Source organism: Hibiscus syriacus, unplaced genomic scaffold (genome assembly GCF_006381635.1).
Source record: "Hibiscus syriacus cultivar Baekdansim isolate YM2019G1 unplaced genomic scaffold, ASM638163v2 tig00110945_pilon, whole genome shotgun sequence".
In the NCBI taxonomy this organism is placed as follows: Eukaryota; Viridiplantae; Streptophyta; class Magnoliopsida; order Malvales; family Malvaceae; genus Hibiscus; species Hibiscus syriacus.
The window spans coordinates 2229255-2301343 of NW_024062926.1; the positions used below are offsets into that span (position 1 = coordinate 2229255).

General features: G+C 34.9%; 1 protein-coding gene, 3 long non-coding RNA genes and 1 pseudogene across 4 annotated transcripts; 3 read left to right on the forward strand and 2 right to left on the reverse strand.

Moving 5' to 3' along the window:
- Window positions 1-4876: 4876 nt before the first annotated feature.
- Window positions 4877-9888, forward strand: LOC120147999. Its single transcript, XR_005518336.1, has 3 exons — window positions 4877-5098; window positions 8492-8578; window positions 9787-9888. It is a non-coding gene; the product is annotated as an uncharacterized LOC120147999 (long non-coding RNA).
- A 5392-nt stretch (window positions 9889-15280) lies between these two features.
- LOC120147998 (ankyrin repeat-containing protein BDA1-like) lies at window positions 15281-15625 on the reverse strand. The gene has a single exon (XM_039161199.1). It carries the CDS (start codon window positions 15594-15596, stop codon window positions 15297-15299), a length of 300 nt encoding a protein of 99 aa, XP_039017130.1. The 5' UTR covers window positions 15597-15625; the 3' UTR covers window positions 15281-15296.
- Window positions 15626-22155: 6530 nt separating this feature from the next.
- On the reverse strand, window positions 22156-23615 carry LOC120147916 (annotated as a pseudogene).
- Window positions 23616-43544: 19929 nt separating this feature from the next.
- Window positions 43545-44897, forward strand: LOC120147985. Its single transcript, XR_005518332.1, has 3 exons — window positions 43545-44036; window positions 44117-44176; window positions 44781-44897. It is a non-coding gene; the product is annotated as an uncharacterized LOC120147985 (long non-coding RNA).
- An 18505-nt stretch (window positions 44898-63402) lies between these two features.
- Window positions 63403-64720, forward strand: LOC120147975. The gene is made up of 3 exons (XR_005518330.1): window positions 63403-63903; window positions 63987-64046; window positions 64627-64720. It is a non-coding gene; the product is annotated as an uncharacterized LOC120147975 (long non-coding RNA).
- The last annotated feature ends 7369 nt before the right edge of the window (window positions 64721-72089 follow it).

The window sequence follows — 72089 nt, forward strand, 5'->3', positions numbered from 1 at the left end:
ATGAAGCGACGGACGCAAAATTTATGTTACGAAAGATTTTTAAATTTTTAAAAGATGCAGTCTTATAAAAAAATTAAAAAATCAAAAATAAATTATCAATTACAAATAGAAAAAAATAATTTTAAACATATATTAATTTAAAATTTTCGTTTCCCTTCAGTCCATATGTGATTATATGCCAATATGAAGTAGCTCCCATCCTTTTAAGTGTCTTCGTTGTATGGTCCTATTTACTCTTTAGTAATTATTCTATATATTCTAATGATTAAAAGTGAAATTACAAGTTGACATAATTATTTTACTTTTCATTTTTGTAGAGAATTTTATAACTTTACTATATTTATTCTTCATTTAACAAAAGTAACTGGTATTACCAGTTTAAAAAAACCTTCGCAAATGAAATTAAAAAAATTGTTACATATGTTTACACCCTATCGACAAAGAAATTGCTCTGGAGATGAAAGGTCGCAGATTTCCATCGCAGAGCAACGAGGGAGATAATCGGAGGAGGGGTATATCAGTTTTCGTGGATAATGTGTGCAAGAGGGTCCACCATTCTGCACCGAGAGAAGCTTTTCAAGTCTACGGAATAGTAATCGACGTTTTCATTGCTCACAGGAATGCGAAGAGGAAATTTAGGTTGACTACTTTTGCTTTTATCAGATTTAAGAGTTTGAAGGATGCTACACACGCTGTAGATGAAGGCAATTGTAGATTGATTGATGGGGATACTATTAGGATTTTTATGGCAAAAAAACCAATGAATCAGCAAGCGAAGGCTGGTGTGAAAAAGGCATGGATTTGGAGAAAACGATCGTCAATTAGAGATGCTAGGTCTTACAAGGACGTGCTCTGTGGAGAAATGGGTTGTTCCTCTTGGAAACGTAGATGGACACTTGGTAATTTATATAACTCGAAATATTATTAATACGAGGCAAAATACGTTACAACGACGTTATCATCATATTCCTAAGCTTTGCTAAGCTTCACTCTCTCTCTTTAATAGCTTTGCTAAGCTATTTTTCATTGGCTTTTCCAAGCCTTCATTTTTTCTCACTTTTGTTCATATATTAAACTAAACTAGAACACCCGTATATATAGATGTAATAAACCGCCTTGAATTACTCTGGATGCTTCTCAATTTCTCTCTGCCGTCTTAATACTTGCTTGAAATGAATGAATTTGTACTGCCAATTCCCAAGCTTTTATAGCATCAATTTGCTGCCACCTCATCACTTTATTGCTGCCATATTTGACTTTGTTATAACTTCAACATTTTGATGCTGCAAGTCATTTCCCATATGCTTAATGATTAAGCATACATATCTTAGCTGCTTTTGTTGACTTTGTTAACTTTTAGAAATCAAGTTTGTTTTCTAACACTCCCCCTCAAACTTGATTTTTCATTTCAAGTTTTTCTCCACTTGTCTTCAATTGATTCTTCATTTCCTGGCAAGTGCACGTTGCTGCGGCTATGTATTCTTCTTTTCTTTTTCGACACCTTGTAGAGATTTTTGCAAAATCTCCCACGCTTGTTTTACGGTCTTCGCATCATAAATTTTTTCAAAGGTAGATTCGTCTACTCCTTGAAAAATAAAGAACAACACTCTTTTATCTTTTTTTGGGATTCCTTCAATACCTTCTTTTCTTCATTGGCCAGGGCTGTTTCCACTGCTGCATTTTAGGCTTGGTGTAACCATCCACGATGATATCTCAACAATCTTGGAAGTCTAGTAACGCCTTCATTTGAATGCTCAAATTTCATAATTCGTCTTTGTCAATCTCAGAATTTGTGGTTGAATCATGTTGGTCATCTTCTCCACCATGTTAAACTCGAACCAAGCTCTGAGGTCACTTGTTGGAAGCGTAGGTGGGCACTCAATAATTTTGCAACTCGAAATTACTATTGATATGAGGCAAAATACGTTACAACGACGTTACCCCAATATTACAATATTACAACACTACAACACTAGCTGCGGCTTGTTTACAAACACAACCTCGCTATTCTAAGCTTTGTTAAGCTTTACTCAATTCTCTCATATCTTTTCTAAGCTTTACTCAATTATCTCATATCTTTTCTAAACTTCAATCATATTCCTAAGCTTTGCTAAGCTTCACCCTTTCTCTTTAATAGCTTTGCTAAGCTATTTTTCATTGGCTTTTCCAAGCTATTTTTCATTGGCTTTTCCAAGCCTTCATTTTTTTCTCACTTTTGTTCATATATTAAACTAAACTAGAACACCCGTATATATAGATGTAATAAACCGCCTTGAACTACTCTGGATGCTTCTCAATTTCTCTCTGCCGGCTTAATACTTGCATGAAGTGAATGAATTTGTGTTGCCAATTCCCAAGCTTTTATAGCATCAATTTGTTGCCACCTCATCACTTTATTGTTGCCATATTTGACTTTGTTATAACTTCAACATTTTGATGCTGCAAGTCATTTCCCACATGCTTAATGATTAAGCATACATATCTTAGCTGCTTTTGTTGACTTTTTTAACTTTTAGAAATCAAGTTTGATTTCTAACACTCCCCCTCAAACTTGATTTTCCATTTCAAGTTTTTCTCCACTTGTCTTGAATTTATTCTTCATTTCCTGGCAAGTACATGTTGCTGCGGCTATGTATTCTTCTTTTCTTTTTCGACACCTTGTAGAGATTTTTGCAAAATCTCCCATGCTTGTTTTGCAGTTTTCGCATCATAATTTTTTCAAAGGTAGATTCGTCTACTCCTTGAAAAATAAAGAACAACACTCTTTTATCTTTTTTTCGGGATTCCTTCAATACCTTCTTTTCTTCATTGGCCAGGAATTTGTAGTGAATCATGTTGGTCATCTTCTCCACCATGTTAAACTCGAACCAAGCTCTGAGGTTCACTTGTTGGAAGCGTAGGTAGGTGACACTCAATAATTTTACAACTCGAAATTACTAATGATACGAGGCAAAATACGTTACAACGTTACCCCAATTTCATAATTCGTCTTTGTCAATCTCAGAATTTGTAGTTGAATCATGTTGGTCATCTTCTCCACCATGTTAAACTCGAACCAAGCTCTGAGGTCACTTGTTGGAAGCGTAGGTGGACACTCAATAATTTTACAACTCGAAATTACTAATGATACGAGGCAAAATACGTTACAACGACGTTACCCCAATATTACAATATTACAACACTACAACACTAGCTGCGGCTTGTTTACAAACACAACCTCGCTATTCTAAGCTTTGTTAAGCTTTACTTAATTCTCTCATATCTTTTCTAAGCTTTACTCAATTATCTCATATCTTTTCTAAGCTTTCAATCATATTCCTAAGCTTTGCTAAGCTTCACCCTTTCTCTTTAATAGCTTTGCTAAGCTATTTTTCATTGGCTTTTCCAAGCCTTCATTTTTTTCTCACTTTTGTTCATATATTAAACTAAACTAGAACACCCATATATATAAATGTAATAAACCGCCTTGAACTACTCTGGATGCTTCTCAATTTCTCTATGCCACCTTAATACTTGCTTGAAGTGAATGAATTTGTGCTGCTAATTCCCAAGCTTTTATAGCATCAATTTACTGCCACCTCATCACTTTATTGGTGCCATATTTGACTTTGTTATAACTTAAACATTTTGATGTTGCAAGTCATTTCCCGTATCTTAGCTGTTTTTGTTGACTTTGTTAACTTTTAGAAATCAAGTTTGATTTCTAACAGTTCCAAAGTGGATGGCAAAGAGGATCTTTCATGCAGTAACTCGAATGTCATTCCCGTCATGGTGGTGGATGAATTACCTACTGACGAATCGTCTTCGTTATCAAAGACAGTCTACATTATCGAAGTCGGAGTTGGAATGGAACAAACGATGCTTTGTGGGGGAGTTTAAGTCGATGTACAATGTGGATATAGTGCAAGAAGCCTTTAGGTCTGACGGTTTTGATGTTAAGTGAGTCCCTGGTATGGATTACTAACAGTGCTTCAGTTCCCGAATCAGGAGTCGTTTTCTGAATGCTGGAATTGAAGAAAGGAGTTGCTGGAGTTATGGTTCGTTGACCTTGAAAGATTAGATGGGTTTGAGGGAAAGAGGAAGATAAAACTATGGGTTGCTATGAAAGACATTCCACTGTCACTTTGGTCTGATATGTTTTTCGTAGAGATCGGAAGTAGGTGGGGATCAGTTCTAAGCATCGATGAGGATACCCGAGACAGAAATCGATTAGATGAAGCAAAGATTCTGGTGTCTGTCCAGAAGGAATCAATTATTCCCGACAGATTATTGATAAACTTCAATGGAAGTATCTCAACGATAAAACTTAGAACTGAGGTGTTTGAAACAGAACGGGTTTTCATTGACGGAAGGTCGCCGTCTGACGAGGTAGGGGAAGAGTCCTTTTTCGAAGCGGTTACTTCTCCCATGCGTTTGGCTGCAGTTATGAAAGTTGAAGAAACGGAGGTAAATAATGATTTAGAAGTGCAAGTGGAAAATGAACGCTGCAATGTTGCTTTTGTGTCAGAATATGATGTCAACTTCCTTGTGCCTATCGAGCATCTCCATCCCGTATCAAATCGGTCCTACAGCAGTATTAATCTGCACGAGGTGCCAGTGATGTCTAGTAGTTGGCCACTTCATTTAGAAGCCAGGGAAATGTATGATGGGCCGTTAATCGATCCGCAAGTTTCACAGGTTTCTTTGGGCTTCACTGTGTCAAATGAATCTAGATTACAAGAGGTCCATATTGATGTGATCCCCTCTACCGAAGCTCTGGCGCCGGTGTTGAATGGACCTTCTATTGGTAATAAAATACTAGCGGGGCCTGAGTTCGACAGAGAGTTATCAATCCAAAAATTACCTAGTTCAAACAGAAAAATTTAAGAAGCGGTCCTAGTCAAAGAAGGGTAAACTAAACTGTACTCAGGGTGAATCGTCTAAGACATGGGATCTGAAATCAAAGGGTTTCATCAGATCAAGAGTTTCTATGGTCCCTCTGGAAGATTGTTTAGATGCTACGGCTATTTTTGAAGCTGGAAAAAAAAAACTGGGAATTGTCTTCAAAGATACTGAGAATGTGGTTTGGAGAAACTTGCAGAACTCGAGAGGGAAGAAGGTAATTGATCTTCTCTCTCTTTGTTTAGTTTTCATTTGTGTGATATTTTATTGCTCCATGAGTTGCATTGTCTTGACATGGAACGTAAGAGGCTTGGGTAGAAATGAAAATGTGAGATCCGTTAGTCGAGCGATCTAAACAAGTCAAGCTAGAATGGTATTAATTTAGGAGAGTAAATTATCGTTAGTCAAGCCATGGGTGTTGAAACGGTTACAGAATTTCAGGCTAAGAGAGAGTGTTGTATTTCCGTCGGAAGGAGCTTCAAGTGGTTTACTATCTTTTTGGGATCCCTATTTTTTTAAAGCAGAAAGGTCAGTTTTCAGAGACAGATTTCTAGCTCTTGAAGGGATTCTGGTTCAGTTTAAAATCAACATTGTTGTTATAAATGTGTATGCTCCGAATTGCTCTAATGAGAGAAGGGAACTGTCGCCCAGCTATCGGAATATATTGAATCAGCTGAGAGGCCCATCATTATAGGAGGGGACTTTAACACTGTGCTATCGTCAGAGGAGAAACGTGGGTCTTCAGCTTGCGCCAGTTCGATGCGATCCTTGGCTGATTTTATCAATGAAAGGAATTTGATTAAGCTCCCTTTGTTAGGGAGTCAATTCACGTGGTTCAGAGACGGTGTTTCTGTTTCAGCTAGCAGACTCGATAGAGTTCTTATTTCTCCGGCAATTGTATTATGCTTTCCCCATCTTAAGCAATTCACTCTTCCAAGATGTCTCCCGGACCATAAGCCGGTTTTTTTATCCGAAGAAAAAATGGTTCAAACTAAGAGGCCAATCAAGTGTTTCACGCATTGGGCTGATGACCGAGGTTTCAAAGATTTAATCAAAGCTGTTAATCTTAAAAGTCAAAGTAGTGGCATTGATGCCATACTAGCAGAATGTAAATTAGTTGCTAAAGATTGGGCAAAGGCGGCCAACTCAAAGGTATCAGCTTTGGTGAAGGTTATTGAGGAAAAAATTGATTCTTTAGAAAATTCTCTGCTTTGTTCTGGTGTTAATGTCGAGGATGTCGAGGAACTAATCAAGCTGAAGGTCGAGTTGTGGTCAGTTCACAGAAACGAGGAGAGGGAATGGTTACATAAATTGTGGTTAAAGTGGTTCAAGGAGGGTGATAAAAACACCAAGTTTTTTCACCTATCAACAGCCATAAGAGGCAACTATAATAACATAGCGTCCATCTGGGTGAATGATGTAGTGTTACAGATCCAACTCGAATTTCTTTGGCTTTCGAGAAGCACTACAGAGAGAGTTTTAATAAGAAGAGCACTATACCTATCAAAAGTTTAGGGATTAATCTGAAGAAATTGAGCTTGGAATCAAAAAGATTTTTGGAAGGACCTTTTTCATAAGGAGAAGTTTGGGATGCAATTAACTCGACTGATGGGAATAGAGCGCCTGGTCCGAATGGTTTCAACCTGGATTTCTATAAGAAGTTCTGGCATTTCCTGAAGGGTGCTATTATGGAGTTCTTCGCTGACTTCCGTAAAGGTGACTGGAAAGAGGGCGACACAAATAAATCGTTTATCACACTTATTCCGAAGAAGCCAAATGTTGATCTCATCGATGATTTTAGGTCTATTTCTCTTGTAGGCAATATGTATAAAATTTTGTCTCGGTCCTTTCCAGAAGGTTGGTGGTCTGTATGAATGAAGTTGTTGGGGAAAATCAATTTGTGTTCTCTGCAGGAAAACAAAATGTGGATTGTTCCCTTATTGCAAATGAAACTATTGATGATCTGATTCGTAGGAAAAGAGAAGTTGTAATCTTCAAAGCTGACTTTTAGAAGGCTTATGATACGGTTGATTGGGCTTTTTTGGACTTTGTTATGAAGGAGATGGGGTTTGGGAATAGGTGGCGACGCTGGATATCCTTCTGCATTTTATCTCTGTCCATTTCTTTATTGATAAATGGGTGTCCTCGCAGTTTCAACATCCAAGAGGTCTTAGACAAGGATGCCCCTGTCTTCTTTCCTCTTCAACTTAGTGGGAGAAGCGCTTAGTAGTCCCTTGTTCAAAGTTGTAGAAGTGGGGTTGTGTAAAGGAGTGTCAGTTGGTTCGGGTAGTTTTCGCATTTCACACATCTAGTTTGCAGATGACCTAATTGTGTTCTCTGAAGCGAGTGTTAAGGCAGTTTTAAACATTAAGAAAATTCTTAGATTGTTTGAAGTTGTAGCAGGATTAAAACTAAATATGAAAAAAAATATACTCTTTTTGTAATCAATGTAGTTGAGGGGATCATCCAAGAGTGGGTTGTTCTATTTAAGTGTGGATGGGGCAATCTCTTTTCTAAATACCTTGGTCTTCCATTAGGTCAATTGAGGAATTCTCCAAAGCTTTGGAAGCCTATCATTGATAAATTTCGATCAAGGCTTGGAGGGTGGAAAGGGAATTTCATTTCCTTTGGGGGGCACTTAACTTTGGTAAGGTCGGTCCTAGCTAATCTTCTTGTAACATCCCAAACTACGGGTTAGTGACTAAATTGTAAAATTTCAGAAGTTGGTGATTAAAGTAGAATAGTTGAATAGCTTAATGACTTATCTGGAAATAGTTTATGAATTATTGTTAGTAATTATTAAAGGAAGTAAAGGGCAAATTGGTCATTTGATATGAACGATATTTTTTCCCCTTTAATAGGAGAGAAACACGTAAGGGGGAGAGGGGAGCTGAAAACTCTCTTCTTCTTCTTGCTTTCTTCTTCCCCGTGTGCTCAAGATCAAAAGCCAAGCAAAGGTGAGTTGTTTGATTATTTGTTGATTTAAAGTTTGGGTTTTGATCATTAGATGATAACTAAGCTTAAGGAAAGCTTAACTTATCTTAAAATCAAAAGATAAAGGAGTTAGAGAAGATTAAAGATTTGGAGTTCTTAAGTGAAATCTTGAAATAGAGTTTATAATAAGAATTAAAAGTTGAATTTGACTTGTCATCAACTTAATTAAGAGATATGAAGTGATAGAATTGGATTTAGAGTATCTTGAAAATTTGGTATGATTATTGATTTTCATATTAAATATGGAAATTTGAGATTAAGGATGTATTGAATGAGTAGAAATTAGTTTAAGTATATGTACTTGAGTTAAGAACAGAAAAATGAATGAAACATGAAGAATTTAAGCTGAAAAAGATGAATTTTCGGTTGAAAAAGTTTGTTTTGGGCAGAGTGTATCGGTACCCTATGTATGTGTATCGATACCCTCTTGAACGAAAATTCCAGAATGTAATAAGGGTATCGATACCTTAGGGAGGGTACTGATACCTTAGGGAGGGTATCGATATCCCCTAAAGAAAAAAGTGAATATGAGTCTATTAAATTCTTTTAAGTTATTAGCATCAAATTACAAGGTATATATATCTGATAATTTCCTTAAAAATATATGATTGTGTAGATATCGATCGAGAGCAACGCCCGGATGAGTTTACAAGTAATAGTCATCGAGAAGAGATAAGAGTTCGATATTGACTACTGAGGTCAGGTGAGTGCACATTATTTAGTATATGATGTTCAATGGAAAATAAGACTTACGATAAGTCTATTTCCAATAGTAAAATGCATGAATTCATAGAAGTATGTGTTTGTTATGAGTATATGTGTTAACAAGATTTTTATGTATGTTACATGATTTGGATAAGTATATGTTAGTATGATAAGCCATATGAAACAATATAAATAATCTATAAGATTATTTAAGAATATGAAATACGTTATAAAAATTACATGATGAAATTTTTGTTTCTTGGTGTAGTGATATATGTTATATGATATGAATATGGTAAGTAAAAGAGATTAATGGCGACGATAAGAGTAATAATAAGGATAATGAAATGACATGTATATGTGAATATATGTATATATGAGATGACATAAGAATAAGATATAAGCAATGTAACAAGAAGTGTGAAATGACATGAAAAGTTGATATAAGATATGTAAAAGTGATTCATGTGACTATATGTATATGTGATCCAAGTTATGTGAACATATGAGAATATATGCACATGCGATATATGTTACTGATATGAACCTATGTGATATGGGTTATATGACAAGAATGATATACCAGCTATATGAGAATGAGTTATGAGATAATATGTTTATATGATACAAGTGATGTGAACTGTTATAAATGATAATGCCCATGTTATATGATACGAGAGCTATAGATATAGTTGCATGCCAAAAGTTGAGGGTCTACGCGGTTTTTCGGGACATATATAGTATACAGAGGTCATTCAGGATAAATACATAGGTCCTTCGGGACAAATTTATATGCCACTCAGTGGGACTTATACGAACTGTGGTGACAGCAATAGTGCACAACCTCAATGTACTCGAATACTTTAAGTTCTCAGTAATGTACATGGCCTATAAAAGATATCAAAAGTATTTGGATTATTATATGATATCGTGTTATTATTGTTTACACTGAATTCAACGTGTACATGAGCTAATAAAAAGATATTAATAAATACACGGTATGCGATGTATATGCTTTGTGATATGATATGTTACAAGATTTATATGTAATATTGTATGTATTGTTGAGTGAAATATATTACATGATAGTAATAATGGTATATATGCATGTATGTATTCTGTTATATGAAATGTTCTATGGTTTTATTATATGTTTTATATGCCTCACTAAATCAACGACTTAGCGTGTGATTGTTTCACACGTAGGTTCCGACAAGAAGAATGAGTAAAGTTAAGTAAGACCGATCAGTTTCTCCTTTCCCAAGATCATATCAGAAAAGAATTATATAGTATGTATTTTGTAATACTGATATTGGTTGGCATGTAAATAAATATTTGAATACGATATGCTCTGATCGAGTTTTGTAATATTTTAAACGTATTTATGTAAATGGTAATGTTATAGTAATAAAAGTTTAAGTTTTTATGAGTTTTATACATGTTGACCGAAATTACTGTAGCAAGGGTATCAGTACATTGTAGCAGTGTATCGATATCCCTGTAGCGTTCTGGAAAATTTTAGCATTCGGTACTGTCACGGCACTATTCACTACTATTTATAGTATTGTTTATTACTGTTCACAGTACTGTTATACCGTATAGTATTATTTATAAAAATATTTCTTTTTTTAAATTTGTTATAACGAACATGATTCAACGGTATATTATTGTATTTTCTTAATATAAATATAAACGTTTTGTTATTTTGTAAGAATATTATTTCAAAAAGTCAATGTGACATCTCAAACTCGTATTCGAGTTGGATACGGTTGGGGTGTTGCACTTCAAATGTATTTTCTATCACATTTTAAGATGCCCGCTTCGGTTGCGTCAGAGTTGAATAAATTGATAGCAAATTTTATTTGGCGCTCGAAATCAAATAGGCCGATACATTGGGTGAAGTGGGAAAACGTGTGCAGGCCAAGAGTTCTAGGTGGCCTTGATTTTTTGGATTTGCGACTGAGGAATCAAAATCGCTTCATAATAAATGGATTTGGGGGTATGGCGCTGAGTCAGATTGCTAGTGGAAAAAGTTAGTAGATGCCAAGTATGCCTACGATAATCAATCGTTACTGCCCCGAGGTTTTGATCCTAAAAAATCTTCTTGGGTTTGGAGAAACATTACTCATCCTTTAATCAAGAATGATGACATTTTTCACTAAAAATATCAAGTGTGCGGTAGGTAACGGGAATCTGATTGATTTTTGGGTTGATAGGTGGACTGGAGTTTCATCTCTTAAAGAATCGTTTCCACGGATTTTTGCTGTTGCTCTAAAGAAGAGTGGGAAGATTTGTGAGTTCGGCGTTAAGTCTAACGGATTGTGGGAATGGAAGATTGAACTCAGGATAGATCTTTTTGAGTGGGAAAAGAGTATCTGGATTGAATTTTTGAATGTTATCAACGGAGCAAATATAGTAAGTTACAATGTTGATCAGTTATGGTGGAGTGGCTCTCCGAATGGCATCTTTACTCCGCGTAGTTTCTGTTGGGTTGTTTCAAATCGAGAAGGATCCCCTCTAGAATTTATTTTGTGCTAATTTAGCTCCACCAAAGGTGGAGGCTTTTGTTTGGAATCTCGTTCAACATAAAATTCCAGCTCTTGTGGAGCTTGCTAAACGTGGTATTTCCAATTTGGGGGAGGCAGTCTGTGTTTTTTGTAAGCTGGAGCAGGAGACGGTTGTTCATCTCTTCTGCCACTATAAGAAAATTTGGGGTGTTTGGCACAGGTGGTGTAACTTTTAGAACATAAACCTCATTATTCCTGGAAACATAAAATCACTCCTTTTCTACTGGGATTCTCAACCTATTCAGAGTAACTACAAATCAATATGGAAGATGGCCCTTTTCGGGATAATTTGGTCTATTTGGCTTGGTAGAAACGATGGCATGTTCAACAACAAAATCCTATTCGGTGCCCAAATCTTTGAGGGGGCCCTCCTCTGGACCGGTCTCTGGTGTAATAGTAAATGGCCGGGTTTAGTCCCAACTGTTCTCAATTTTTCTAGATGCCCAAATACCTTTGGTTTCGACTTTTAGGTGATGTTTGGTTGATATGAATTCTTGGAATTTGGAGAATTAGAATCTAATTCCACCACTTTCCCAAGTTTGGTTCAAGTTTTCCAAGGGAATTTGAATCTTTCATGGCTTCAACTTTCCATCAAATTAGGGAAAGCGAATTTCATCCAAGAATGGATGGAATTCAATTCCCTTGTTGGAGGGAATTGAAATTTGATTATACTACCCTCATCAATCTTTTGGTAACTTATTCATATATTGAATAAACATATTTTTATTTCAGGTCGGGTCGGTTCGGGTTTCTAATTCATATATTCGGGCCGGGTCAGGTGAAACTTTATTTTGGTCGGGTCGGGTTGATTTTTTTAAGTGTGATATTCGGGTCGAGTTCGGGTTTAGGGTGAAAAATACCCGACCCGAAAATATATATAATTTTACCTTATATATTTAGAATAATTACAATAATATCCCTATATATATAATTTTTTCAATTAAGTTACTGTTTTTATTGAATAAAAATAATTTTATTATTATTTCGGGTCGGGTCGGGTTTCTAATTCATATATTCGGGTCAGGTCGGGTCGGATTTCTAATTCATATATTCGGGTCGGGTGAAACTTTATTTTGTTCGGGTCGGGTCGAGTTTTTTAATTGTGATATTCAGGTCGAGTCGGGTCGGGATTTTTTAAGTGTGATATTCGGGTCGGGTTTGGGTTTAGGGTGAAAAAAACCGGACCCGACCCGAAAAATATATAATTTTACCTTATATATTTATGAATAATTATAATAATACCCCTTTATATATAATTTTTTTCAATTAAGTCAATGTTTTTATTGAATAAAAATAATTTTTATTATTATTTCGTGTCGTGTCAGGTCGGGTTTCTAATTCATATATTGAATAAAAATAGTTTTTGGTAACTAATTAACATACTCCGATTGAAATTTCGAAATATTATTCTATCTTTTGGTAACTTATTAACATATTTTGATTGCGATGATTTTAACTTATGATGTTTATTAGCATTAATTTTATAATTTATTGAAAGAATAATCAATCAATAAAATGAAATTTTAATATTTTTTTAATTTTTATAATATATTACTATATGTAAGTTGTAAAACAAACTAAAATAAAGCAAAAAACAAGAATGACAATTCTGTCATTTTACATTACTGAAATCAAATTCATCTGACATGTCTGCGAACCAAACAAAATATGGAATTGGATTTCAATTCCATTTCCTGCCAACCAAACAGAATATGAAATTGGATTCCAATTCCTGACAGATTTCAATTCCCTCATAAACATTCCAACAAACCAAACGCCACCTTAGTTTCGGAGGTAAGGACTGCTCCTCTCATTTTTAATTAGTTTTTGGGCTATGGATGCATGGTGCCCTTGTTTTGGTTTGAAGTTTCATTGTTTTGCCTCAAGTTGATTCGGTTATCTATGATGCATACTGCTATAGCTTATCAGGGGTTGCTTTGGTTTTTTATATTGTGTGGATTTGGTTTGTCTGCTTCTTTTTCTCTTGGTTTGATAGTTGGCTGGTTCGATTGCTTTCTGTGATGATGGCCATGTGTTCTGGTTCTCTAGCAAAGTTGTTTTTGTTGGAACGATGTGTGATATTTCTTTGACTTTTAACAGTAGGGGAAGTGGGTTATGGTTTTAATGTGTTGTGAGGTGGTGGTTTTTCTGTTCTTAAAGTTCCAATTTGTGGGTAAACTTGTGTTAATTATTTAGCACATTTGGTGTGGTGGACGTTAAGCGTGGAATTCAGTTTGTATCAGATGGTTTTCCTCTGTTTCATGGTTGTCCAATGGCAGATTGTTGTGTGTGTTGTGATGAAGCGTGGTTTAGGTTTTCGAGCTTGGTCTTCAGGAGGCTTCATTTATCTGGGTGGTCGAGTTATTGGCAGTCTTTGGGTTGCCTATTGTGCCCCTTATGGTCTCTGGATGCCTTTGTGTGTCTATTGTTTTCGAGCTATGTTGTTGTTCCTTATTCCGACATCGATAGAGTGTACTCTTTTTTCTCCACTTAAGTCTAGAGAGGATTTTAACGAGACATCTTTGTTTTGGGGACCATAACCTCTTTGTATAGCTGATTTAAGAATCAATTAATTATTGTCTGCATTTATAACTTTGTCCCTCGTCAAATTATAAATATAACTTTTTATCCAACACGATGTTGTTGTCTCAATTCTTTTGGGTGCAGAATTATGCGTCACAAATCCATTAAGAGTTCCAATAGGTATCAATGTAACAAGATACAGTAAAGTGTCCACTGTAATGCATCTAGAGATCAATAAAACAAGCTTAACGAATTATCTTAAACTAAAAATGATTTCTGAGATACAATAAAACACAACTTTTTCCATTCATAAACCCTACCTTTAAGGCTTAAGCTTAGACATTAAATTTTACAACCAATGCTATAGCTGAAGTGTTCTCACTTCTCAGTTCTCACACAACTAAATTGTACGCATTAAACTCAAGCAAGGTGCGTGGCGATTGGACTCATCAATCTCATCACAGATTTTCTGAGATACATGATCGATCTGAATAGGACTCGAGTCGTGTGTCCAAGGCGTAGGAGCATCAAGCCGATCCAAACCAGCGTAGCAATTCCAAATATAGTGATCAGCAAAGAGTTTTGATGATCAGGTGTTAATGCTATGAGACATTCCAGATATGCTACTGCCATTGGAGTAATGGCAATCCACATGATGACCATTAAAACCCACATAAAGAACCGACGTTGCAATGGTAATCCACTTATAAGCAACAGGTTAATGCTGAGAGACGCCAAGAAACCCGTTGTATTCCATGCGATGAATAACGTATAAACTCATGGATGATTATCTGCCAATACAAAAAACCCTGCCGCATGATTTTTACCGTTTCATTCCTTCGATGAAGAACCACTGGGTCCATTATCTTGCCAAACGCTACTGGGAAGATTGACGCCTGCTTGGAATGCCGTGGCGGCTAGCAGGGAAGCCACTAGCATTATGATGTTGCTTTTTCTTTCTAGCCAATCGGTATTCTTATTTTTAAGTGACCTTTTTCCATCTTTTCTCTTCTTTGATTTTGATGTTGCGTTCGACTGATCCCATGTGGACGACAAGATTTTGGTCCTATTGCCTTGAGTTGAGAATTTGACAAAGGTTTATCTTGTCTATGTGTAGCTCCCATCCTTTTAAGTGATTCCACAATCTCCTTATCACTCTCGTCTCGTTGGTTTCGTGATAAAAGATCAAGTGCCGTGAAGCCATCTTCATTCACACAATTCACGTCTATCGTTATACTAGAAATCAAAAAAGTTGATGGCCTGCATATGTTCATAATTAATTGAAGTTAAAGATGGATGAATTGTAGTATAAATTCGAAAAACTGAACTAACAGAGGATCGGGATCAGTACCGAGTACACACCTTTGTTTGTTTAGCAGCTATCGCCAGATGCAAGATAGTGTTACCCTCATATTCTTACAATTCAAGAACTCATGATCCGAAACTCATTCCACCGACAACTTCAACACCTCCAACTGGTTGCACCTCACGCACATATGTAAAATGGTCTCACCTTGGTCCATCAGCAATCGAGCTACCAAGGGTCTGGCTTGGATCAACTTTTTTAACACATCTAGGTGACCTTTCATGGCTGCAATATGAATAGGGTTCCTTCCATCAATGTCACTAACAAGACATATCAGGATCGACCTGCAGTAACCTTTTCGCAATTTGGAGGTACCCTTTTGCCGAAGCTAAGTGAAGTGGCCACGAGTTTCTAGAATCGGTTTCTTTGGCTAGCTCAGGCTTACAAATAAGAACTTCATCGACGAATTCGAGGTGGCCGAGCATGGATGCCAACGTGCAATGGCTTTCAGGGTAACGATCCGTGATGAATCTGTCGAGAAGTAGTGCATCCTCTTGAAGCAGATTAAGCAATGAAGTCTTATTTCCTTCTACAGCTGCCTCGTAAAGCTCTCTCTCCATCTTCTAATTTGCTATTCACAAAAACTCCAAAGAAACCATGACTCGGTGATTGATGATGTTCTTCATTAAGTTCAAGTTTTTGCCTTACATACATGATATAATTAAAGAATACATACAATCAGTGTTGATGTTGATATAAGAGCAATTTACTCATTAATATTTGTTTTCTTCATATATGTTTTAAGTCTTATTGGCGTTGACTTCATGTTGCTTAAAACTATTGGTTTGTTTAAAATATTGAAAGTCACATGTACGTTATAATTAAATATAAAATAATAATTTAAAATATGATTTATTACTTATCACCGAGTAGAACACAATAAAACATAAATATTATTAGGGTAAGGTCAGCTCCTTAAATTTATTGTTTTTATCAATTTCCACTACACAGATAAGCCTGAACTAGAACTTGCCTACAGCCCAACGGATGTAGTTTAAAGGTTGAAATCTCTAACATTTCATTCCACAAAAATTATAATGTATCAAAAAAAAACTTTATCCTTTGCCGGATCTTCTATTCGACACATTCTAAGAACAAAACTTCAAAATCCACCATTAAAGATAACAACATAGGTATTTTTTATTTATTATGAATTAATACATCTAAACTGTAAGACATGTAATAATCTATTCTACTAACTATAATCCATTAAGCTTATACATAATTACACCAGAAGCCAAGCCAGGCCAGCTGAAAAGGTTATAATTTTTGCTACCGCAGTTTGTGGAATGATTGTATGTGGATGGCTTTAAGCGCTGCCCCGACATGCGGAGATGGCATATTTCAATCTGATCACTGGTGTTCGAAGAGTCTTAACCAATCTGAACTTTGCGAGTCCCAGAAAAAGTAGCAGCATCAAGCAGAACTAAACCAACACGGCTATATCTACAATACTAACTATCGAAGTCTCTGCATGAGCAGGTGTTAAAGCGTTGACAGATTGTAGGTATGCGACGGCCATTGCAGTAACGGCAGCCCACATGGTGATCATTAAAACCCACATAAAAAATTTATACTTCAATGGTAATCCACTTATAAGCAGAAAGATGATGCTTAGTGATGCCAGGATATGCTTGAATCATTATATGCCAATATGGAGTATCCTGCAATATGATATGTTACGTTTGATTCTGGGTATAAAACTTCACTTTCGCCATTTTCATGTCAAACACCACTAGGAGGATTGATTCCGGCTTGGAATGCCATGGTCGCTAGCAAGGAAGCCACTAGCATCAGCGTCTTGCATTGTTTTTCCATCCAAGTTTTATTAACAAACCTATTCCCATTTCCCCTTCTCTTTGGTTCCGATATCCCATTTGATTGATCCCACGTGGACAATAAGTTCTGCGTTCTTGTTGCGTTAAGTTCACGATTTGACAGAGGCTTGTCTTTTTGCAGTAGCTCCCATCCTTTGAAGTAATCATGGTCTTATTTTTACTCTTTTATAGTTAGTCGAGCATTGTATTACCCGTTGTCTCTGTTGAAAATTCAATACACCGAAAGGTGCAAGTTGAAATTTAAAAGAAAAAAAATAAACAAATGTACCGAATGATGCATAGTAAAAAGGTGTAGCAATTTTTTGAAAAATTGTTAAATGGGATAATCATATTTAGTCATTGTAATTTAGGGTATTTACAAATTAGTCCTTAAGCTTCTACTATAAATACCCTAGCTCATTTAGCTTCAAAATCATCTCAAAGCATTCTAGCTTTCTTCCGATACTAGAGAGAATTTAGAGAGTTTCTTGAGAGTTATTTTCTCCTTTTTATCAAAAGAGAATTATCATTGTTTTCTCCTTGGTCGATTGAGAGAAGTTGTAATTCCTATTTTCTCATAGTGAAATTCTTCTACCGTTGCCCGTGGTTTTTACCCTATATTATTCAGGAGTTTTCCACGTAAATTTTGTGTCTCTTTTATCTTCATTTTTATTTTCTCAAATTATCAGTTGCGATTTTGCTCTATCCGATAGCCGTCTTCCGCAATAATTGGTATCAGAGCAAGATTAGAGTGTGTAATATCTGCTTATTGTCGTTGTGGTTGCCACCAAAAGGTGGATCCTCCAACATCAGAAAATAAGAAGTTATTACCTATTTTTTGAAGGTTCCAGAGAATTATTCACGATAGTGAAATAGTGGGAGCTATCCGAAATAGAAACTATAGCAACGAAATTTGATATTGAAAAATTCAATGGGAGAAATTTCTCATTGTGGAAATTGAAGATGAAGGTCATCCTGAGGAAAGACGGGTGTCTAGCGGCTATCAATGAAAGGTCAGTGGATTTCACAGATGACATCAAATGGAGTGAGATGGGCGGGAATGCTATGGCAAACTTTCATCTAGCATTAGCAGATGAAGTATTGTCAAGCATCGAGGAGAAGAAGACAGCTAAGGAGATATGTGATCATCTCACCAAATTGTACAAGGCCACATCGTTGCACAATAAAATTTTCCTTAAGAGGAAATTGTACACTCTCCGTATGTCAGAATCTACTTCAGTGACGGAGCACTTAAATACATTGAACACCTTATTTTCTCAGCTTACATCCCTAAGCTGTAAAATAGGAGAACAAGAACGTGTTGAACTTCTACTTCGAAGTCTATCAGATTCGTACGATCAACTCATCATCAACTTGACAAACAGTAATCTCACCAGTCTAGTCTTCGATGATGTTGCAGCTGCTATTCTACAAGAAGAAAATCAGCGCAAGAACAAGGAAGACAGACAAGTAAATCTGCAACAGCAGAAGCATTGACAACGCGAGAGGAGATCAACAGAACGTGGCCAAAGCAGTCACAAAGATGGAGATGCTCTATGCTGTGAAGCGTCACCACGTGGAAGGTAGAAAATGATTTGCAGATATATGGTTCATTGATTCGGGAGCAACATATCACATGACCTCAAGAAGAGAATGGTTCCATCAGTATGAACCTGTCTTAGGAGGATCTGTGTATAGTTGCAATGATCATGCCTTAGAGATCATTGGCGTGGGAACCATCAAATTGAAGATGTACGATGGAACAATCAAAGTTGTTCGAGATGTGCGGCACGTGAAAGGCCTGAAGAAAATTTTATTATCCTACGGATTGTTGGATAATAATGCAAGCAAGATTTGCTGAAAGGCGAAAAGATAGCAGCAAACTTGTACATGCTGAAGGGAGAGACTTTGCTAGAAGCAGAAGCCTCTGTTGCCTCATGTAGTTCAGATTCTGCAATGTTATGGCATCAAAAACTTGGACACATGTCAGAACAAGGAATGAAAGTCCTTGTGGAGCAAAAGCTACTTCCAGGCTTAACAAAGGTATCACTTCCTTTGTGTGAGCATTGCATAACAAGTAAGCAGCACCGGTTGAAATTCAACAAATCAAATTCTAGAGGCAAAAGTGTTCTAGAACTGGTTCACTCTGATGTATGGCAAGCACCAGTTACATCCCTAGGTGGAGCAAAATACTTTGTCTCATTTATTAATGACTACTCCAGGAGATGTTGGGTGTACCCTATCAAGAAGAAGTCAGACGTATTTTCAACTTTCAAAAACTTCAAGGCGCGGGTGGAACTTGATTCTGGAAATAAGATCAAGTGTTTTAGAACAGATAATGGAGGATAATACACAAGCGAAGAATTTGATGACTTTTGCAGGAAAGAAAGCATCAAAAGACAGTTCACAGTGGCGAATACTCCTCAACAAAATGGAGTGGCGGAGCGGATGAACAGAACCTTGTTAGAAAGAACAAGAGCAATGTTGAGGGATGCAGGCCTAGAAAAATCATTCTGGGCAGAAGCAGTCAATACCACCTGGATGTGGACTCCAAGAAATTTCAAAGCTGGATCCAAATCTAGGAAATGCAAATTCTTAGGGTATGCTGATGGAGTAAAGGGTATATCGCTTGTGGGATCCCACTTCCCGCAAAGTGATCATTAGCAGGGATGTTCTTTGTAGAAGATAAGCTACAAAGAAAAAAGACGATGACAGTGCTGAAAAGTCAGAGACTACACAGATACATGTGGAAAAGAGTTTGAACAAGGAGATTCTTCTGAAGCAGAAAGCACATGAAACAAGAACCAGAGAGTTCTGAAGCTCCAACAACTCGTCAATCATATCGTGTGAGAAGATGTCCCAATTGGCACTCAGATTATGTTATAGAAGGAAATGTTGCATACTATCTTTTAACAGAGGACAGTGAGCCATCAACATACCAAGAGGCAATAAACAGCTCAAATGCTTCATTGTAGATGATGGCGATGCAAGAAGAAATCTAAGCCCTTCATAAAAATAATGCATGGGATCTTGTGCCACTACCACAAGGAAAGAAGCCAATTGGTAACAAATGGGTTTTCAAAATCAAGCGAAATGGTGACGATCAAGTGGAGAGGTATCGTACAAGACTGGTGGTTAAAGGATATGCTCAGAAATAAGGTATTGATTTCAATGAAATTTTTTCTCCTGTGGTTCGACTAACAACAGTTCGAGTAGTCTTGGCAATGTGTGCTACATTGAATTTACATCTGGAACAGCTAGATGTTAAAACAACTTTTCTTCATGGAAATCTTGAAAAAGAGATTTATATGCTCCAGCCTGAAGGTTTTGAAGAAGACGAAAAGAAGAACTTGGTTTGCAGGTTGAACAAATCTCTGTACGGTCTAAAGCAAGCGCCGAGGTGTTGGTATAAGAGATTTGATTCCATCATTATGTGCCTTGGATACAACAGACTTAATGCAGACCCTTGTGCTTATTTCAAGAGGTCTGGTGATAACGATTTTGTTATATTGCTGTTGTATGTGGATGGCATGTTGGTTGCAGGACCCAACAAAGATCATATTGACGAATTGAAGGCACAACTGGCTAGGGAATTTGAAATGAAGGAATTGGGATCAGTAAACAAGATTCTAGGGATGCAAATTCACCAAGACAGAAGTAATAGGAAGATTTGACTTTCACAAAAGAATTACTTGAAGAAGATCTTATCACGATTCAGCATGCAAAATTGTAAGTCAATTTCTACCCCTCTTCCTATTAACTTCAAATTATCCTCTAGTATGAGTCCTAGCAGTGAAGAAGAGATGATGGAGATGTCTCGAGTACCGTATGCATCAGCAGTGGGAAGATTAATGTTCGCTATGATATGCACAAGACCAGACATTGCACAAGCAGTGGGAGTGGTTAGTCGGTACATGGTGAATCCAAGCAAAGAGCATTGGAATATTGTAAAGAGGATCCTAAGATACATCAAAGGGACCTCAATGTTGCATATGTACAAAACTGGTAAATGGTTATGTAGATTCTGAATATGCAGGGGATTTGGATATAAAGCAAATCTACTACAGGATATGTGTTCAAAGTTGCTGGTGGAGTTGTAAGCTGGGTGCAAAATTGCAGTCAGTTGTGGCTACGTCCACAACAGAGGCAGAATATATAGCAGCTACAGCCATAAATAAGCATTTGGTTGAGTTGTTATTGGAGGGCTTGGGCACAATCAAGAGTATGTCTCTCTGTTCAGTTGTGGCTACGTCCACAACAGAGGCAGAATATATGAGCTACACAAGCCAGTAAATAAGCCAATTTGGTTGAAGTGTTATTGGAGGAGCTTGGGCACAATCAAGAGTATGTCTCTCTGTTTTCAATGCTGATAAATTTTCTTGGTGTCGATCCTCTTGTGGCCTGTCAGAAACGTAAGCAACATGAAGGTACAAGGTAGAAAGAATGGTGTGAAGATATGATTGTCCCAATCAAATCTTCAAGTGGGAGATTGTTGAAAATTCAATGCACCGAAAGGTGCAAGTTGAAATTTGAAAGAAAAAAAATAAACAAATGCGCCGAATGATGCATAGTCAAAAAGGTGCAGCAATTTTTTGAAAAATTGCTAAATGAGATAATCATATTTAGTCATTGTAATTTAGGGTATTTACAAATTAGTCCTTAAGCTTCTACTATAAATACCCTAGCTCATTTAGCTTCAAAATCATCCCAAAGCATTCTAGCTTTCTTCCAATACTAGAGAGAATTTAGAGAGTTTCTTGAGAGTTGTTTTCTCCTTTTTATCAAGAGATAATTATCATTGTTTTCTCCTTGGTCGATTGAGAGAAGTTGTAATTCCTATTTTCTCATAGTGAAATTCTTCTACCGTTGCTCGTGGTTTTTACCCTATATTATTCAGGGGTTTTCCACGTAAATTTTGTGTCTCTTTTATCTTCATTTTTATTTTCTCAAATTATCAGTTGTGATTTTGCTCTATCCAATAGCCGTCTTCCGCAACAGTCTCGTACCCACGGTTGGTGAAAAAGTTTTGTTATTTGTGGAATAATCCTATTAGTCGATTTGATTTCCCACAACCCAAGACCAAAATTTAAAATTTGCATGAATAATTAAAAAAGGAAAAGAAAATAAATCGCACTGACGAATTATCTTAAACTAAAAATGATTTCTGAGAAAACATAGATCAAGGACAGCTTTTCCATTCATAAATCCTGCCTCTAAGGCTTAAGCTTAGACATTAAATTTTACAACCAAAGCTATAGCTGAAGTGTTAAAGGAACGAGCGAGTAAATTGTACGTTTTAAACTCAAGCAGGGCGTGTGAAGATACATTTCATCAATCTGACGATTAGTCGAATCGTGTGTCCAAGAAAGAGTATGAGCATCAAGCCGATCCAAACCAGCGTGGCGAGTATTATTGTAATGATCGGTAAAGACCCTTGATGATCAGGTGTTAAAGCTACGAGACATACTAGATATGCTAATGCCATTGCAGTAATGGCAACCCACATGATGACCATTAAACACCACATGGAGAACCTGCCTCGAATTGGTAATCCACTTATAAGCAACAGGATGAAACTGAGAGACGCCAGAAAACCGATTGTATTACATGCGACGAATCCGATATATAATCGTGGATACTTATCTGCTAATACAGAGTACCCGTACTTTTTGGACCATTATCTTGCTAAACGCCACTAGGAGGATTGACGCCCGCTTGGAATGCCATGGCAGCTAGCAAGGAAGCCACCAGCATTATGATATTGCATTCTCTTTCTAGCCAATCACCATACTTATTTTTAACTAACCTATTCCCATCTTTTCTCTTCTTTGATTTTGATGTTGCGTTTGATTGATCCCAATCGGACAAGAAGATTTTGGTCCTTATTTCCTTGAGTTGAGAATTTGACAAAGGTTTGTCTTGTGCATGTGTAGATCCCATCCTTTTAAGTGATTCCACAATCTCCTTATTAAACACGTCTTTTTGGTTTTGTGATAAAAGATCAAGTGCCGCGAAGCCATCTTCATTCACACAATCCACGTCTATCGTTGTACTAGAAATCAAGAAGTTTATGGCCTGCATAACAAGTTTATAAAACTTATAACGATGTTAATTAAGTGTTAAATCATGTTATTTGAATCTAAATTTATGAGGTGGAATTAACTGGGGGATCTTGATCAGTACTGAGTACTCACCTCTGTTTACTTAGCTGCTATTGCCAGATGCAAAATGGTGTTACCGTCATAATTCTTAGAATTCAAGAACTCGTGATCCGAAACTCTTTCCACCAACAATCACAATGCGTCCAACTGGCTGCACCTCACTCATGCATGTAAAATGGTGTCACCTTGCTCCATTAGCACTCGAGCTGCCCAGGGTCTGGCATCAACCAGCTCTCTCAACAAACCAAGGTGACCTTTCATGGCTGCAATATGAATTGGGTTCCTCCCATCAATGTCACTGACAAGACACATATCAGGGTTAACTTGCAGTAAGCTTTTCGCAACTTGCAGGTACCCTTTTGCGGCGGCTAAGTGAAGCGGCGATGATTTTTGAGAATCGAGTTCTTTGGCTAGCTCAGGATTACTAGTAAGAATTTCATCGACGAATTTGAGATGCCCGAGCATGGAAGCAACGTGTAAAAGGGTTTCAGGGTAACGGCCAGTGATGAATCTGTCGAGAAGCAGTGCATCCTCTTGAAGCAAATTCAACAACGAACTCCTTGTTGCCTTCCACGGCTGCATCATAAAGCTTCTTATTCATTTTCTACTTTGAAATTCACAAAAACAAAATTAAAATGTTTACCATACCTTGGTGGATTGATGAGGATTGGCATCTTTTGGTCTATCTCGGTGTTGGATATAGGAAAGGAACTAAATATTTATTAAAATGGTAGTTAAAATATTTTTTCTTCTCTAGAAATACAATTTTTTTTAACTATTGAGGCCTCATAAAATTTTCTTTCTTTATTTTCTAAAATTTATATTTTTTCAGTATTAATTAATACTTAAAAAATAATTGTTAGGAACCAAAACTTCTCCTAGTATGTGTTGGTTTTTTGGTAAATTTTGAATTCCACATTGGTTTTGTATAAGGAGGAGGAGAAATTCTTTTGGTATAAATAGAGCTCACCTCCTTATTTTAACATCTCACAAATATAAGTCTTCTTCTATATTAAAGGCTATTTGTACTATTTCTCTCTCTTTGTAATATTTCCTCTATTAGTGAAATATTATTTTAGTAGTGTTCGAGGACGTAGGCATAATTTTGGCATAACCTCGTTAAACTTTGGTGTTCTCTTTTATATCTATTTAATATCTATTATCGGGTATAGTTCTTAATTATTGTCCTATTAAAATTACTTGTCTTGGTAGTTCTGTCTAAGGAGAGTGGGTTTTAAGAGGGACCATTGTGATCCCTCCACTCTTTCCTGGGAATCAACCTTGGGATGATTTTTAGTACAATCGTTTTCATACTAGTCACCTAGATAATAGTTTTCAATGTGAATTTGTTATTATTGGTGGAAATTAACCCGAATTTCACAACAATTGGTACCAGAACTCTTGGTTTACTTTAGTATGCTCTGTGGTTGCGGCTTAGGTTGATCTTCCACATCAGAAAAAAAATTATTTGGGCTAATTGACATTCCGCATTGACAGCTATTAAATAGAATTTGTAGCAGAAATGGCAGACGACACAAAAACATCCCCATCATCGTCAACAGCTTCTTCATCTTCAATTTTGGCAAGAAATGTTGTGACAAATGTTAGATTTGCAGTGGAGATTTTTTATGGCACTAGTCATTTCGACATGTGGCAAAGTGAGGTTCTATATGTCCTATTTCAGCAGGGTCTAGACATTGCTATTGAAGGAGAGAAACCAAATGATGTTGAGGAGAAAGAATGGAAGAGGATCAATAGATTGACATGTGATACTATTCGATCGTGTCTTTCTAGAGAGCAGAAGCATGCATTTTCTAATAAAACTTTTGCAAGTAAATTGTGGAAGGCACTGGAGAAATTTTTGAAGAAAAGCGGACAGAACAAGCTCTACATGAAAAGGAGATTGTTCCGCTTAAACTATGTATCAGGTACCATTATGAATGATCACATTACTAGTTTTAATCAGCTGGTGACTGATCTGATGAATATGGACGTGACTTTTGAAGATAAAGATCTGGCTCTGATGTTGATGGGATCACTTCCTGATGAGTTTGAGTATCTTGAAACTACTCTACTTCATGGGAAGGTTGATGTGTCTCTCAGTGAAGTAACTGATGCCTTGTATAGTTATAAATTGAGAAAGAAAGATAAACAAGAAAATACAAGTGTTGAAGCAGAAGCTCTTGTTGTTAGAGGTCGTTCGAAGAGTCAGAATAAAGGAAGGGGAGGGAGATCGAAGTCAAAGTCCAGATTGAGCAAAGATGAATGTGCCTTTTGTCGAGAAAAAGGGCACTAGAAGAAAGAATGTCCCAGGCTAAAGAATAAAGGCAAACCTGAAAGGGGAAAGGCTATCTCAGAATCAAATGTAGTCGAGTATGATGATGCAGATTCAGATTTCGCATTCGTTGCTACGCCATCAACCAGCTGTTCCAGTTCATGGCTGTTAGATTCAGCTTGTAGCCACCATATGACCTCCAATAGAGAATAGTTCTTTGATTTTAAAGAACTAAAAGGTGGAATTGTTTACACAACAAATAATTCCCCTCTTGACATACTTGGGATTAGTTCAATTCGCTTGAGGAATCAGGATGGATCAATCAAAACCTTAACAGGTGTCCATTATGTACCAGATTTAATGAGAAATCTCATTTCTGTGGGAACCTTAGAGTCAAAAGTTTTAGAAGTGAGGGAAAAATATGGGATTATGAGGATTATCTCTGGCGCACTGGTGATAATGAAGGGAATCCGGAAAAGAAACAATGTGTATTACTTTCTGAGTAGTACAATTGTTGGGACAGCAGCAGTGGCAGCTTCTACTGATGAACAGGAATCAGAAGCAACCAGGTTATGGCATATGCGCTTGGGGCATGTTGGTGAAAAATCCTTGAAATTGCTGATAGATCAAGGATTATTGAAGGGTGCTCGGGCTTGCAAATTAGCTTTTTGTTAGCATTGCATCAAAGGAAAGAAGACGAGGGTGAAATTTGGAACAACAATCCATTATACTAAAGGTATTTTGGATTATGTTCATTCAGATGTATGGGGGCCTTCCAAGACAACTTCTTTGGGAGGAACACACTATTATGTCACCTTTGTTGATGATTTTTCCCGGAGAGTTTGGGGTGTATACAATGAAGACAAAGGATGAGGTGCTAGGATTTTTCCTTAAATGGAAAAAGATGGTGGAGACTCAAACAGGCGAAAAAAAAATAACTCCGTACAGACAATGGTGGAGAGTACAAAAATGATCCATTTATGAAAGTTTGTGAATAAGAAGGTATTGTCAGGCACTTCACTGTCAGATATACACCACAACAGAATGGGGTGACAGAGCGTATGAACCGGACATTAGTGGAGAAGGTTCGGTGTAGGTTTTCTAATGCTGGGTTATGCAAAGAATTTTGGGCCGAGGCTTTGGTCTATGCTTGTCACCTTGTCAACCGCTTACCATCGATTGCTATTGGTGGTAAAACACCATTAGAGAAATGGTTTGGAGAACCTGCTACAGATTATGATTCCTTACATGTGTTTGGTTCCACTGCATACTACCATGTTAAGGAGTCAAAGTTGGATCCAAGAGAAAAGAAGGCGATCTTTATGGGGATCACCTCTGGTGTGAAAGGCTATCGTCTTTGGTGTCCAGAAACAAAGAAAATAATCTTCAGTAAGGATGTTACCTTTGATGAATCTACCATGTTGAGAAAGGTGACTTCAGAAAAATTGGAACAGACAGATGGAACTCCCAAATAGGTGGAGTTTAAAGGAAGCAGAATTGTCCTAGCCAGTAAAGAAACTGATGTTGACTCTCCCATGGTAGAAGAAGAGTCATATGAAGAAGAGGTTCAAACCCAAGAACCTCCACAACAACATGAATCAATTGCACTCAGAAAGGGAAAGAGGACTATTTGACAACCTGCTCTTTATGCTGATATGGTCTCTTCTGCATCACCAATTGAAATTTATGACGTTCCTACTTTTAATGAAGTAGTCCAAAGTTCAAAACATAAAAAGTGGAGGATCTCCATGAATGAAGAAATGCAATCCCTTCAAAAGAATCAGACGTGGAAACTAATTAGTCTTCCGAAGGAAAAGAAGGCAATTGGGTGCAAGTGGTATATACAAAGAAAGATGGATTTCCTGACAAGAATAACATCTGCTACAAAGCAAGATTGGTGGCTAAAGGCTACGCTCAAACGGAGGGAGATGATTATAATGAAGTATTTTCTCCAGTTGTAAAACATTCCTTCATCAGAATTTTGTAGGCTTTGGTAACGCAGTTGGATTTGGAACTAGTTCAGACGGATGTAAAAAATGTCTTTTTACATGGAGACTTGGATGAGGAAATCTACATAACTCAGCCAGATGGATTCAAAGTTGCTGAAAAATATGAGATGGTGTGCAAATTAGAAAAATCGCTATATGGATTGAAGCAATCTCCAAGGTAGTGGTACAAGCGATTTGACAAGTTTATGATCGGGCAGAAGTACACAAGAAGCAAATATGATCATTGTGTGTATTTACGCAAGCTACAAGACAGATCCTATATATCTTCTTCTTTATGTTGATATGTTGATAGCTTCCAGAGTCAGACAGAAAATTGTGAAACTAAAACTCAATTGAACAGGGAGTTTGAGATGAAGTATCTTGGTGAAGCGAAGAAGATTCTAGGCATGGAGATATCAAGGGATAAGAAATTGGGGAGGCTTTGTTTGTCTCAGAAAGAATATCTGAGGAAGGTACTAAAACATTTTGGCATGATGAGAAGTCAAAACCAGTTAGTACACCTCTTGCTCCTCATTTCAAGCTCGTGCATCCATGTCACCTAAGGATGATGCAGAACGTGAATACTGTCAAAGGTTCTGTATGCAAGTGTTGTTGGTAGCTTGATGTATGCATGGTGTGTACGAGACCCGATATTTCACAGGCAATTGGGGTTATGATGAATGAGAAGTCAAAACCAGTTAGTACACCTCTTGCTCATTCAAGCTCGGTGCATCCATGTCACCTAAGGATGATGCAGAACGTGAATACATGTCAAAGGTTCTGTATGCAAGTGTTGTTGGTAGCTTGATGTATGCAATGGTGTGTACGAGACCCGATATTTCACAGGCAATTGGGGTTATGAGCAGTATATGCATGATCCTAGAAAAGAGCATTGGCAAGCTGTGAAATGGATTCTGCGGTATATTATGAACATCGTAGATGTTGGTTTGGTCTTTCAGCATGACAAACAAGATGGTCAGTGTGTAGTTGGGTATTGTGATTAGACTATGCAGGTGATTTGGACAAGCGTCGATCAACTACTGGTTATGTATTTACATTTGCAAAAGCACCAGTCAGTTGGAAGTCCACCTTACAGTCAGCAGTGGCTTTGTCTACTACAGAGGCAGAGTATATGGCAGTTACAAAGGTTGTGAAGGAGGCAATTTGGCTTAAAGGGTTGCTTGGTGAATTGGGAATGGAACAGAAGCACATCAAAGTGCACTATGACAGTCAGAGTGTTATTCATTTAGCAAAGAACCATGTTTACCATGCAAGGACGAAGCACATCGATGTTTCGATATCACTTTGTACGAGAGATTCTAGAAGAAAGTGGAGTCATAATCTAGAAGATTCTGACCACTGAGAATCCTACTGATATGTTGGCAAAAGTGGTAATTGCGGTCAAGTTTAAACATTGTTTAGACTTGGTCAATATTGTTACAAATTGAAAGATGAATTTGCAGACACTACTGAAGATTAGATTTTTGAGAGATGTGTGTGGAATTTGCCAAGGTGGAGATTTGTTGGTTTTTTTGGCAAATTTTGAATCCCACATTGATTTTTAATAAGGAGGAGGGGAAATTCTTTTGTTATAAATAGAGCCCTCATCCTCCTTAGTTTAGCATCCCACAAATATAAGCTCTTCTATATTAAAGGCTATTTGTACTCTCTCTCTCTCTTTGTAATATTTCCTCTATTAGTGAAATATTATTTTAGTAGTGTTCGAGGATGTATGCATAATTTTGGCCTAACCTCGTTAAACTTTGGTGTTCTCTTTTATATCTATTTAATATCTATTGTCGGGTATAGCTGTTGTTAATTATTGTCTTATTAAAATTACTTGTCTTGGTAGTTCTGTATAAGGAGAGTGAGTTTTAAGAGAGACCATTGTGACCCCTCTACTCTTTCCTCGGAATCTATCTTGGAGTGATTTTTAGTATAATCGTTTTCACACTAGTCACCTAGATAATAGTTTTCAAGGTGAATTTGTTATTATTGGTGGAAATTAACCCGAATTTCAAAACCGTATGTGTGAATCCGCTCATAATTAGATAAGTAATGATTTATCATGTTTTTTAAGAATGGCAATCTAGAAAATTCTTGCAAAAAGAATTTGGTTTGCTGTTAATTGTTTTGATTGAAGGTGGGATTTATCATATGATTTGGATTCAAGTCCGATAGAGCATTTTGTTCTAGTATTGATGGTCGTCGTATATTGAAGGTGCATGATTTCCATGGCGTTGCTTCATTGCTTAATCGTGGTGCAACTTGTATTATCCGTGGAGGATTTGCTTAGACTTTGTTCTGGTTGTGTTTGTGAGAACTTATGATCTTTTCTCCAAGATTTTTTATTAAATAAAATTCTTCTTCCCCTATCCTATGTCTATATGTTCCATCATTCAGATTAAAACACATGTAATAAAAATTAACTAATAAACTAACAGTGTTTTGATGTTAACTTTTATTTTCTTACTTTTCATTTATAATTTTTAATTTTTAAAAGTTTAAATTATTTATGATGATTTAGTTCGATTAATTTTATATATTTTTTTCTTATGTTGATTTTTTCAGATTTTAATTTATTGAATTTAATTTTTAACAAAAAATTAGTTTATGTTTTTAGATTTTATGTGGTGAAATTTCAAAAAAAATATAAATATTTTTAAAATAATAAAATTTCAATTAAATAAAACTAAATAATTCTTATATATCATATTTAGTTATTTTTATTATTTTAACTATACATATTTTTTATAATATCAAGATAAAATTAATTATAAAATAAATAAAAACCAGTTTTAATTCAATTTGAGTCATCCCTATTTTTAAAGATGTGAATCATAAATCATCGAAACATTGTGGTTTAATAATTGGTTTTCTCAATCCTTAAATAATTATTCAGTCATAAATTATCTAAACACAATGACATTTACTTCTAAATTATAAACCATAAAAAAAGTATTTGGTTTTTAAAAAATTGTTATACCTTTAAAGGTCACTTTCGAAAACTGTGCTTCTTTTACTGGTTAAGACATCCTGAAAATATCCCTCCATTTACCAAAGCCTCCAAGAAACTCATATCATCCTAGCATAGGAATACAATGCATAGTCAATACTTATAATCGAATCATGTTATTTATGATAGTGCAATTCAAAATTTGACGATTAAATCTATTTATCCCGATGATTTACGAGTAGCCATAATGATTTTATGTCTTGCTCCATCATCTAGAGTCATTATAAATACCCCTTAGCTACAACTGTGAGGGAATCTCTCGACTGCCTTCTTCTTCAGTCTTATATCCCATCTTTATGTCTTTATCTCACCCACAAAAATAAACCGATCAATAGTCATTTTTTAATTCTCTACTCAATTTAAAAGGGATAAATTGTCAAAAACTGACGAGATAAACTTATTCCCATCAAGAAAAAACAAAAATATTATTCACATAATGTCAAAAAGCTATAACTAAAATTAATTTTCTAAATATTAATTTTGACATTATAAAAAATTATTTATATTTAAAATAATAAAAAAAAACTTAACATGATATATAAGAATTATTAATTTATTTTACTTCACTGAAATTTAATTATTTTAAAAATATTTATGTTTTCTTTTTGAAATTTTACCCAATAAAGTCTAAGAAACATAAATTAAAGTCATTTTTGAAATATCTGATGATTTCGGGGTCCATTACATCGAATGTCCTTCACCGGAAGTTGTGGGGTTGTTCGGAGGGATGATGCAAGGTCGCCTGTTGATCCGACTAAGCTTGGTTCTTTTTCTGTTTGTTTCTTTTCCTTAAATTTTACGGGCGTATTATTTTCTTTTATTTAATATTAGGGAATTTTTAATGAGAGATCCATAATTCTTTTGTGTATGATTTTTCTTTAAATCATACTGTTTTTACCAAAGAAAAATCAAATCTAAAAACTCAATATAAAAAGAAGATATAAAATTAATGGAACTGAATTATCATAAATAATTTGAATATTTAGAAAATCAAATTTGAATAAAAAAATAAAAGAGATAAATTCAATAAAATGAATTCAAAGTTAATAAAAATATTATTAAATTTCTTTTAAAAATAATTACCGATGTTAACTGTGGGTTACAAAGAAAAAACATTAATTGAAAGGTAAGAAAATAGAAGTTGAGGACAAAACTTTGTTAAGTGGCTAGTTATTTTATTACACGTGTTTTAATCTTAATAGTGGGGTAAAGAATAGGGGTAGATGTAGGTATGTGAATGGGACTTGAACTCAATGGGTTTTGACCCGACTCGATTCGATTGGTTGGATTTTAAAAAAAAAATCAAGTTCGAGTTTAAGGTGAAAAATATCGACTCGACTCGACCCAAAAAAATATAATTTTACCTTATATATTTATAAATAATTAGAATAATACCCCTCTATATTTTTTTCAATTAAGTCATTATTTTTATTAAATAAAAATAATATTATTTTATTATTTCGATTCTGGTCGGGTCGGGTTTTTAAGTTATATATCGAGTCGGGTGAAATCTTGTTTTGGTCGGGTCGAATCGAATCTCGGGTGGAGGATTCCTTATTATCAGGTCGGGTCAGGTGGACCAAAAACCCGACCCATGCCCATCCATAGGTATGAATTCTATTCTGGGTAAATTAAACCATTGACCACTTAATTATTCAACCCTTTTACTTTTGCCATCGATCTTTCAATTTAGTCATATTTTTTTATAAATTAAAATAAACTTACTCATCTAATCAAGTAATGACACATGTCATCAGATGGCAGTTAAAGTTTTTGTATAAATGATGTAACACCTCCTTCTTGTGTCGAAACGATTTTTTTCTCTAAGAGGTGACTAAGATTTTGAAAACTACATCAATTTTTAATTATTTTATTCATGATTGTTTTTCAATTAAAAAATGTGATTTTTAAAAACCTCGTTTCGAAAATTTGGAATTTCCTTTACGATAAAAACGTACGCTTCGAAAAGTCGCCATCAATCTTTGATTAGGGTGTGATTGGGCACCCAAAAACGTTTTTGTTATTTTAAATAAAAATTAATTTTAATTAAAACAACAAATGGTGGTATGCGTTATCAGAAAATGAGTTCGGGAGTCGATTACGCGTGGGGAAGGATTAGCACCCCCACAGCGCCCTAAATCGGTACCTAGTCGATTAATTAACGTCTTTGCAATGAATGTAACAACCCGAATATTTACAAAATAATATTAATTGAAATTGGAGGTAAATTGTAAAAATGAGTGAAATTAAGTGACTAAAGTAAAATTTATGAAAACTTGTATGCCATTTTCGAAGTAAAGGAAATTCAGGGACCAAGCCCTGAATTTCCCCTAAAACTGTCGACAGAATTGGTGTTATAAGCGTGTTTTCTGGTTTTAAACCAGAAAACACAAATGATAATTTCTTAAGTTTTCCTCCTCCCGTACCCTTACTTCCAAGCCCGATTCCGACGCCGTTCGACCTCCAATCGAAAAACTAAAACCACCGTCGTGTTCATCTTCGACCCGTGAACAAAACCCAGTAAATCAATTGAAGCGAAACGCTGCCAAACGTCAGGAATTTCAAGTCAAAGCATCGATAATTTTTTTAGCTCTATCGCCGGGAAAAATCTCAAATTCATCGCCGTTCGTTGCTCTGTTTACGACACCTCCTGCACCATCGTGTTCCTTGTGTCGTTTCGAGTCCGCCGGTGTCAACCTTGTTCGCTGTCGATGGCGGCGCGTGAGGAGGTGGAGCAGTCAAAGATTCGGCCGAGTTGAAATCGAGCTCTCCGCCGTTCAAAAATTTGAACCGATCGTTGTAAGTATCTCGAAATCGCTCAAAATATTTTTAGAAATTTTTCCGGGATTTTTAGGGCCCCGGAGAGGCCTCACGCGCAACACGCGCCACCGCAGGGAGAGTGGACGCTGCTGGAAACCGGTTTGACCGGTTTTCAATCGGTTTTGACCAGTTTCGGCCGGTTTGACCGGTCCGACACGACCCGACCATTGACCCGACTCGACCGTTGACCGTTGACTTCATTTGACCAAAACTTAAAATGGCTTTGACCGACCATTAAACGACCGTTAATCTTTTCCGAGTATACCTATTATGATAGTTTTCGACGTGCCGAATCCGTTTCCGTTGTCCGTTTTGCCAAATTTGAACCCGAAGGCCTCCAAATCGACGGTCAACGTGGTTGACTTTGACTTTGACCAAGAATTTGAATTTTTGAAAAGTCATACTTTATGTTTTTCGACGTCCTGATTCCGATTCCGTAATTCGTTTGGCTAAATTCAGACTCGAAATACCCCAAATTGATAGTCAAACCCGAAAAATGCTTATATACTTAAGAAGTCTAGCTTTGAGCAATTAAGTAAGATTTGGGACTGATAGGTTATTATTGTTTGAAGGTATAAGAGACTCTCCGGATCGTTCGACAACTCGACCCAACTCTTCTAGATCAGTTAAACCACTTGTGCCAGTATTCACCCGTAAGACCCGTAATTTTATGATTTTAGAGATCTATTTATGTTACCCATAAATAATATAATGTTATTATAAAATGGGTTCGAAAATGGTAGCAGAGCGTGATGAAACCAGCAATCAGTAAATCTACTATTTGAACCTATTATCGAGGTGTGTTCCCTGTTTACTACATAATTGTTTTATATGTTTTGAAATATGGTACACTGAAATCTATGGTTTATTGTTTATTGATACATCGATTTACTGGTGATGGTTTATGGACTATGATAACTGGTTTATGATTATTGATTTTGGATTGAATTGAATTACGATAGTATAGCTCTGATCAAGCTAATAAACGGGCCTAATGTGACTCTTGAGGGCCCCAAGATGCTTTAGGTTGGCTTCCCTTACTGTGTGCTTAGGATAAGCTATATGGACTTGGACTTTTGGGCCTAAGGATACAAGCTCTAAAGCTTATCCTTAGGTTGGCTTTTTTTTGCTGTGTGCTTAAAGTAAGCTATATGGAAAATAGTTTTGGAAACTACTGATGGTGTACAAGAAAGGTTTAACTATGATTTTCAAAAGTTAAACTCTTTATGAATTTATGAGATTTATTGGACTATGATTTGTTAAATGCACCTATTGTGATTTTAAGGTAATATTGGGACATACTGAGCCTAGTTCACCTTTCAAAAATGTTTTCCCCTTTTCAGATACTGTTGGTTAGATACCTCGGTTCGAGCACTTAGAGGATCAGCATATCTCTTGAAGTATATTTGATTGTAATGTTTTTATCCTTCTGGTTGACTTTATTTTGGTGACATGGACCTTATTTTAAAGTATTAGATTTTATAGTGATTACACTTTTGCTATTAATATTCTGGTTATCGTGATTTTTGATTTTTAAGACATGTATAATATCATATCATTTATAATGTGATTTTATATTGATTGAATAACAGTTTTCAGAAAATGTCTTTAAGAATAATAATGTGATCCACTAGACTTAATCGAAACGCATAGGTCGGGTCTAGGGGGTTACATTTATTGGTATCAGAGCTTTTGGTTTTTAACCCTCGGACTGTGTATGAGTCCACATTGAAAATACGGTTTTGAAATATTTACAAAACAAGTTACAAAGGCCATGTCACAAAGTTATTAAGATTTTAACTGTGTTCGAGACTCCAAGTGCTTATCTAACCCTAAGTTTTTTCTTCTGTAGTAAACTTGAGATCCATCAAAATGAGTGCTAGACGTGGTCGTCGAACTAGCCGTGGACGAGGTCGAGTGGCTAGATTTGCAGATCCGATCGATGAGATACGGGTAGATCCCCCACCTCCGATAAGTGATCATGCTCCTACGACCCCAACGAATCTGCCTCCTGCCACTGGTATTGGCATGACTACATCGAACATATGAGTGACGGATATTGAGTCCGAGTCTACCGGAGTTGCATTGGATGAGTTCTGCAATTAATACAGGAAGCAGTCATAGCTACTGGTGTTGTATCCGAGGTTCCTATTTCACAGACTTTGATTGCCAATGGAGTTAGAACTTTTGGGGGACAGATTGGTGGAGCTCCTACTGAAGCTGAGGATTGGCTACAGGATACCGAAAGACGCATGGACCAGTTGGGTTTGGACTTAACTAAGAGATATTTGGGGGCAGTAGCGATGTTAGATGGCAATGCCTACACATGGTGGGAGTTAGTTACCAGTAGTGTTCCTACCGATCGTTTGACCTGGAATTTCTTTAAAGATCGCTTTCAAAGCCATTTTCTGGGAGAGCGTTACTTAGCTCAGAGACGACAGTAGTTTCAAGACCTGGTTCAGGGAGACATGACCGTTTCTGAGTATGAGATCGAGTTCTTGAAGTTGCTGAAGTATAGATTCAGTATGATACCTACTGAGAGAGATCGATGTCGTAAATTTGCCCTTGGACTCAGATACGAGCTGCGTAGGCAAGTTGTAACCCATCAGGATGAGATATTTGATGTGCTGGTGGGCAGAGCCAAAGATGCTGAAGAAGTGGAGGTTTTAGCTTCTGGTAGAGAGCGTGTTGATCATGAACGATCTAAGAAATTTTCAGGCCCTATGGAGTCATTAGCACAGTTTGAGAAGAGGACTCATACTTCAGCCCTTCAGAGAAGCAATACACGTTTCAGGCCTGCAGCATCCTCACCTTTAGTTTCAGTCGAGGCGGTTCCTCGTCAAATTATCAGGGGCCCCTTTGAGTATTGTGGTAAACGACACACAGGAGAGTGTCGTAAGAAGATGGGTCTTTGCTATCAGTGTGGATCCAGTAATCATTTTCGGAGGGATTGTCCTCAGCTAGCTTCGTTTGAGCAGACCGCTACTCAGACTCCTGTGCGTTCTCAGGCTATAATACAGACCCCAATTAGAGATCGTAGTCAAAGAAAGACTCGAGGATCAGCGTCCAGGACAGACAGTAGAGCCCTACCTCAGCATAATAGAGGGACAATAGTTTCTGAGGCTAGACAGCCAGCCTTGGTTTATGCCACTAGACGTCGGGATGACAGAGATGAGCCTGAGGTTATAGCAGGTACATTTACTATTTATTCCATTCCATACTTTGCATTACTGGACAATGGCTCCACTGACTCCTATGTATCGAGCTCAGTATCTCGAAACCTTCAGATTCCGATCGAGAACACTGATAATAAGGTTACAGTTACGAGTCTAGTAGGACAGGCAGTATTAGTGAATAAAGTTTTTCGGCGTTGTCCTCTAGAGGTTCAGGGAGAAATTTTTCTCGCTGATCTTATGGATCTTCCTTTTGAGGAGTTTGATCTGATTCTTAGGATGGATTGGTTGAATAAACATAAGGTAAATTTGGATTGCGAATACAAGCGGGCTACTCTGAAGACTTCAGATGGTCGGACTGTTGTGATAATTGGTGAAGGGCGTGGTTATCTCTCCAATATAGTTTCAGCGATGGAAATTGATCGTATGATCCGAAAGGGATATGAGACTTTCATTGCTTGTATTTTGAACACTAAAGGTGCATTGTCCACGATCGAGGAGATCCGTATAGTTAGCGAGTTTCCTGATGTCTTTCCAGAGGAGTTGCCTGGTTTACCTCCTGATAGAGAGGTAGAGTTCGAGATTGAGACTTATCCAGGATCTACACCTATTTCTATGGCACCTTATCGCATGGCTCCAAAGGAACTTAAGGAGTTGAAGGTCCAATTGCAAGAATTATTAGATCAAGGATTTATTCGGCATAGTACCTCACCCTGGGGAGCTCCAGTTTCTGTTCGTGAAAAAGAAGGATGGGTCGCTAAGATTATGTATTGACTATCGGAAGTTGAACAAGATGACGGTCAAGAATAAATATCCACTACCCAGGATTGATGACTTATTTGATCAATTGCGAGGAGCTACTGTATTCTCTAAGATTGATCTTCGTTCGGGGTATTATCAATTGAAAGTTAAAGGATATGATGTTGCAAAAACGGCCATTCGCACTAGATATGGTCATTATGAATTCTTAGTAATGCCTTTTGGTTTGACGAACGCTCCAGCAGCTTTCATGGATTTGATGAATCGGGTGTTCCGACCATATTTGGATCAATTTGTGGTGGTCGTCATTGATGATATTATGATCTATTCTCGTACTGAGGCAGAGCATGATGAGCATTTGAAGATCGTTCTACGGACTTTGAGAGAGCATCGTCTATATGCAAAACTAAGCAAGTGTGAGTTTTGGCTTCAAGAAGTGTCATTTCTGGGGCATATTATTTCTGCGCGAGGTATTCAGGTCGATCCAAGCAAGATCGAGGCTATTGTAAATTGGAAACGACCCAAGAACATCTCTAAGATCCGCAGTTTCTTGGGTTTGGCTGGATATTATCGACGTTTTATTGAGGGCTTCTCGATCATTGCTGCTCCTTTGACAAAGTTGTTAAGAAAGAATGTGCCGTTTGACTGGGGCGAGGCACAACAGGAGAGCTTTGAGAAATTAAAGGCAGTTTTGACTCAAGCACCAGTACTGATTCAATCAGAGTCCGGGAAGGATTTTGCAGTGTATAGTGATGCGTCACATTCAGGACTCGGTTGTGTTCTGATGCAAGAAAGTAAGGTGGTGGCTTATGCATCCCGTCAGCAGTGACCGCATGAATGTAATTATCCTACTCATGATTTGGAGTTAGCAGCAGTGATTTTTGCATTGAAGATTTGGAGACATTATCTTTATGGAGAGAAGTGTTACATTTTCACGGATCATAAGAGCTTAAAGTATTTTCTAACCCAGAATGAGCTTAATTTGAGACAACGACGCTGACTAGAGCTTCTAAAGGATTATGATTGCGTGATTGATTATCACCCTGGTAAAGCTAATATTGTAGCGGATGCTTTGAGTCGAAAGGCGGTAACAGAGTTGAGATCTTTAATGGCTAGGATGAATTTATATGACGATGGAACTCTGTTAGCGGAATTACAAGTTAAGCCGACCTTGGTTGATGAGATCAAAGCTAAGCAGCCCCTTGATAGCTCCTTGCTTTTCATCTTTGAGTAAGTAGAGCAAGGGACAAGCTCAGATTACACCCTTGATCAGGATGAAGTTTTATTCTTCAAAGGTCGGTATTGTGTGCCTGATGATGCTGAGTTGAGGCAGAGTATCCTTACTGAGGCTCATAGTAGTCCATATGCTATGCACCCCGGTGGAGATAAGAGGTATCGGAATTTGAGAGAGAGGTATCATTGGGTCAGCATGAAGAAGGACATCTCGAATTTTGTGGCGAGGTGTTTGACTTGTCAGCAAATTAAGGCAGAACATCAACATCCATCAGGTTTGTTACAACCTATCAAGATTCCTGAATGGAAATGGGAGCGTATTACTATGGATTTTGTTACTGGTCTACCTATGACTCCTTCGAAAAAGAACTCAATTTGGGTGATTGTTGACAGACTTACAAAGTCAGCTCACTTCATTCTTGTACGGATAAATTATACGTTGGACAAGTTGGCGAGGTTGTATATTTCAGAGATTGTCAGATTGCATGGTGTTCCGTTATCTATCATTTCAGATCGAGATCCGAGATTTACTTCGAGATTTTAGAAGGCGCTACATACGGCCTTGGGAACAAGATTGGATTATAGTACATCCTTTCATCCATCGGGGTTGCGTAATCGATTTTCATGGTAGTTGGGAGAACTTTTTACCGTTGGCTGAATTTGCTTACAATAATATTTATCAGACCAGCATTCGTATGGAACCCTATTAAGCACTCTATGGGCGTAAATTTCGCACTCCGATCTGTTGGACTGAGTTGCGTGATAGGAAAATGTTGGGACCTGAGTTAGTGCGAGAGACGGAGGACACAATCAGATTAATCCGTGACCGTCTGAAAGAGGCATTTGATAGGCAGAAATCTTACGCAGATCAAAGGAGGAAGGATATACAGTTTGAGGTTGGAGATCAGGTCTTTTTGAAAGTTTCACCCTGGAAGAAAGTATTGAGATTCGGGCATAAGGGTAAATTGAGTCCAAGATTTATTGGACCATTTCGTATCTTGAAGAGGGTAGGACCTGTTGCATATCAGCTTGAGTTGCCTTCTGATCTAAGTCGTATTCATGATGTCTTTCATGTATCAATGTTAAAGATACCGTCCAGATCCAGGTCACATTATTCAGGTTGAAGAAGTATAGCTGAGACCTGATTTGTCATATGAAGAGGAGCCCATTCAGATCTTAGAGAAAGATGAACGAGTTCTTCGGAATAGGCGAATTCCAATGTTCAAAGTTCAATGGAGTAATCGAGGCCCCTCAGAAGCTACTTGGGAGACATTGGAGTCAATGGAGGCTCAATTTCCTCAACTATTCTCATAAGGTAAATTTCGAGAACGAAATTTCTTGTAGAGGGGGAGAATTATAACAACCCGAATATTTACAAAATAATATTAATTGAAATTGGAGGTAAATTGTGAAAATGGGTGAAATTAAGTGACTAAAGAAAAATTTATGAAAACTTGTATGCCATTTTTGAAGTAAAGGAAATTCAGGGACCAAGCCCTGAATTTCCCCTAAAACTGTCGGCAGAATTGGTGTTATAAGCGTGTTTTCTGGTTTTAAACCAGAAAACACAAATGATAATTTCTTAAGTTTTCCTCCTCCCGTACCCTTACTTCCAAGCCCGATTCCGACGTCGTTCGACCTCCAATTGAAAAACTGAAACCACCGTCGTGTTCATCTTCGACCCGTTAACAAAACCCAGTAAATCAATTGAAGCGAAACGCTGCCAAACGTCGGGAATTTCAAGTCAAAGCATCGACGTTTTTTTAGCTCTATCGCCGGGAAAAATCTCAAATTCATTGACGTTCGTTGCTCTGTTTACGACACCTCCTGCACCATCGTGTTCCTTGTGTCGTTTCGAGTTCGCCGGTGCCAACCTTATTCGCCGTCGACGGCGGCGCGTGAGGAGGTGGAGCAGTCAAAGATTCGGCCGAGTTGAAATTGAGCTCTTCGCCGTTCAAAAATTTGAACCGATCGTTGTAAGTATCTCGAAATCGCTCAAAATAATTTTTAGAAATTTTTTCGGGATTTTTAGGGCCCCGGAGGAGGCCTCACGCGCCACCGCAGGGAGAGTGGACGCTGCTGGAAACCAGTTTGACCGGTTTTCAACCGGTTTCGACCGGTTTTGACCGGTCTGAACCGGTTTGACCGGTCTGACCCGACCCGACCTGACCCGACCGTTGACCCGACCCGACCGTTGATCGTTGACCGTTGACTTCCTTTGACCAAAACTTAAAATGGCTTTGACCGACCATTAAATGACCGTTAATCTTTTCCGAGTATACCTATTCTGATAGTTTTCGACGCGCCGAATCTGTTTCCGTTATCCGTTTCGCCAAATTCTAACCCGAAGGCCTCCAAATCAACGGTCAACGTGGTTGACTTTGACTTTGACCAAGAATTTGAATTTTCGAAAAGTAATACTTTATGTTTTTTGACGTCTTGATTCCGATTCCGTAATCCGTTTGGCTAAATTCAGACTCGAAATACCCCAAATTGATAGTCAAACCCGAAAAATGCTTATATACTTAAGAAGTCTAGCTTTGAACAATTAAGTAAGATTTGGGACTGATAGATTATTATTGTTTGAAGGTACAAGAGACTCTCTGGATCGTTCGACAACTCGACCCAACTCTTTTAGATCAGTTAAACCACGTGTGCCAGTATTCACCCGTAAGACCCGTAATTTTATGATTTTATAGATCTATTTATGTTACCCATAAATAATATAGTGTTATTATAAAATAGGTTCGAAAATGTAGCAGAGCGTGGTGAAACCAACAATCAGTAAATCTACTATTTGAATCTATTATCGAGGTGTGTTCCCTGTTTACTACATATTTTATATGTTTTGAAATATGGTACACTGAAATCTATGGTTTATTGTTTATTGATACACCGATTTACTGGTGATGGTTTATGGACTATGATGACTGGTTTATGATTATTGATTTTGGATTGAATTGAATTACGATAGTATAACTCTGATCAAGCTAATAAACGGGCCTAATGTGACTCTTGAGGGCCCTAAGATGCATTAGGTTGGCTTTCCTTGCTGTGTGTTTAGGATAAGCTATATGGACTTGGACTTGTGGGCCTAAGGATACAAGCTCTAAAGCTTATCCTTAGGTTGACTTTCTTTTTGCTGTGTGCTTAAAGTAAGCTATATGGAAAATAGTTTTGGAAACTACTGATGGTGTACAAGAAAAGGGTTTAAACTATAATTTTTAAAAGTTAAACTCTTTTATGAATTTATGAGATTTGCTGGACTATGATTTGTTAAATGTACCTATTGTGATTTTAAGGTAATATTGGGACACACTGAGCCTAGCTCACCTTTCGAAAATGTTTTCCCCTTTTCAGATACTGTTGGTTAGATACCTCGGTTCGAGCACTTGGAGGATCAACATATCTCTTGAAGTATATTTGATTGTAATGTTTTTATCCTTCTAGTTGACTTTATTTTGGTGACATGGACCTTATTTTAAAGTATTGGATTTTATAGTGATTACACTTTTGCTATTAATATTCGGGTTATCGTGATTTTGATTTTTAAGACATGTTTTAAATTAATTACTTATTGGTATTATATATATAAGTTGGGTTTTGATAGTATAATATCATATCATTTATAATGTGATTTTACATTGATTGAATAACAGTTTTCAGAAAATGTCTTTAAGAATAATAATGTGATCCACTAGACTTAATCGAAACGCATAGGCCGGGTGGGGTTACATTGAAATTTACAAATTTGATTTTAATTTGATTTATGATCCCCAACAAAACAACAACATATGAATTTTACAATATTCAAAAGCACTAAAATATATTAAATTAAAATTACCCAGCCTTTAGAAAGATAAAGAATATTCGATTATTTAAAAATATCGAAACCATGTCTTAAATGAGTTATAATAACCTTTTATCGATAAATTTAAATAGCCGAATATTTTTTTTCTTCCATTCCCAAATTTTAGAGTGAGGTGTCACTAATGGGATACAATTCTAATTTAAAATCGTCAAAAGCAGATATCTAATAAGTTAAGACAACACACTTAAAACAATTTTAAATTAAAAGGGTATTACCCTTAATCCAATTATTATATAATGTCGAGTTATGCACATGAGGATATCATACATATTATGCAAAATGATGTTAATGCAAAAATTAATTAAACAAATATTATGATTAAAATATCAGGCAATGTTATTTTAATACCAACAATTATATACAACATATGAATTTTACAATATTCAAAAGCACTAAAATAGATTAAATTAAAATTACCCAACCTTTAGAAAGATAAAGAATATTCGATTATTTAAAAATATCGAAACCATGTCTTAAATGAGTTATAATAACCTTTTATCGATAAATTTAAATAGCCGAATATTTTTTTTTCTTCCATTCCCAAATTTTAGAGTGAGGTGTCACTAATGGGATACAATTCTAATTTAAAATCGTCAAAAGCGGATATCTAATAAGTTAAGACAACACACTTAAAATAATTTTAAATTAAAAGGGTATTACCCTTAATCCAATTATTATATAATGTCGAGTTATGCACATGAGGATATCATACATATTATGCAAAATGATGTTAATGCAAAAATTAATTAAACAAATATTATGATTAAAATATCAGGCAATGTTATTTTAATACCAACAATTATATACATATTTTATTACCACACATTATACTCTATATATATATATTAATATGTAATACACCAATACGACTAAAATAAATAAAAGGAAACATAACACTTAAAAATACAAAGTTAAGAAAATAAGTAAACTATTTAAGCTAGGTACTAAATGATAAATAATAAAAATTTACCATCTTAACTGCAAAAATAATAGCAATTGAAGTGAAAAACAAACATTACACCATTTCAATTACTAAAACTAAAATAAAAATATGATTAATATAAGGGACTAAAAATATAATAAACCCAAACATACCCACAACCAAAATGTAACTTGCAAAAACCTAAAAGTCTAATATCTAAACAACAGAAATTAAATAAATAAACATTTTAGGATGAAATTTAAATGCGCATAATGTATAAAGACTGAATTAAAAATCTAAAAGACTCGATTTGAGGACTAAAACGTATAATTCTAAAACTGATGGATTTCAAGCGCAGTTACCCCACTCTCAAAACACGGGTTGACTAACCTACCAAATCGCAATCGTTTTAGTGAAATAATTATATAATATATTGGGTAAAATGAAAACTCTAACTCATTTGTTAAACCTAACATCTCCCCAAAGCCGTTCTCTCTACCCCTTTCCCTTCTCTTCTTCATCTTCCAAACGACGCTGCTCACTCCCAAAAGACCCCAACCAACAATCTCCGCTGGCCTCAACAATCCAAATCGACACCCACTCATTATACTTTCAACCGAGACCCCCTCACGCCGCTCATCTTCGACCCCTCTTCTCTTTTCTCGTGACCACCGATCTCCAAAGGCCACAACGCTGTCAGTCGAGATCCCATAGGCTCTAACCCTAATGCTCCTCAGTTGTTTCTTTCTTTGAAGAGAAGATGGAGACCATGGCCACCAATGACAAAGGCTTCGGTTTGGGTTCTCCGATGAAGACCCAACACACAAAGGACGAAGATCGAAGGCTCTCTTTGGTGCCAGGGCCCCCACGAACCAGGTTTTTTACTCTGGTGACTCGCTGTCTTCTCTCTTTCCCAAAGATGGTCTTTAGACTCTCTAACGCCGGCGACGAAACCAAATAAAAAGGTACTTCTAACCGTCTCCTCTTCTTTTATTTTTATTTCAAAACTTTAAAATAAAAACTAACCCTAATACTATTATGCAAGGTCTCTCGAACAAATCTCCACGCTTCGGTCTCAAGCCACAGTGGTTCAAACACGCTCTCGGTAAGCCTCTAACCCTTATCCTCGTCCAAAACAAAATACCACACACACGAATAGTTACTAAAAAATAAACAAAATAAGATGAAATACCTCCTCTTTAATGTATTCTGTTTTTGGTTGTTTTTGCTTAAGAGAATACTACTGCCCTTTTTGTGAAAATTGATTTTCGATTGGGAGAGTAAAATAAAACAAAACTTGCTTCTATTCTTTTCGGAAAAGAGGGCTGAATCCCTTTTACACACTGTTTTTTTCCTTTCTTACAACGAATCCCCCGTTGTTAATGAAATTCCCCGTTCGAAGCCTCCCCTTTTTGGTGAATTTTTTAGTTGCTTTCTGGTTGTGGTCTGCCCTCTCTATGTGCTCTATTTTTTCATGACCAAAATCCCCCGTTCGTTGAACTCCCCCCTTTTTTCTGATCTCTTTTCTGCCTCGGATTTATTTCTTCTTCTTCACCGAATCTCCTTGTCATCTGGCATGTTAATTTCCTTATGTTTGGTAGTATAATGACAGGTTTAGGTGAAAACATCCCCTAATTTTCGTGGTTAGGTATTTTCTTGACTTTGGTTTGATTTTGCTGACTTTACTTCTGTTTTGCTGTTGGGTGCAGATTTGTCAATGGGTTTGCTGAATTCTGGGATTCATCTGTTCCAATCCTGTTGTAATTGTTATCATTTTTTTTCTTTTTCGGGCCTGTAAACATAAAACCTTCATTTAGTGAATTAAATTATCATAACATATATATATATATGATCACAAACATAACTACATAGATAATTAAACACAGTACATAATTAAACACACATATGATAATATAAATAGATAAGCACATGCACAACTTGGTAATAATAACTAATAAGTAATATATATAAAATGGAATAAAAATTCGACTGAGAGCCCTTGACAAAACGAGTATCTACAGCGATCCCTCTTTGCTCATTGTCGTACAACGAGAAAAGAGCAAAGACCCAATGATGGTCGAGTTTGTCAGGCCGTGAGGATTTCAAGAGATTAAACCACTCCATTATAGCTCCCTAATAAGCGAGACTTGAAAATTTTTCAGAAAATATGTATATTTCCTATTCTTTCAGAAAGTATAAGACTCGAACAATATTTGACAAACATGTATGTTCCCTATTCTTTCAGGGATTATAGAACTCGAACAATCTTTTGTCAACGGGTTTGCTCCCTATTGCTTTAAGGAGTATAGAACTCGAATAATCTTCTAAAAATGAGTTCGCTCCCTATTGCTTTAAGGAGTATGGAACTCGAACAATCTTCTGAAAACGGGTTCCCTCGCTATTGCTTCAGGAGTTTCAGGGAGTATAGAAATCGAACAATCTTCTGCAAATAGTTTCGCTCCCTATTGCTTCAGGGAGTATAGAACTCAAATAATCTTCTGCAAATGGGTTCACTTCCTCTTGCTTCAGGGAGTATAGAACTCGAATAATCTTCTGCTAACATGTTCGCTTCCTCTCACTTCAGGGAGTATAGAACTCGAATAATCTTCTGCCAACAGGTTCACTCCCTATCACTTCGAGTATAGAACTCAAACAATCTTCTTAAAATGAATCTGCTTCACCATTCCTTCAGGGGAGATCACACTCGATATTGATTTGTTTCACTATTCTTTCGTGAAGGCTCAAGATTGATTTGCTTCGAGGGTCGAACCTGAAAATCAAACGTTACCAATTGTTATTGTATGCTTGAAGATTTGGAAAACATTATACTCAAAAAATTTAGAATTAAGAGAATCTTTGAAAACCTATTTCTCTTGCGGAAGCTTGTCTCGCAGCCACTAAATATGAGAATCTACCTTGACTCGAATGCCATTTGAATCTCTCCATTCCTGGTACTTTGAATTGGTTAATGAATCGTTTGATTTGCCCCAATCTCACGTGCCCATTTCCTTTTAATCAATTGATCAACTTCTTTGTACCTGAGAATCTTTACTTTTTCTTCTACATATGATGGTCCCCACTTCAAAATAATGCTCTTCCTTTCAATCTTGTCGGGTTTTTGACATCATGAATCTTCTTTTTTTTACTTGAAGATCTGTCAAAACCACGTGTTTAAATGCAAATACAAATAAATGTAATGCATTTTCTTTTATGCAAATAATATTCTTATGAATGCATAAATGTTGATTCAATCTTCATTTGGCTCCAGAGTGGCAAACTTGATCTTCTTCCGCTTGATCACTTCTTCCCAGGGTTTACTCAAATATCAATTAAGCAACTTATAATTTCAATCTTGCATTCTTCTAAAGATATGCTCGATCATCTTGTAGTCTTTGCTTTCTGTCTTCATTTCGGAGAAAGTGTTTTCTCTCTCAACTTCTTGCTACGGTCAAAAATAGGACTTAGTTGCCCCATTTTTGGAGACTATGTATATGATTATGTCAAACTATAAAAAGATCAAAGGGAGAGTTGCGTCTATTCTAATTTTATTATACCATGTCGAGAGGTTTAACAGCAACCCGTCATTCCATCTTAGTTGGTTCCACTAGTCTCTTGCTGTTAAAATTCCATCGCCCCTTCTGTGGAAAGAAATCTTCATCATTTCTCATTTTTAACCTTGGGGTTGTAGAAGACAATATTCATCTTGGGTAATGCAACATTGATTCAGCACCATATTTACTGGTTCGTAAAATATTTGACAACACATTCATCTTCTCCTGTAGCTTCTGTCCATATCTTTCAACCAGAGAAGCTCTTTGCATAACGTTCAAAGTTTTTGTATGATATTACAAAGATACCAAAACTCAGTGGAAATTAAAGTGAGATGTTTTGGCTAGCCCATATTAATGTCTATGAAATCACCAGAATAATGCAACTATATGATGGACAAAATGATCACATATGGTAAACTCCACTGTCATTGTTTCACCATTCACACTCTTCATACATTTCTATCCCATTGAAACTATTTGTCCAATTCAATGATCTTTCCATAGTATAACATGGGCTTCCAAAAATGCTTCACATTAATGCTTCTAGCTGAAACAGGCCTTCAAAATGCCCCAAAATTTCAAGTTGTAAGACTCACTCTCAATGTCTTCTTGGTCTGAATCTTGTTATCTCAACATGATGTAGGTTTAGTCATGCCCCAATGTGGGTATTCATGGCTCCCTCGTGCCAAAATCTTTTAACCTTGAATACTCATATTCTAGTATCACTACCCGGTAATGTTGTCAAATAGTTTAAGGGATTCTCTTCATATGGTCATAAACACTTAAAAAGTGATCAATCATTCTAACAGAATGTCTTGCATTTGATATGAGCTGGGATATATGTCATTTTCAGATGAAGGCAATCATCTTATTCTTGACTGGTTACCGATAACGTCACGACAAAGTGTTACTAGTTCTATCTTCCAGCCATTATGATCTCTTGGAACATCTGCTTTCAAGATTGGGAAATGTTTCATTACTCTAGCATCGCCTATTCTTTTCTCCATGAAACAGCTTCTAAGATCTCCATCATTCAAGAAATCAACTTGTTTCTTTACCCCGATCCAAATATCTCAAAGTGACATCTTTGATGGGGATCAGATAATTATGAATTTAGTTCACAAATCATTTGTAACATCCCAAACTATGGGTTAGTGATTAAATTGTAAAGTTTCAGAATTTGGTGATTAAAGTAGAAGAATGGATAAGTTCAATGATTTATCTGGAAATAAATCATAAAAGTGTTAGTAATTATTAAAGGATTTTAAGGGCAAAGTGGTCATTTGACTTGGAAATGATAAGATAATGATATATATGGGATAAGCTTGAGAGATTTCTCCAAAAACTCTCTTTTCTTCTTCTTCTTCTTCCTCTCCTCCCGTATCTCCAAGCTCAAAGGTGACTCTTCTACTTAGTTAATTTCTAGTTAAATTTAAGATTTGGTTTTGATCATTAGATGATAACTAAGCTAAAGGAAAGCTTAAGTTATCTTAAAATCAAAAGATAAAGGAATTAGAGAAGATTAAAGATTTGGAGTTCTTGAGTGAAATCTTGAAATAGAGTTTCTAATAAGAATTAAAAGTTGGATTTGACTTGTCATCAATCTAAGTAAGAGATATGAAGTAATAGAATTGGATTTGAAACATGTTGCAAAATTGATGTAATTATTTAATTACATATAAAGAATGGGACTTTGAGGTTTAAGATGAAATAAATGAGTATATATTGGTTTAAGTATGTGTACTAGAGTTAAGAATGAAAAAGGGGATTAAACATGAAGGATTTAATCCAAAATGAAGAATTTTCGGGTTCAAAAGAGGATTTGGGTAGAGTGCATCGATGCATATTCATAGTGCATCGATGCATCAAGGTTAAAACCCATAAATTGTTTGAATGTGTATCGATGCATTAGTAGTGCATCGATGCACTCTTTTAATAATGAAACATCGAATGCAATTGGTGCATCGATGTATAAGGAGTGCATCGATGCATCCCAGCAATAATACTACATCGAATACCTTTTATGCACCGATGCATCAGTAGTGCATCGATGCATATCTTCATTAAAAGATGAAATTGACTTTTCTCTTAGTCTAAAGAGTGAACCATTAGAGTATATTAGTTATAATACTGATATAAATCCATGTGTGATTATGTAGATACTAAAAGTAAGCTTATTCCGGAACGATTAAAGGATTAGAATCGAATCGAATCAAAGCAAAGCTAAGGTGAGTGCATACTAGATGTATATTATAATGGAATAAGACTTGTGATAAGTCTAATCCCTATGTTGATTTTTATAATACAATAGTTGTGAACATGCATACATGATAATTATTGTGATACATGCATAAGACATATATATGTTCATGTGATATGATATGTGATATGACATGTGATATGAGAACATGATATGAAGTGATATGAGATACATGATCACAAGAGAAATGATATGAGTACATGAACATATGAAAAATAAAAATAATGCCCATAGTATACGATATGAGAACTATAGGTATAATTGGCATGCCAAGAGTCGAGGGTATAATAGTCCTTCGGGATGTAGTGGTCCTACGAGACATAGATAATAGTCCTACGGGACGAATACTGAACTAAGATTCGGTGCCCCATGAGGGAATTGATACGAGCTGTGGTGACAGCATTAGTGCACAACCTCAATGTACTCACATACCTCTATTCTCAATAATATACATGGGCAATTGAAATACCGATTTACAGTGAAAGTGATACAAGAAGGTAAGTTTCGTATGTGTATTATATGATTATATATGTTATCGTGTGATAGATACATGCATATTGAAATGTCATGATCCAATGGTAAGTATGAACATTCATAAGTTTATTGTTGCATATTCATTTATTGCCTCACTAAGTCTATGACTTAGCGTGTAAGTGATTTACACGTAGGTACCAAGAATCAGGAAGAGTGGAAATAGAAGTAGCACAGACAACAATACTACTAAGAGATCAGATCAGAAGTAATTGACAAAGTATGTACTTGGTTATGTATAGAGTGTTGGCATGTAATAAGTGTTAATTACAAATACTCTGATCGATTTTGTATTTTATGGTCTTATGTAAATTAATGTATTTCGTTTTAATGAAAAGTTTTAAAAATTCCCGGGATTTTCTATAAGAGTCAAAGTTTGAAAAGTCAATGTGACACCTCAGACTTGTATTCGGGTCGGATATGAGTTAAGAGCGTTACATTTAATGGTATCAGAGCTACAGTTTAGCCGATTCTAGGCTTAAATCGAAGTCAAAAGTGTTTTAAAAAGTATACATGCCAACTCAAAGTGGAAAAAAAATTCTGATCTGATAGTGTAAGGAGTTTGTTGTCTTGCTAATAGAAATAGATTATTATGTGAGAATAGAAGTATGATAATAAGAGTTTCAAAAGAAGTAAAAGGTAATAAACCTGAAGGTAATAGCATTCACCTGCCCTGGCCAGGCAGGGAGAAGAGCGAACACCTCAGGAAGTGTCTGTATAAAATTTGGAAATTTATTCTTCATGTTGAAGAATGTTCTGATGTGTTTTCAATTTATACTTCTTTAACTCATAGAATGAAGTATCAAATTAGTTGATAAAGTTGCGAGCACCCAAGTTCAAGGGTGGATTTGAGGAAGGTTCTATTGTTTTAGACCTTTGGTTGAATGATATGATAGAAGGTTTTCATTTCTTCAAAGTGGAGATGTTAAATTGAGTAGTTTTGTTACTACTTTGGTAAGTTAGAGTATGGTGGACAATTGTCACCATAAGAACGTTAAGGGATTAAATGACGTGATTAGAATTGTATAAGAGTTTAAGAATAAGTACATTGATGACCAGTTTATAAGACAGATGAAACTGGAATACACGAGCTTGAAACAAGGGAATTACACCTTGTATGAGTATGATTGTAAGTTTAATAAGCTAAGCAGAATTGCTACTGAGTTAATTCCGACTAAAAATGATACATGTGATTTGTTGTTTAAGACTTGCGCCTTAAACTAAAAGAGTGTTACTGGTTTTGAATTTGTTCTCGTTTCAAGAAATGGTTAATTGTGTTAAAGCTTTAAAGAGAAAGAACTCAGAATGAAAAGTTTGGAGAATAAAAATCTCATATGATTAAGCGAATTGGTGCTTCATAGAGTTCAGTACCATCAAAGAGAGGTAGAGATTCTGTTTTTTTTAACTTCAGATAAGGTATGAATTAGTTGTATTCTCTACCAGAGAATCAAATCTGATGAGAGTTAGACAGACTCAATTAGTATGGTCTGGTACTAAAAGATTAAACAATGATTTAATTGATAATAAGCCAAGGTTAAAGATAACCTTTGTTAATTAGATTAAAAGTTCTGTTAGAAGTTATGAAATTGAAGCGGGAAAGTATTAAAAAGGGATGAGATGAGTATTGAAATTTGGTGATTGTTGAAACAAGTGGAGAAAATATAAGTATAAGAATGATAAAGAATAAGGTTATGTGCAAGTAAAGTTGACTATCGAAGTCCTAAAAGTGTGATAAGGAGTGATAGTTAAGGATAAGTATGTGAAATATATATATAAGAGCATGGGAGTATGAAGGACATGATATGGTTTAGTTATGTATAAGATAATACAGATTATAAAAGGATAAATGGATAAAGACCAAGGAATGGTTTAAGAATATGAATATCAGTGATCGATTATAAGACAAAGGTATATGAAATAGTTGAATTTGAACCAAAGGAATTTTATTATGGACGAATGAGAATAAAGGTTTGATAAGTGATGAAAATAGTGAATGAATTATTTTGATTGAGAAGAATAAATATATGGATAGTTTGATAAATGTTTATGTTTTGATTGAAAGAAATAAGTTGAATAATAAAGTAGTGTGATAGTGAGTGTATTAAGTTAAAGGATTTGTATGTTTGACGGAAACTAAGGATTGATAAAAAGTTAAAAAGGATAAAGAGGAAAAAGTATAAATGATATGAAAGGAATGTAAAAGTATAAGGGAAAAAGGTAATTAACGAATTAAAGTAATGAAGTGAAGTTTATGATAACACGAAAGATTTATTGAAGAGATGATATGTAAAAAGGAATAGTAGACGTGTAAATAGTATTATGTATAAGCAAGAGTGTGGATATGATAAGGATTTACATTATAGATGGAAAGAGCTAGCAATGGCTGACAAAATTATGTGATGGAAATGTATTGGAATTATAAGATATTGTCAGGTTATGATAGCCAAATATGAAATGGATTCGAATACAATGTATATTTTAATTATGTGATGTGATGTAGTGAAGGAGATAAGGATTTGAATGTTCAAGAGATATAAAGAGTAATAGAAAGTTTAAGAATGAGTATGTCGGTGAACAGTTTATAAGACAAAGGAAGTTACAACGTTTGATTTTGAATTAGATGAATAATACTATGTGTGCATAATATATCGTTGAGGAAAATTTCAACGGAAAAGAAGGTATATGATCAGGTTGATAAGGGTTGTACTCTAGATTAAAAAGTTAAGGATTGTGTTACGGAAATTAAATGTGCAATTGGATAAGGTTATAGGATCTCCACTATTATAAAGCAAAAAAGTTAGATAAAGTAATTTAGTTGCTATGCAGTTGAGCTAAAATATGGTAAACAAATGTTATTATGGGAATAATAGAAAATTCATTGAGGCGAATAGTATTTCGAAAAGAGTTTAAGAAATAAGTATGTTAATGATTATTTTATAAGATGGAAGATGTTGAAATGTTTAGTGTGAGTAAAGAAAATTTCATGATGTATGAGAATGTATATGGATTTGAAAAGTTAAGTAAACTATTGTTGAGATAATTCTGGTTGGGAAAAAATATATGATTAATTAATTGGGGCTCGTACCCTAGATTGAACAGTTGATATTTACTAACTGTGATAGTAAAGGTGATAGAGTTATAAGATTGGGAGAAAAGATAAAGTGTTTTAATTAAGTATGATATGGTTTTAAATATGGTTAGATATTTGGAGAATATAGATATGATGAAGGCAATGAGAAAAGTGTTTACAGATTCTAAAGGGAGTTTTGAGGAATAAAAAAAAAATAATACCAAGTACAAGAGATGGTAAAGAATGAGGTTCTGTATAAGTGAAACTGCTTATCAAAGTTATTAAGATGTGATGAAGATTGATAATCAAGGATAAGTATAAGTAAGATAGGAAAAGAGTATGTGAACATGAATGAAAAGATATGATCTATGTATATAGAGATTTTGATTTTAAAAGAATAATGGATTAAGGAAATAAAATGATGAAGTATAAAGGATCAAATGTGAGGAAAGTTAAATGGAAGTGTAGATGATAAGTTTGATATAGAAAGACGAAAAGTGTGTAAGGAGATGTGAAAAGATTGTTTGATTCTATGAAGTATATGTTTAAGTATGTTTGAAGAAGATTTAAAGTTAATACCTTTGATTATAAAAGGTGATTATTCATTGAACAAGTACGTGAGTTATATGAAAAGATTTTGTGTATTGTAATACGGACAAGAATTAAGGAATGAATAAAGATTTGGGTTATGGTGTAAAGCAATTAAAGCAGGATGAAGGAAATCAATTGATTTATAATATTGAGTAGTAAGGATTGGATGTTATTTTATATGTGATGAGAGATGTTATATGGAATTTTAGAAAGGTCAAAGGAAAATGTAGAATCGAATGAGAGAAAGACAGAAATGAATGAGGTTATTGGTTACTATTTATGTGATAAACGACAGTAGATAAATGAGTAAGAGAAAAAGATAAGTCTGTTAGCGATGAACATGAAAGATTAATTAAAGGAAGCAACATGAGAATATTAGAAATTTTCTTATCAGTGTGGGCAATAAAAATTCGAGGACGAATTTTCTTAAAAGGATGGGAGATTTGCAACATCCCAAACTATGGGTTAGTGATTAAATTGTAAAGTTTCAGAATTTGGTGATTAAAGTAGAAGAATGGATAAGTTCAATGATTTATCTGGAAATAAATCCTAAAAGTTGTTAGTAATTATTAAAGGATTTTAAGGGCAAAGTGGTCATTTGACTTGGAAATGATAAGATAATGATATATATGGGATAAGCTTGAGAGATTTCTCCAAAAACTCTCTTTTCTTCTTCTTCTTCTTCTTCCTCTCCTCCCGTATCTCCAAGCTCAAAGGTGAGTCTTCTACTTAGTTAATTTTTGGTTAAATTTAAGATTTGGTTTTGATCATTAGATGATAACTAAGCTAAAGGAAAGCTTAAGTTGGATTAGAAAAGATAAAGGAATTAGAAAAGATTAAAGATTTGGAGTTCTTGAGTAAAATCTTGAAATAGAGTTTCTAATAAGAATTAAAAGTTGGATTTGACTTGTCATCAATCTAAGTAAAAGATATGAAGTAATAGAATTGGATTTGACACATGTTGCAAAATTGATGTAATTATTTAATTACATATAAAGAATGGGACTTTGAGGTTTAAGATGAAATAAATGAGTATATATTGGTTTAAGTATGTGTACTAGAGTTAAGAATGAAAAAGAGGATTAAACATGAAGGATTTAATCCAAAATGAATGAATTTTCGGGTTCAAAAAGAGGATTCTGGGTAGAGTGCATCGATGCATATTCATAGTGCATCGATGCATCAAGGTTAAAACCCAGAAATTGTTTGAATGTATATCGATGCATTAGTAGTGCATCGATGCACTCTTTTAATAATGAAACATAGAATGGAAATGGTGCATCGATGCATAAGGAGTGCATCGATGCATCCCAATAATAATACTACATCGAATACCTTTTATGCACCGATGCATCAGTAGTGCATCGATGCATACCTTCATTAAAAGATGAAATTGACTTTTCTCTTAGTCTAAAGAGTGAACCATTAGAGTATATTAGTTATAATACTGATATAAATCAATGTGTGATTATGTAGATACTAAAAGTAAGCTTATTCCGGAACGATCGAAGGATTAGAATCGAATCAAAGCAAAGCTAAGGTGAGTGCATACTAGATGTATATTATAATGGAATAAGACTTGTGATAAGTCTAATCCCTATGTTAATTTTTATAATACAGTAGTTGTGAACATGCATACATGATAATTATTGTGATACATGCATAAGACATATATATGTTCATATGATTTGATATGTGATATGACATGTGATATGAGAACATAATATGAAGTGATATGAGATACATGATCACAAGAGAAATGATATGAGTACATGAACATATGAAAAATAAAAATAATGCCCATAGTATACGATATGAGAACTATAGGTGTAATTGGCATGCCAAGAGTCGAGGGTATAATAGTCCTTCGGGATGTAGTGGTCCTACGGTACATAGATAATAGTCCTACGGGACGAATACTGAACTAAGGTTTGGTACCCCATGAGGGAATTGATACGAGCTGTGGTGACAGCATTAGTGCACAACCTCAATGTACTCACATACATCTATTCTCAATAATATACATGGGCAATTGAAATACCGATTTACAGTGAAAGTGATACAAGAAGGTAAGTTTCGTATGTGTATTATATGATTATATATGTTATCGTGTGATAGATACATGCATATTGAAATGTCATGATCCAATGGTAAGTATGAACATTCATAAGTTTATTTTTGCATATTCATTTATTGCTTTACTAAGTCTATGACTTAGCATGTAAGTGATTTACACGTAGGTACCAAGAATCAGGAAGAGTGGAAATAGAAGTAGCACAAACAACAATACTACTAAGAGATCAGATCAGAAGTAATTGACAAAGTATGTACTTGGTTATGTATAGAGTGTTGGCATGTAATAAGTGTTAATTACGAATACTCTGATCGATTTTGTATTTTATGGTCTTATGTAAATTAATGTATTTCATTTTAATGAAAAGTTTTAAAAATTCTCAGGATTTTCTATAAGAGTCAAAGTTTGAAAAGTCAATGTGACACCTCAGACTTGTATTCAGGTCGGATATGAGTTAAGGGCGTTACATCATTCCTAGGCATACACTCTTTAACAAATGAACATGAGTGTCAAGGTTTTGGGCTACTTTGGATTCCATGCACTTTAAAAGATAAATTTAAAGTAATACCAAGAAATCTTTTGTTTTCTTTTGAACTATCTTAATCTACTTATGAGTTGCTTGTAAATAACAAAATTGGAACTTTTACAAAGTCATGGCAATCATGAAAATTATAAAAATCAAGAAATAAAGTCAAATGCCTCAAGCATCAACAACATGAATGTTCCTGAACCAATCAACTTGATGTAATTTGGAGCACTTAGGTAAGCTTGTGTCTAGAAGAACGCAAATATTGCCAAAATATGTGTATATATGAAGCTCCTTTCATAACATCAGACTCTTGTAGGTGTTTTACTTGCCTGGTGTCTATCGAAATGTATTCGAGCTGCCCTTTCAAATTTTCACCTCAATTCTTTCCTTAAAACGATCTTGGTGGATTCTCTTCTTGAGCCCCTTTTCAATCTTCCTTATTCTTTCTTCTTTTTTTCTTTTTTGTTTTTTTCTTTCGAATGTAGTATTTCTAAACTAGAATAAAAAATATTGGGCCACTCAATTTATTTTCATCGATCTCTATAAAAATAATGTTTCTCTAGAAAAAGACCTTAGTGAAAACATATGGTCTTTGCACCCTTAGACACCTATTTCTCACGGGAATCCTTATGAATTGGCAAGATCTTTTCAATCACCATATCACCCTCTCAAAATTTTAAAGCTCGTTTCGTTTGATTCTGACATATATGTCCCTGTCAGATAGCTTCTGACCTCTTTTCTTCAATGAGGTTGAAATGATCGCGTCGAGCTTGGTCTTATCTTTATCTTTGTTAAAACTTGAAGTAACGAAATCTTAATCACAGTGGGTAAGGCTAAATAGAAGAATCATTGTCCCTTGTTCGAGCACATACTGGCGTTTGACATGCATTCATGATGAAAGACAATTTCTTATGACAATTCTCATTATCTTCCCCACGTAATTTCAACCATTTTCTTTATACGGTCCTCTTTTCCCCATAGCGTAAACCTCAAATTCGGTCAGTGCTAAAGAACTCTAATCTATTAGTAAAAGGATAGTAGACCTTTTTGGAGAAATTAACACTGTCTCAATTCTTGTCCCAAAGCATTGGATGCCTAATCAGAATAAAGCTCTCAGGATCTGTCATCTTATTCAATTTTTTCATAGTGGATATGCACAACAGGAACTTAGGGATTCATAATCATCCGACGTACTACTAGACAGAAAATTTGCTTTGGCACTTTCCTTTAATGCTTTTCAGGCACACATATATGGTGTCAGACAATATTTTCCATTGCCAGTTTGTCTGTCAGAGTTAGTGACTTCATCAATCACTTTAGGGGAACAGGTTTGGATATTCACCAAGTAGTAAAGAAACATGTATTGTTTGTGTCTTCGAGCACCTCATGACTTCTAAATGAACAATTATCGTATCTTATAATTGATGAGCTTCTTGCCCCTAGTACTAGATGAGTCTTCACTTCTCCCAGGACTTGTTATGTTGTCCCCAACACATATTTCAATGAATTTTCGAGGGCTGTCGAATAGAGGATCAATGATAAATCAGGAACACATGTACTACAATCTCTATATTCAATCCTGGTATGCTTGATAAGACCAGAAAAAGATGATTTTGACAACTTGAAGCAACTCCACCGATTCTTGACAAAGTATTACAAATCTTTAACTATCTCTTTTCCCATTTGTTCTCAAACTAGGAATCCCGACTTCTTGTCTGTGAGATAAGACCTGATTACCTTACTTTTCCATTAGCCTCAATAATTCGTTAGAAACCTCATATTCTACTTTATTTATGAACTCATATATTTCTACCAAACACAAGCTGCTCGAAATTTATCTAATGATTAGAATTCAGAAACATTCATGCTAGTAACGATTGAGACACATGCAAAGAAAATTTGGAACGAACATATTCATTCGAAAAAGTAATATACATTTGTATAGGATAGTGTCAAAAATGATAAAGAATTTAAAGAATGATAAAAATGTGAAATTGTATAAAATAATTGCCACTTGAGAAATGAAAGAAAACATCTTTAAATGCAAAAAAAATACAATTAACATAGCAGCCATCACAAAAGATTCCTTAATGCTCGCGGGCAAAAGCATAAGGGTTAATTCTGAATATTACTCTAAACTTCATCTAAAAACTACAAGATCCTTTGTAGTCCAATTTTTCGATGGGAAACAAGGTTAGATACTAATCACATATTTTTATTCCTGTCATCTTCAAGCATCTTGCAACTCTAGATCCTCAATTGGATCTTGTTCCTCAGTTACATCCACCCACTGTGGTTTAGCGTTAACATTCTCAAATTGGAAAGTATTCTTCATATACTCCAAAAGACTACCCTCTCCTTTCAGGTTGACCTCTTTCTCTTTTTCTTGCCCTTTCAGCATTTTCTTCTCTGGTTGGAAATTAGGTCCAAATTTAGATCTAAAACAATTCTCCTTGGTGATGATAGTTTTGGAATGGTTTTGAGTGCATATTTCAGCTGTGATTGGCGTAATATTCGTCAGGCCTTTTAAACTGTCCAAACCCCACTTGTCATCAGGAAATCTGATATAGGTGTTTGAGGAGTTTCTAGGGTTACATATGCCCAAATCGTTCTTAAACTTGTGGGCCAGTCTCGGATTACATCCATGTAAGCCCTTTTGCTTGGAATTACATTCCCATATTCTCGCGCCATGTGTCCTTCACCGGATTTGGCTATATTAATCTCTATCGGGACAACGATTTTCGAGCATTGAACCTTAACCCCTTTTTCTTCTACCTTGCACCTTTAAATGAATTGCTCTAAAGGATCCTTGAATTTTTCCTCAAGGTTACTAGGAACCTTAGCTGAATAATTTGGAGTTCCAATATGGTTTATCCAAGAAATCTCCTTCTAGATCCACTTCTCATTCGGAGTCCATTGTGGTTGGACATGCCTCGATATAATCAATCTGGTTGTGAGTATTTTTTAATGTAATTTTTCAAACTTGATTGTCCTGACTGGATGATTGCAAAGGTTTAGAATATTTGGCAATATTCTCACGTCTGAGATGACATACGAGTGACGGATACTCATGACTTTTTGCAGCACATTCTAGATGAACTTCATCTTGATTGTAAATTAGGTCTTTAAAATTATCATATATTTTATATTTTTAAATATTCCATAAATTACCGTCTTTAAAATTTTAAAATTATCACATTTTTATATTTTTAAATATTTTTATTCTTTTAAAATTTTATAAATTTATTTATTTTTAAAATCTTAAAAATTTATCTCTCAAATCGTAAAATTTTGTATCCGCTTACCATATGGATAATGACACCAAGTCTTTAGGTGATAATGTAGTTTTTGATATAATTTTGGGGGGAAAGTTTTTTGCTTTGAAAAGTCAAAGCATTTAATTTGGTGTGGCTTTTTTAGGTGATAATGTTACCTATCCAAGTAAGAAATGTAAATTGATCTCCACCCTTGGAAAGCCTTCATCCAAGGGTCACTATTGCTTTAATCCTTGTCAAACAAACACAACCCATATGAGCCATTGATGGAGGGTTAGATCCAAGGGCTAAAAGCTTGCCACATCATCAAGCCATGTGAAAGAAGCACAAAACAATCTCAACCATTGGATCTAGATTGGATCCAATGGCCAAGACTTCATCTTCCCAAAGGAGGCTTGGCTCCCCACTGATGTTCCTATCGATCGGATAACTCGATGGTGCGTCGATGACACATGGGTCACATGCGCCAGTCTGATCATCTTTTTTTTCGAGATGTCGCCGTCACCGGTCACAGAAAAATACAAAAAAATTAAAGAAAATGATTGTTCTTGAATCTAAAACAAACAAGTTGTTACAACCATTTCTTCAACAGATTTTAAGCGGGAGCAGTTAATCAAGAGCCATAATTCATCAATATAAAAAAAGACGTTAATCATTTACACTAAATACCAAGGAATCAACTACCAAACATCAACATAATCACCAATCCACATAAAAGTTTCGGAGAAAGAAAGGAGAAAAGGAAGAGTGCTCACCGTTCGTGGATTTTAAGTGGAAGGGAGGGAACTAAAACCCCTGCACTTTATTTTGCTTCTCATCTACTCCCCATGACGAGAGGCTACTTAGTGATGGCTTTAAAGATATAACTTGGTTATCCTGACTAGATGATTGCAAAGGGTTAGAACATCTAATCATGAGAGATTGATCATTCTTAGCTTTCTTGATCAGCATTCGGTCCGCTTCTATGCCCCTTCTCTTTGAGTAAAGCTTATCTCTCATATGGGAAACTTTATCTCTCATTACCTTTTCATTTATTGTTGGTCAAATAGAACCCTCTACAGCCACATTTGATTTTTAGAGCTAGCTTGAAATATCTGGCTTCTTAACAGGTCCTCGGTCACTTGCCATTGTCATTTCAGTTTTAACACTAGCATTCATAATCCCATCCAAATCATTTACAATGGGATCCTCTAGTGGCTTCTCTCAATGGATCACAACATTCACCATATCCATTAATTTGGTCATTTGTTCTCTTGATTCATTCTGAAACATTTTTGCTTGATCGATCATCTCCTGTTGGGTCTTTACGAGTTACTCTTGAATTCTCTCAATCCTACCAATACGTGCTAATATCTCATTCATTGCTTTCTATCTTTTTAGAAACACACCCCGGGTAACTTTAATTTGCTTTCAATTTTTTTCACAATATCCTTCACGAGTTACTCTCACTTTTTCATGATTTATGCATGTAAAAATGCTTAAATTAAAGTAATGTGAATGTAAATGTGGATGCCAAATACAAATGCAAAAGGTGTTAATTCCAAAAGTGACCACTATAGAACAACCTTCATTCAGACAACAAGATTTCATTACACCATGTAGTCAAAATACAATTGTGATTCTTCATTTCTTCATTTCCTTGAGTCATACTCTTCATGGAATCCAACATTGTACCCAAAGTTGTCGGCGTATTTTATCATCTTTGATGATGCTGGATGTCCTTTAAATTGTATTGAGATCTTTATTTTTACTTTCAATGCAAAGTGGTCTTCATGTCTTTATAAAGGGTATTCTCGTCCTTGGTATGACTGTATCTATATCATGAGGGAATTTCCTGGCCTTGTGAAGGGTCTCCTCGTTTTTAGTATGTCTGTATCTATCTCTTAAGGGGATATATTGGTCTTCACTTCTTTAAAAAAACGTCTTCAATCAGCTTCAAATTTCTTCATTCATTGGAGGTCATTCTTCATGGATCATTTGAACATCTCTGGATATCCCGATTTTGACTACATGGTTAAGACTTTCTTGTCTCATTATGACCAGTCTTCTTATTAGTCAATAACACCTTTGGAAGACATGAAGATGCAAATGAAATAAATCCAAAATAAAATAGACATAAAACCAAAATGGGTTAGTACACATAATTTAAACAACAAGATAATAAGTATCGTAATCATTAAATAAAACCTACCCTCACATGCTGACTACCCAATCATGCTTTAGTAGATCCTACCCAACATGATATCTACCCCATGCTTTGTTATTCAAAGAAAAATCATAACCGCATGATATCTATTCGCATGCTGGTTTGAGAAATAAACCTAACCGCATGATCTCTAGTTCGCATACATTTATTCGAAAAGTAGAAATAAATGACTCAAAATGCTTTTCCATGTGTACCCTCCTCACAGGATTCCTAAGGTTCGGGTCAGGCTCGAACTAGGTTTGGGATCTATGTTTACTATATGCTGGGTTCGGTTCTAAAGTAATAAGTTCTCGAATTGTCCTTGTCGGTGCCCTATTGGGCTATCGAACCCTCAATTTTGGCCCATCACAGGCTTTAGGGGATCGAGTTCAATTCGAGCGAACACACCTTTTTATGTTCGTACGGAGGTGAATAACATCACGAGAACCATAAGGCGTGAGCTCTAGGAGCGATCCACTATCCCATGCGGAGGTGAAAACCACACGATGGCATAGTCTCTCACTCATACTTTAATATGACGGAGCAGGGTTTTAGCTCATGTCATGATAATGCAACTAAGTAGTGTGTGAGGAAAAATGAAAATAAAACAACACATAATCACAAAACACTCAAAAAAATCCTCTTTAGACATAATTAATCAGAAACCATTAGCAAACAGTTCAGTACAACTATTTATTGGTTAACAAACAATATTAAAACCAAATAGGGGATCAAAAACGAAATTAGAACGAATTTATAACTTTCGATTGTAAATACAATCAATTAATCGACTATAGGCCCGACTCTCTAAAAAAAAGTTCCCCGGTGAAGTTGCCAAACTGTCGAAACGATTTTTTTCTCTAAGAGGCGAGTGAGATTTTGAAAACCACACCTATTTTTAATTATTCTATTCATGATTTTTTTTAATTAAAAAGTAAATGTGATTTTTAAAAACATTAGGATTTCCTTTATGATAAAAATGTACGGTTCGAAAAGACACTACCAATATTTGATTAAGGTGTTATTGGACACCATAAAACATTTTTGCTATTTTAAATAAAAAATTAATTTTAATTAAAACAAAAAATGATGTTCTGCGTTACTAGAAAATGAGTTCGGGAATCGATTACGCGTGGGAAAAGATTAACATCCCACAACACTCTAAATCGGTACCTAGTCGATTAATTAACGTCTATGCGATGAAATTTACAAGTTCGATTTTAATTTGATTTATGATTCCCAACAAAACAACAACATGAATTTTACAATATTCAAAGCACCAAAATAAATTAAATTAAAATTACCCAGCCTTTAGAAAGATAAAGAATATTCGAATATTTATAAATACCGAAAGTCTTAAATGAGTTATAATAACATTTTCTCGACAAATTTAAATAGCCGAATATTTCTTTTTCTTCCATTCCCAAATTTTAAAGTGAATCAATTTTTAGGTGTCACTAATGGGATACACTTCTAATTTAAAATCGTCAAAAACGAATATCTAATAAGTTTAGACAACCCACTTAAAATAATTTTAAATTACAAAGGTATTACCCTTAATCCAATTATTATATAATATCAAATTATGCACATGAGGATATATGCAAAAATTAATTAAACAATTATTATGATTAAAATATCATGCAATGTTATTTTAATTCCAACAATTATATACATATTTTATTACCACACATTATACCCTATATATATATATATATTAATATGTAATACACCAATATGACTAAAATAAATAAAAGGAAACATAACACTTAAAAATACAAAGTTAAGAAACTAAGTAAACTATTTAAACTAGGTACTAAATGATAAAGAATAGAAAATTACCATCTTAACTACAAAATAATATCAATTGAAGTGAAAAACAAACATTACACCATTTCAATTACTAAAACTAAAATAAAAATATGATTAATAAAAGGGACTAAAAATATAATAAACCCAAACATACCCACAACCAAAATGTAATACGCAAAAACCTAAAAGTCTAATATCTAAACAACATAAATTAAATAAATAAACATTTTAGAACGAAAATTAAATGCGCATAAAGCATAAAGACTGAATTAAAAAATTTAAAAGACTCGATTTGAGGACTAAAACGTATCATTTCAAACACTGATGGATTTCAAACGAAATTACCCGACTCTTAAAACACGGATTGACTTAACCTACTGAAACGCGGTCGTTTTAGTGAAATAATTTATATAATATATTGGGTAAAATGAAAACCCTAACTCATTTGCTAAACCTAACATCTCCCCAGCGCCGTTCTCTCTAGTCTACCGCTTTCCCCTATCTTCTACATCTTCCATGCGGCGCTGATCAGTCCCAAGAAACCCCAGCCACCAATCTTCGCTGGCCTCAACACTCCAAACCGACACCCACTCACACTTTCAACCGAGACCCTCGAGACCCCCTCACGCCGCTCATTTTCGACCCCTCTTCTATTTTCTCACGACCACCAATCTCCAAAGGCCACAACACTGTCGGTCGAGATCCCATAGGCTCTAACCCCACTGCTCCTCAGCTGTTTCTTTCTTTGAAGAGAAGATGGAGACCATGGCCACCAACCACCAAGGCATCAGTTTGGGTTCTCTGATGAAGACCAAACACACGAAGGACGAAGGCTCTCTTCGGTGTTAGGGCCTCCACGAACCAGGTTCTTTACTCTTGTGACTCGCTGCCTTCTCTCTTCCCCGAAGATGGCTCTAAGATTCTCTAACGCCAGCGACGAAACCACATAAAAAGGTACCTCTAACCGTCTCATTCTCTTCATTTATTTTTATTTCAAAACTTTAAAATAAAAAAGAACCCTAATACTATTATGCAAGGTCTTTCGAACAAATCTCCACGCTTCGGTCTCAAGCCACAGTGGTTCAAACAGGATCTCGGTGAGCCTCTAACCCTAATCCTCGTCCAAAACAAAATACCACAGACACAAATAGTTACTAAAAAATAAACAAAATAAGATGAAATACCTCCACTTTAATGTATTCTGTTTTTGGTTGTTTTTGCTTAAGAGGATGCTACTGCCCTTTTTGTGAAAATTGATTTTCGATTGGGAGAGTAAATTAAAACAAAACTTGCTTCTATTCTTTTCGGAAAAGAGGGCCGAATCCCTTTTACACTGTTTTTTTCTTTCTTACAACGAATCCCCCGTTCGAATCCTCCCCTTGGTGAATTTTTTGGTTGCTTTCTGGTTGTGGTCTGCCCTCTCTATGTGCTATGTTTTTTCATGACCGAAATCCCCCGTTCGTTGAAAATTCCCGCCTTTTTTCTGATCTCTTTTCTGCCTCCGATTTATTTCTTCTTCTTCACCGAATCTCCTTGTCATCTTGCATGTTAATTTCTTGTGTTTGGTAGTATAATGACAGGTTTAGGTGAAAACATCCCCTAATCTTCGGGGTTAGGTATTTTCTTGACTTTGGTTTGATTTTGCCGATTTTGCTTCAGTTTTGCTGTTGGGTGCAGATTTGTCAACGGGTTTGCCGAATTCCGGGATTCATCTGTTCCAAGCATGTTGTAATTGTTATCATTTTTTTTTCTTTTTCGGGCCTGTAAACATAAAACCTTCATTTAGTGAATTAAATTATCATAACATATATATATATATGATCACAAACATAACTACATAGATAATTAAACACAGTACATAATTAAACACACACATGATAATATAAATAGATAAATAGATAATCACATGCACAACTTGGTAATAATAACTAATAACTAATATATATAAAAATGGAATAAAATTTGAAAGAGAGTCCCGGCAAAACGAGCATCTACATCCTGTATTAGTACCCGTACACGTCAAAAGTATCACATCATTTATACAAAAACTTTTACCATTTGAAAATGTGAGAAAATTTATTTTTTTAATTTATAATAATAACATTTATTTGAAAATCCATTTTGTGCATATATAAATGCAATATAATAAAGGGTAAATTACACGGGAGACCATCAAACTATGATTATTAATTAATTTTTTTATCAAATTATTTTTTGTTTCAATTCTACCATGAATTTTTTAATTGAATTACTCAGACCATCGCATCGTTAATTTTAATAGACTTGGTGATGTGTTCGTTAATAAAATTGGTATAATTATATATTTGATTTTTAATATTTATATATTTTATCATTTTAGTCACTATTTTAATTTATTTAAAAAAAATTAATTATTTAACTAAAACATGACATGTGTCAATACATAATTGGAAGATATTATTTATCAATTTTAAATTATTTAATTAATTGATTTTTTTTACCAATTAGGTGGTGACACGTGTCACCATCCGGATTGAAATAGAAAATTAAAGAACAAATATGTGCGAGGTTTTGCCTGTGGGGGAGAGTAACCAAGCACCCAAATCGTTGGGCTAAAGCTCCCTAATGGTTCTAACTTACAACAACTTTTATTTTACTTGTAAAAGTTTGTTAATGATAAAAAATTAAACAAATTATTTGTTTAAATAAATTATTTTCTCTTTAACCGTTAATTGAATCGAAATTATTTAAAAATTATTAACCGAACTAAATTAATCGTTAATTGGTTAATAATTTTAAAATAAACCAAATTAACCAAATTTATTTGAAAATTATTAACCAAACCAAAATTATGTGACTGTTAATCAAACTGAAATTTATTTAAAAATTATTAATCTAACTAAGTTAACCGATTTTTTTCTTTAACATTAATCGAACCGAAATTATTTGACCGTTAATCGAACCAAAATTTATTTGAAAATTATTAACCGAATTTTTTTCTTTAACCATTAATCGAACCAAAATTATTTGGCCGTTAATTGAATCCAAATTTATTTGAAAATTATTAACCGAATTAACTGAATAAAATAAATTATTTTTCTTTAACCGTTAATTGAACCGAAATTTATTTGAAAATTATTAACTGAACCAAATTATTCGTTAATCGGTTAATAATTTTCAAATAAACCAAATTAACCAAATTTATTTGAAAAGTATTAACCGAATCGAAATTATTTGACCGTTAATCGATCCAAAATTTAACCGAATTTTTTTCTTAACATTAATCGAACCGAAATTATCTGACCGTTAATTGAACCGAAATTTATTTGAAAATTATTAATCGAATTTTTTTTCTTTAACCATTAATCGAATCAAAATTATTTGACCGTTAATCGAACCCAAATTTATTTGAAAATTATTAACTGAATTAACTGAATAATATAAATTATTTTTCTTTAATCGTTAATCGAACCAAAATTTATTTGAAAATTATTAATCGAACCAAATCAACCGATTTTTGTTCTTTAATCATTAATCAAACCGAAATTATTTGACCGTTAATCGAATCAAAATTTATTTAAAAATTATTAAACGAATAAATTAAATTATTTTTTCCTTAACCGTTAATCGAACCGAAATTTATTTAAAAATTATTAACCGAATCGAATTAACTGAATTTTTTTTCTTTAACCATTAATCGAACCGAAATTATTTGACCGTTAATCAAACCGAAATTTATTTGAAAATTATTAACCGAACCAAATTAACCGAATTTTTTTCTTTAACATTAATCGAACCGAAATTATTTGACCGTTAATCGAACCAAAATTTATTTTAAAATTATTAACCGATTAACGGTTAATTTGTTCGATTAATAATTTTCAAATAAATTTTGGTTCGATTAACAGTTAAAGAAAAAATAATTTATTTAAACAAATAATTTGTTTAATTTTTTGTATCATTAACAAACTTTTACAAGTTAAATAGAAATTGTTGTAAGTTAGAACCATTGGGGAGCTTTGGCCCAACAGTTTTACAAGTCAAATCGAAATTTGTTCTTCAATTTTCCATTTCAATCGGGGTGGTGACACGTGTCACCACCTGATTGGTTAGAAATCAATTAATTAAATAATTTAAAATTCATAAATAAAATCTTTCAATCATGTATTGACACGTGTCATGTTCTAATTGAATAGTTAAATTTATTTAATTGAATTAAAATAGTGACTAAATTGATAAAATATGTAAATATTAAGGACCAAATATATAATTATGCAAATTTTATTGACGGACATGTCACCAAGTCAGTTAAAATTAACGGTGCGGTGGTCTGATTGAATCAATTAAAAAGTTTGGTGGTCAAATTTAGACAAAAAATAGTTCGATGGCAAGATTGATTAATGACCATAGTTTGGTGGTCTCCTGTGTAGTTTACCCTATAATAAAACTACTACTTTTAAATTATCAATTTTTTTAAAAAAATAACTAAAATCTATTTATTTGTAATATCAACAATTTATACAAATTCAAGTCTAAATAGTTAAAATGTCCTTATATACATGCCACTACTTATTAAAAATGTCAAATAAGATGTCCTTATTTATTTATTTCTGGTGATGGACCAAAATCCTCAGAGTGATACTGATGTGTGCCTTACTTTTCACTTTTTCTCTTGTATCTGCGTGTGAATCACTCACACACACTAAGGATACACTTAGTGAGACAATAAAGTAAAATAAAATAAATAAAATATCCAAAGCTTGTCTTTCTAAGTTTGCCCTTCCAATTTTCTAAAATTTCAATTTAGTCCCTAAATTCCAATGTTTCACTAAAATAGGGTAAATTATTTTAATCTAACTGATCCACTTTGAATTCTTCACATTAAAATAATAAGAAAACAGTATTTCTAACCTCATACTACCATCCTTTAATTTTTTTAAAGTTTTGATTGATTCGAATATCCGATCATTTTACCCAACTTTAATTTTTTTCTACAAACTTCGGATCAAAAATCTGATAAACAAGAAAATCCTTCTTTTAAGTTAAACTATCCATTTATAGGACCAAAATATATAACTTTTTTTCAAAATTATTCTTTAAGTCTATGACATTTTCTAATTTTATACTTTAGCCACCAAACTTTCAAAATTTACATTTTGGTCACTTGTTGAAATTTTTGGGGTTTTTTTAAAAACTCTCGATTTTTATGCCTGAAACATGAACAATATCGATATTGTTTCTTATAGTATCGATACTCACCCTTAACCATTGTCGAAACGATTTTTAAATGAGGGGCAAGCGAGATTTTAAAAACCACGTCATTTTTAGTTATTGATTTCTTTGATTGATTTTTAAATAAAAACAATGTGATTTTAAAAACCCTTTCTCGTTTCGAAAAATTTAGGATTCCTTTTTATAATAAAAGGTACGGTTCGATGAGTCGCCACCAATCTTTGATTAGGATGTAATTAGACACCCAAAAACATTTTTGTTATTTTAAATAAAAATTAATTTTAATTAAAACGATAAATTGAAGTATACGTTACCAGAAAATGAGTTCGGGAGTCGGTTACGTGTGGGGAAGGATTAGCAACCCCACAGCACCCTAAATCGGTACGTAGTCGATTAATTAATGTCTTTGCAATGAAATTTATAAATTCAAATTTAATTTGATTTTTGACCCCATAAAACAACATCAAAGGTATTATTTTATACCAATAATCATTTAAAATACCTTCCTAGTTAGTTAAGGAGATATTTCATGTTTTATTGTATAAAATAATATAACCTTAACACATATAATAAATTTAATGGTTAAATCAAGAAAATATAAAAATTCAAAGTCACTATTACCATGTTATATATATATATATATATATATATATATATATATATATATATATATATATATACCTTTAATATATAAAAATAAAGTAAAAATAAAAATAATAAAATACCGAGCATATTACAATATTTAATAAACTATCATAACGTACACATGTAACATGTATAACTTTGTATTTAAAGTGAGAAATAATAAATGTAAATTATAAGATGCAGTTATACATAATATATATATATATAACACATTAACCATATGCAACGAATTAATTGAAAATTATCAACTTATATATATATATATATATATTATATACAACGAATTAATTGAAAATTATCAACTTTTATATATATATATATATATAAGCTACAAAATTAACAAACAAATGAGACAAACATATCATGTCAAACAAATTAGACCCAAAAGTCAAACAAGTTGATGCTTAAATTAAAGATATAATAAATTATAATAAGGGAAACAAAATTATGTCATAATCAAATTGATAAAAAAATATATTTTGTAAACATGAAAACACAAACTTTATGAATTAAGCATTTTTTAGAAAGTGTAAACATATTGAAATTACATGTGCCATACATTTCTTCATATATTATAATAAAGCATAATATAAAACAAAGTGGGTCATATATACATGTACGCATAGCACTCACAAAAAAAATTGATTTATATGGTTTAAAAAGGAGGGAAACAATGATTAAAGTAACGAAACAACTAGTTAAGGGGCCTAGAACCTAATTTACCATTTATTTCAATGACTAAAAATTAAATTACCCAAAAACTTTAATATAAAACCTACTTTTCAACTAAACCTAGACTAAAACCTAAACACATAGCCGCATGCCTCTTCTCCCTCACAAACTATCTTCTCTACTTCCCTCCACATTCGGCCAAGAAGCTCAAGGTTCATGCTCATAACGCTGGTAGCTTCAGAAATCGACCGGGTAAGTCACTAATCCTAATCCATACAACTAAACAGACTTCTTCTAACCTTCTTTTCTATTTGCTTTGAACGAAACCTCTGGAACCCGACGCCATTAGTCGAATTCTCCTAGGACCTAGACGATATCAACCTTTATTTGTGACTTCCTTACACTTGAAAACAATCCCCAACGAACGATCTTTATTCTCCATGGCAAGATTCGACTTCCCGACCCCAATAAAGAACCGAAATAGAGCTAGGTAAAACAAAACTAACTTATCCTCTTCTTTAAATTTAAACAACCACAAGACTGAAATATAAAGCCTTTAAAACCTAGGGACTCTCGGCTCCTCCCGTACGGCGAAAATTAATTCGGAAGAGAAATCAAACTATGCAAGTCACGTCTTGAACTTTTCATTTTTTTTTTGTTTCGAAACGACCCATTCATACACCCACACACACCACACACTAGAAATTAAAAGTGAAGCCAAAACCATCCAGAAATTGCTACTGCTTTATGTTGATTAAAAATTAAGGGAGGAATACCCTTGTTTTACACTGCTTTCGAAATAGGAGAGGGAAGAATCCTCTGATTACATAGCTTTCTCTTTCGTTGCTTGAATCCTCTGTTGGAATCGTTCTCTGGTTACTGCTGACCGAACCCCCTGTTCATGAAATCCCCCTACTGTTGTGAATCTTTTTTCTGTTCTTGATGGCTCATGTAACCCCTTTTTCAAATGGTCCTCCAAATATAATGATTTTTCTTTCACCTAATCCCTTTGTTTTTTTCTTTTTTTCTTTTTTTCTTCTTCATTGCTTTATTTGGTGAAATGTGGTTGGAGCAGGTAAGGATTAGGTTGGCGGTTTGTCTATGACTTGGAAATTTGCTTGAACTTTTGGTGGATTATTAATTCTTTGTTGACTTTGTTTGCAGGTGCTCCGTGGGAGGTATGGGGTACTGATCACTGTCTTCATGTGGGAGGCAACAGCTAAACGGGTCAGGTCTTGAAATCGGGTCTGAATTTGGGTCTTGAGGATGTAAATGGACATTAGACACTTAATTTGTATTTGGGATTGAATTTCAATTTGTGTATCGATTTCCATATATGATTACAATTCCAATTGAGCATCTAAAGCTTCCAAACGTAAACTTCCACACTTCATCATTTGAATTAATTTTTCATCAAGCACCAACACCTTCAAATTATTTCTCGGTCATCTTTAATTGAAATTAAATTGTCTGGACAAAATTAGGATATTACAGTTGCCCTTGTTTGCTCGTTGTTGTGAACACAAGAATGTAGCAAAAATAAAAAAATAACCTAATTTTGTCTGACCGCCACATCTTTCCCTTCTTCAGTCTTCTTTTTGACTTTCGCCTCCTTCTCACGTGCACAAAGCCCTTTTAATCGATTGCCTCGCTTCTTCGTACCCAAGAATCTTCAATTTCCTTCCACATCTGATGATCTGATGGTTTGTTCCAATACTCTTATGAAAAGGCTAAAAATGGCTCGGATGACTTATTATCTTGGTGAAAAACATCATGCCTGAAGGACTTATGGATGACCCAAAGGATTTATTCTCTTGCTCGAGAGACTCACAAATGACCCGAACGATTTAAGAATCATGCTCGAAAGACTTACTGATGGCCCGAATGACTTATAAATTGTGAAATTTTGAAAATTGCATTCTTAGTTTTCAAAAATTTCATCTTCTTAAAACATCATTTTTCATTTTCAAATTCATGTGAAAACATCCTACCCGAAGGTCTTATGGATGGCCCGAAAGACTTGTCATCTTGCTCAAAAGGCTTACAGATGACCCGAAGGATTTAAGCATCATGCTCGAAAGACTTACTGATAGCCTGAAGGATTTAAGCATCATGCTCGAAAGACTTACTGATAGACCGAAGGACTTATAAATTGTGAAATTTTGAAAATTGCATTCTTCGTGTTAAAAAATTCCATCTTTTTAAAACATCATTTTTTTTATTTTCAAATTCATGTGAAAACATCCTACCCGAAGGTTTTACGGATGGCCCGAATGACTTATCATCTTGCTCTAAAGGCTTACAGATGACTCGAAGGATTTAAGCATCATGCTCGAAAGACTTACTGATGGCACGAAGGACTTATAAATTGTGAATTTTGAAAATTGCATTATTCGTTTTCAAAAATTCCGTTTTCTTTAAACATCATTTTCTCATTCTTCAAATTCATGTGAAAACATCCTACCCGAAGGTCTTATGAATGGCCCGAAGGACTTATCATCTTGCTCTAAAGGCTTACAGATGACCCGAAGGATTTAAGTATCATGCCCGAAAGACTTATTGATGGCACTTATCGATGGATTTGCTTCACTACTCTTCGGTGAAGGCTTCAG

Coding starts and splice junctions, on each gene's coding strand:
- LOC120147998 (XM_039161199.1), bottom strand. CDS start 15,596: ATGGAGAGAGAGCTTTACGAGGCAGCTGTAGAAGGAAATAAGACTTCA.